This window comes from Nerophis lumbriciformis, linkage group LG05 (assembly GCF_033978685.3).
Source record: "Nerophis lumbriciformis linkage group LG05, RoL_Nlum_v2.1, whole genome shotgun sequence".
NCBI classification, from domain to species: domain Eukaryota; kingdom Metazoa; phylum Chordata; class Actinopteri; order Syngnathiformes; family Syngnathidae; genus Nerophis; species Nerophis lumbriciformis.
The window spans coordinates 1150065-1220000 of NC_084552.2; the positions used below are offsets into that span (position 1 = coordinate 1150065).

Here is a 69936-nt window from a genome sequence, read left to right on the forward strand (position 1 = left end):
CTCTACGGGGCATACAAAAACCGAGCACCTCTGTTGACAAATAGAGCATGATATCAGGGCTGTAATACATCACAGCATATCATACCAATCTCCAGATCCCATGCAAAAATAGACTTGACTCCCCCAGCAGTCACACACAACAACACAAGGTGCATCTGTGAACATGCGTCGTTCCGGTCAAACAGACACGGCACAGCTGAAGCGTGTGTTTGATGGTCCTCTCCTTACTAAACACACTCTTCTGCAGGTTAGCGCTTTCATTGCCCACGCAGCATACAAATGGCGAACGTACACCGGGGGGGAGGACAATGAAGCGTGCCGTGGGCGCGTCAGTGTGGCTCAAGATTACGGCGACGTGATAAGCCTGTAATGACGGCGCTGACACTGATGCATGACATTCAGCTCTAAAGGGAAAGGCACAGCGTGGCCTGGCGGGCTGTCTAAAAGGTGTCATAAACCACGGGACGCGACAAGCCATCTGTCGCCACACACACACACACACAATTCTAGCATGTACAGGCAGAGAGACATTAATCACCAGGTTGGAGGAGCCACTACCTGCTGGTAGAACACACACACACACACACACACACACACACACACACACACACACACACACACACACACACACACACACACACACACACACACACAAGCAGCTTCTGACACACGCACGCCCACACCCGAGAGGAGAATGTGCGACGAGGCATAAAATAAGCTCTTTCGCAACCATCTTACAATCATAACAGAACTGTGATGTGGGATGAATGCAGCAGTGTGGCTTTGTTTGTTCGCTGTACAAAGACATTTTTAGCACACGATGTGAGAGAGATCCGGAATTAGCAAATATTGAGTCGAGCAGTACATTTTCGCCAAAGGAATTCCTTGGAATGGGTGGGATTACTCTAGGATGCCAGTGTCAAACTCAAGCCAAATGCCTGGAAATACAAACCCCGTTTCCATATGAGTTGGGAAATGGTGTTAGTGAAGTGAAGTGAATTATATTTATATAGCGCTTTTCTCTAGTGACTCAAAGCGCTTTACATAGTGAAACCCAATATCTAAGTTACATTTAAACCGGTGTGGGTGGCACTGGGAGCAGGTGGGTAAAGTGTCTTGCCCAAGGACACAACGGCAGTAACTTGGATGGCGGATGCGGGGATCGAACCTGCAACCCTCAAGTTGCTGGCACGGCCGCTCTACCAACCGAGCTATACCCCCCAACTTTAGATGTAAATATAAACGGAATACAATGATTTGCAAATCCTTTTCAACCCATATTCAGTTGAATATGCTACAAAGACAACATATTTGATGTTTTTTTGTGCAAATAATCATTAACTTGAAAATTTGATGGCAGCAACACGTGACAAAGAAGTTGGGAAAGGTGGCAATAAATACTGATAAAGTTGAGGAATGCTCATCAAACACTTATTTGGAACATCCCACAGGTGTGCAGGCTAATTGGGAACAGGTGGGTGCCATGATTGGGTATAAAAGTAGATTCCATGAAATGCTCAGTCATTCACAAACAAGGATGGGGCGAGGGTCACCACTTTGTCAACAAATGCCTGAGCAAATTGTTGAACAGTTTAAGAACAACATTTCTCAACCAGCTATTGCAAGGAATTTAGGGATTTCACCATCTACGCTCCGTAATATCATCAAAGGGTTCAGAGAATGTGGAGAAATCACTGCACGTAAGCAGCTAAGCCCGTGACCTTCCATCCCTCAGGCTGTACTGCATCAACAAGCGACATCAGTGTGTAAAGGATATCACCACATGGGCTCAGGAACACTTCAGAAACCCACTGTCAGTAACTACAGTTGGTCGCTACATCTGTAAGTGCAAGTTAAAACTCTCCTATGCAAGGCTAAAACCGTTTATCAACAACACCCAGAAACGCCGTCGGCTTCGCTGGGCCTGAGCTCATCTAAGATGGACTGATACAAAGTGGAAAAGTGTTCTGTGGTCTGACGAGTCCACATTTCAAATTGTTTGTGGAAACTGTGGACGTCGTGTCCTCCGGACCAAAGAGGAAAAGAACCATCCGGATTGTTATAGGTGCAAAGTGTAAAAGGCAGCATGTGTGATGGTATGGGGGTGTATTAGTGCCCAAGACATGGGTAACTTACACATCTGTGAAGGCGCCATTAATGCTGAAAGGTACATACAGGTTTTGGAGCAACATATGTTGCCATCCAAGCAACGTTACCATGGACGCCCCTGCTTATTTCAGCAAGACAATGCCAAGCCACGTGTTACATCAACGTGGCTTCATAGTAAAAGAGTGCGGGTACTAGACTGGCCTGCCTGTAGTCCAGACCTGTCTCCCATTGAAAATGTGTGGTGCATTATGAAGCCCAAAATAGCAGAAGGGAGACCCCCGGACTGTTGAACAACTTAAGCTGTACATCAAGCAAGAATGGGAAAGAATTCCACCTGAGAAGCTTCAAAAATGTGTCTCCTCAGTTCCCAAACGTTTATTGAGTGTTGTTAAAAGGAAAGGCCATGTAACACAGTGGTGAACATGCCCTTTCCCAACTACTTTGGCACGTGTTGCAGCCATGAAATTCTAAGTTAATGATTATTTGCACAAAAAAAATAAAGTTTATGAGTTTGAACATCAAATATGTTGTCTTTGTAGCATATTCAACTGAATATGGGTTGAAAAGGATTTGCAAATCATTGTATTCCGTTTATATTTACATCTAACACAATTTCCCAACTCATATGGAAATGGGGTTTGTAACATGCATTAATGAAGTACTTACTAAATGTATTCTTTCTTTCCATTATGACAGAAAAAATACAAAACCCAAAACCAGTGAAGTTGGCATGTTGTGTAAATGGTAAATAAAAACAGAATACAATGATTTGGGCACTAATACACACCAGAGATGTCGATAAATGCTTTAAAATGTAATATCTGAAATTATCGTTATCGGTTTCATCAAGTAAAATGTATGACTTTTTAAAACGCCGCTGTGTACACGCACGTATTTAGAAGTACAGAGCGCCAATTAACCTTAAAGGCAATGCCTTTGCGTGCCGGCCCAGTCACATAATATCTACGGCTTTTCACACACACAAGTGAATGCACCGCATACTTGGTCAACAGCCATACAGGTCACACTGAGGGTGGCCGTATAAACAACTTTAACACTGTTACAAATATGCGCCACACTGTGAACCCACACCAAACAAGAATGACAAACACATTTCGGGAGAACATCCGCACCGTAACACAACATAAACACAACAGAGCAAATACCCAGAAGCCCCTGCAGCACTAACTCTTCCGGGATGCTACAATATACACCCCCCGCCCACGTCAACCTCCTCATGCTCTCTCAGGGAGAGCATGTCCCAAATTCCAAGCTGCTGTTTTGAGGCATGTTAAATAAAATAATGCACTTTGTGACTTCAATAATAAATATGGCAGTGCCATGTTGGCTTTTTTTTCCATAACTGGAGTTGATTTATTTTGGAAAACCTTGTTACATTGTTTAATGCATCCAGCAAAATTAGGCATAATAATGTGTTAATTCCATGACTGTATATATCGGTATCGGTTGATATCGGAATCGGTAATTAAGAGTTGGACACTATCGGATATCGGCAAAAAAGCCATTATCGGACATCTCTAATACACCCCCATACCATCACAGATGCTGGCTTTTCAACTTTGCGCCTATAACAATCCGGATGGTTCTTTTCCTCTTTGGTCCAGAGGACACGACGTCCGCAGTTTCCAAAAACAATGTGAAATGTGGACTCGTCAGACCACAGAACACTTTTCCACTTTGTATCAGTCCATCTTAGATGAGCTCGGGCCCAGCGAAGCCGGCTGCGTTTCTGGGTGTTGTTGATAAATGGCTTTCGCTTTGCATAGTAGAGTTTTAACTTGCACTTACAGATGTAGCGACCAACTGTAGTTACTGACAGTGGTTTTCTGAAGTGTTCCTGAGCCCATGTGTTGATGTCCTTTACACACTGATGTCGCTTTTTGATGCAGTACCGCCTGATGGATCCAAGGTCACGGGCATTCAATGTGACTTCTCCAGATTCTCTGAACATTTTGATGATATTACGGACTGTAGATGGTGAAATCCTTAAATTCCGGGCAATAGCTGGTTGAGAAATGTTGTTCTTAAACTGTTCAACAATTTGCTCACGCATTTGTTCACAAAGTGGTGACTTTCGCCCCATCCTTGTTTGTGAATGACTGAGCATTTCATGTTTGCTGCTTTTACACCCAATCATGGCATCCACCTGTTCCCAATTAGCCTGCTCACCTGTGGGATGTTCCAAATAAGTGTTTGATGAGCATTCCTCAACTTTATCAGTCTTTTTTGCCACACGTGTCAGCTTTTTTGAAACATGTTGCAGGCATCAAATTCCAAATGAGCTAAAATTTGCAAAAAATAACTAACGTTTTCCAGTTCGAACGTTAAATATCTTGTCTTTGCAGTCTATTCAATTGAATATAAGTTGAAAAGGATTTGCAAATCGTTGTATTCTGTTTTTATTTACGAATATTTGCATGCAATGTGCAATGCTGCTTTTTTGTTAACAGAATTATTCTATTCGAGCAAAAGTATTGCTTCCTTAAGTAAGCTCTTAATCTAATTATTAGAAAAGTATTCCATAAAAAGTACAATATATCAAGTCTAAAAAAAAAAAAAACCATTACAAAAATTAGAATTTGCTCAAATTTAGATGCAATGTATGCAGTGTAGGGTAGTCATATTGGTACCGGTACCAAAATGTATTTCCATAATTTTCCATACTTTTCTCAATAAAGGGGACCACAAAAAAATGGCATTATTGGCTTTATTTTAACAAAAAAAAATGAAGGTACATTAAACATATGTTTCTTATTGCAATCAAAGAACAATTTGTCCTTAAATAGAATAGTAAACATACTAGACAATTTGTCTTTTATTAGTAAGTAAGCAAACAAAGGCTTCTAATTTAGCAAATAGTAACGTACTGTGTCATTCCCATTCTATTATTTTGTCTAAATTATGAGGGACAAGCGGTCAAAACTGATTATTAATCCACTTGTTCATTTACTGTTAATATCTGTTTATTTTCTGTTTGAACATGTTCTATCTACACTTCTGTTCAAATGTAATAATCACTTAATTTTCTGTTGTTTGGATACTTTACATTAGTTTTGGATGATACCACAAATTTAGGTATTGATTTGATATCAAGTAGTCACACATTGGTCATAATTTAAGTTATCATGTGTTCAGGGACATATTTCCTGAGTTTATAAACATATGAATTTTTTTATTTTAAAGAAAAAAGTTTTTGTGACGATAAAAAATATTGATGTAATCATAGTAGTATCGACGAGATACGCTATTGTACTTGGTATCATTACAGTGGCATTTATTTACATTGTGACGTTGGTGAACTATTGTGTCCTCCTACGGTGTGTAGTCAAGCATGTTTAGCTACTCCTCCTCCTTTTAGCTACTTCATTTAGAAGTAGCTAAAGCACTGCCGATTGCTAATGGACATTAGCCGCTTACTAGCTAGCCATGTTTTAAAGCACCTCGTCCTGAAGGCGTTTCAGTGTTATAGCTTCACCTTTATCTTTAGTTTTTAAGCCACATTGCGTCCATTCTCCCTTTTCTGTCTACTCACTGTGTCTGCTTGTAAGTACTCCGTGATTGTGCGCTGCCGAACATGCTCCTCTGCTTGTAAAACCAGCAATGTCAGGACGTGACGCCGACGCGCCGTCATGCCTGCAAAAAAATAAATAAAAAATATGGCGAACCGGTACTTTTCGAACAGAGTATAGTAACGTTTTTGATTCATTAGTACCACGATACTATACTAGTAGCGGTATACCGTACAACCCTAATGCAGTGGCATTTCAATCTAGTTTTTGATCCAATAAAATAAAAATGTGTTTTGAATTATGTCTGTCATAGGCTCCAGCAACCCCTACAGTAAACAATTTTTTTTTTTTTTAAATTGGGGATTTTATTTGTAGGCCATATCACACAGGCCTAACTAAACAGATTGATTGAATGTTATTGAATTTGATGTGATTGTCCTAACCAAATAAATGTATTTAATTTAGAGTTTCTTTTGGGAGGCAAAACTTGAATAAAATAAAATAAATAAAAATAATAAAATACTTACCGTATTTTCCGCACCATAAGCCGCCCTGGGTTATAAGCCGCGCCTTCAATGAACGGCATATTTCAAAACTTTGTCCACCTATAAGCCGCCCCGTGTTATAAGCCGCATCTAACTGCGCTAAAGGAATGTCAAAAAAACAGTCAGATAGGTCAGTCAAACTTTAATAATATATTAAAAACCAGCGTGATGTGGGCGCGCATGGAGTCGTATATCAACATGGACGGAGCTGCGTGAAAAAAGCCACCCGGCCTCTTCGCGTAAACTTAAACTTACCTTAACCACTCGCTCATCTTTCCTTCATCCATCCCTTCGAGTTAGCTTTTATGATGACGCCGGCTGGAAAGGTCTCTTTTGGCAAGGTCTTCCTTTTGAATATCACCATGGGTGGAAGTTTCTGGCCATTAGCATGGCAAGCTAGAACCACAGTGAAGGATGACTTCTCATTCCCTGTGGTGCGAATATTCACCGTACGTGCTCCCGTTGTATCCACAGTGCGGTTCACAGGAATATCAAAAGTCAGTGGAACCTCGTCCATGTTGATAATGTTCTCTGGCCGGATCTTTTTTTCAGCTATCTTGTTTTTACAATATGCACGGAAAGTAGCCAGCTTTTCTTGAAAGTCTTTAGGCAGTTGCTGTGAAATAGTAGTCCGTGTGCGGATGGAGAGATTGCGTCTTTTCATGAACCGGAAACCTGTCGCTTAGTAGGAGCCATTTTGTGGTCTTTACAGATGTAAACACACAAAGGGACGGCGTGGCGCAGTGGAAGAATGGCCGTGCGCGACCCGAGGGTCCCTGGTTCAATCCCCACCTAGTACCAACCTCGTCATGTCCGTTGTGTCCTGAGCAAGACACTTCACCCTTGCTCCTGATGGGTGCTGGTTAGCGCCTTGCATGGCAGCTCCCTCCATCAGTGTGTGAATGTGTGTGTGAATGGGTAAATGTGGAAGTAGTGTCAAAGCGCTTTGAGTACCTTGAAGGTAGAAAAGCGCTATACAAGTACAACCCATTTATCATTTATAAATGAAACGTAATATCCGTGCGCTTCTTCTTCTTCTACCGGGGCGGGTGGTTGCTTACAGTAGAAGAAGAAGTGCTTCCTGTTCTATGGGGGCGGGTGCTTACCTTGGCGGTTGCTTGCGTAGAAGAAGAAGCACTTCCTCTTCTACGGGGAAAAAAGATGGCGGCTGTTTACCGTAGTTGCGAGACCGAAACTTTATGAAAATGAATCTTAATATTAATCCATATATAAAGCGCACCGGGTTATAAGCCGCACTGTCAGCTTTTGAGTAAATTTGTGGTTTTTAGGTGCGGCTAATAGTGCGGTACTTAGATTTCAGTTTTTGCAGTGTGGTGGCAAAAGGAGAAAAAGCATAAATTGTCTGCAATAAACACTCTAATTTATAACTTTATCGCCCAGGCCTTTGTGGTTAGTATTTTGTTAATGCTTAATGCTTTGGAGCATTCACACAATTTAAAAAAAAAAAGAATGAATAGGCAATTTATAACAGCTTTTGTGAAAGTGAGAGGTGGCTTGAGCAGCTTCATAAAAGAAGAAAAACATTTTTTTAACCCTCAAACCAACATGGGTTTTCTAGGTTTGCCATGATGTACCTTGAAAAGTTCTGCCGAGCGCTCCATTGACTTGGTACCTAAAACGCCCTCACACTGCTGTCCGTGACCATTACACACCCCCCTCTGCCGTGGGCAGCTTTAACAGCTTCCACTCCTCCATAACCACGTTTTAGAGCGCCGCCATTCTTGTCCAGCCACGTGTTGAAGTGCACGGGGGTCAGGGGGTGCGAGGGGGTGCAGTGACGTGGAAGAGGAGTGCGACCATTGTGACGAATTTGGGCAGGGGTTAACCAAAGTTCCCCTGCCGGTAAAGTGAGTGTGAGGGATTAGTGGTAACATTTACACTCCTGCAGGACCGGACATGTCGAGAGTGGTTTAAAATGATGCATGCAGATTTGTCAGTCTTTTTCCACATTTCTGCTAAAAAAATCAATTGCACACGTAATTCCTAAAGCAGTGCGGAGATAACAACCTTTTGATGGAGTTCGCAGACGCTTCTCTGTTTAGCCCGGCCGCACTATTATTAGATTGTCTGTCTCCTCTTTCACCTCCAGGTTATTGACTGCCTTTCATTCCAAAACATTCACAATATGAGCAGAGGTGGGTAGTAACGTGCTACATTTACTCCGTTACATCTACTTGAGTAACTTTTGGGATAAATTGTACTTCTAAGAGTAGTTTTAATGCAACATACTTTTACTTTTACTTGAGTATATTTATAGAGAAGGAACGCTACTTTTACTCTGCTACTTTTATCTACATTCAGCTCGCTACTAATTTTTATCGATCTGTTAATGCACGCTTTGTTTGTTTTGGTCTGTCAGACAGACCTTCAAAGTGCCTGCCTTACTGGTGACGTTTCACTTCGTTCCATCAATCAGATGCAGTCACTGGTGACATTGGACCAATCAAACAGAGCCAGGTGGTCACATGACCTGACTTAAACAAGTTGAAAAACTTATTGGGGTGTTACCATTTAGTGGTCAATTGTACGGAATATGTACTGTACTGTGCAATCTAATAATAAAAGTTCCAATCAATCAATCAAAAGTGTGAAGGAAAAAAGATACTTTTTTATTTCAACCGTACATCCCGTCAAAAGTCTAAAGACTGACTGCACAGTTCCTGTCTTCACAATAAAAGTGCCGCTCCATCGCGCCTGCGCTTTCAAAACAAGAGTCTCCGAAAGCCAGCGCAAACAAGCTAGCAAGCTACGGAGTTTGACGCCAATGTATGTCTTGTAAAGTGTATAAAAACGAATATGGAAGCTGGACAAATAAGATGCCAAAAACCAACCACTTTCATGTGGTATTAGACAGGAAGGAGGAACTTTTCTTCTCCTCCATTTGAAAACGTGGACGCTATCATCACTACTGTCTGATTACAATCAATGCAAGTCATCAGAATCAGGTAATACACCAACTTATATTCTTGTCTTCATGAAAGAAAGGAATCTATATGTTAAACATGCATGTATATTCATTAAAACACCTTTAACATGTAAACAAAAACAACAAATTAAATAAATATAAATTATATACTGTATATATCAATGTATACGTATGTATGTATATATATATATATATATATATATATATATATATATATATATATATACTCACACACACACAGTATATATATATATATATATATATATATATATATATATATATATATATATATATATATATATATATATATATATGTCTTAATAAGGTTATCCAAAAAATAGTGCTCGATACCGTAGAAGAACGCAATATATGTATGTGTGGGGGAAAAAAAAAAAAAGTTTTTGACGGAGCAGAAACGTGTGAACTCGTTGGGAGTTTCCTCCTCTCCCAGCTCGCTAGCCTCAATCTGAACCTTGGTATTTACCGTGATGACGGACTGGCAGTGTGTCGCGCCTCGCCAAGGAGCAGCGAGAATACCAAGAAGCGCATATGCCAAATTTTCAAAGAGAACGGCCTACGGATCACGATTGAAGCCAACAAGCAAACCGTCAACTTCCTTGACGTAACTTTCAACCTGAGAAATAACAGCTACCAACCATTCACGAAACCCAACACAACACTCCAATACGTGCACCATGACAGCAACCACCCACCCACCACCACGAAAAGAATACCTACCGGAATCAATAAAAGGCTATCGATGCTGTCATCTAGCAAAGCTGAATTTGACCAAGCAACCCCCACGTACCAAAAAGCACTTGATGAAAGCGGATACAATTTCACCCTCACCTATGAACCCACGCCAGGAAACCAGCCAAAAAAGAACAGAAAACGAAACGACATCATCTGGTACAACCCCCCATACAGCAAAAACGTCTCAACTAACATTGGACACAAATTCCTCAATCTGATTGACAAACACTTTCCCAAAGACAACACCCTAAGAAAAGTATTCAACAAGAACAACATTAAATTGAGCTACAGCTGCATGAACAATATACGACAAATCATCTCAAACCACAACAAAACAATTGCAAATGAGCCGTCGGCCCCCGGACAGAGCGACTCCAAAACCAACAAAGGCTGTAACTGTCGAAAGAAACCTGATTGCCCTCTCAACGGGGGGTGCTTACAAACATCAGTTGTCTACCAATCTAAGGTAATACGCAAGGACATTAACACATCCGACACATATGTAGGATTAACCGAGGGAGAATTCAAAACCAGATGGAACAACCACAAGGCTTCTTTCAGGAACCAAAACCTGCGAAATACCACAGAACTCAGCAAACACATTTGGGACCTCAAAGACAATAATGTTGAATATTCAATAGCATGGCAAATTCTTGCATCCAGCACACCTTACAATAGTGGTAATAAAAGATGCAACCTATGCTTGAAAGAGAAACTGTTTATTATTTACCGTCCAGACCTGTCATCCCTCAACAAGCGCAGCGAAATTGTAACAGCATGCCGCCATAGACGGAAACACCTCCTAGGTAACACATGAGCCAATCACCACGCCCCTAGGCCAGCCTGTACCCACCCACTCTGTGCCCTATATAAACCATGGTATGTGAATGCTCCCATTAAAATCTCCTGATGATTGAGGGTACCCCCCCTCATGAAACAGGCCTGTAGAGATGAAATAGTCTTGTGATTTTTTTTCCCACACATACATATATTGCGCTCTACTACGGTATCGAGCATTATTTTTTGGATAACCTTATTAAGACATATATATATATATATATATATATATATATATATATATGTATATGATGAGTGTGTATGTTACTCATCAGTTACTCAGTACTTGAGTAGTTTTTCCACAACATACTTTTTACTTTTACTCAAGTAAATATTTGGGTGACTACTCCTTACCTTTACTTGAGTAATAAATCTCTAAAGTAACAGTACTCTTACTTGAGTACAATTTCTGGCTACTCTACCCACCTCTGAGTATGAGTTTGTCTTATAATGCGATCGAATGAGCGCACACTGCAAAAACTGAAATCTAAGTAGGATGAAATATCTCAAATAAGGGTGATATTTGCTTAATTTCTGTCTGATAAGATAATTCTTCTCACTAAGCAGATTTTATGTTAACTTGTTTTAAGTGTTTTGGTCCTAAATGATGTCAGTAAGATATTACAGCTTGTTGCTGAGATTTGATGACCTATATTGAGTAAAACATGCCTGAAACTAGAATATCAAGTGTTGCAAAGCTGTGTCATCAACACTCACAAGTATAAAACTACTTTGTTAAAGTAATCATTTCTTATTTCAAGCATGAAACAAAAAAATCATCACTTTGACACAATTGTGTCCCATAATTAAAACAGATCATAGCCAAATGGACTTTGCTGTTTTATTTTCAATAAAACAATAGAAAATACTCATATAGTAGTACAGTAAACTGACAGTTAATATTTAAACATTTAACATTTCTAACAATTTTGAACAGAAATAGTTCATGCACATTCAGATAAATTCCTCAAATTTACAATTAAAAAAATTTTGGCCGACGGCCGGGCTGTATATATGCGCACTAATTGACTGAAAGAGCACGCACTTGGCGCGATGATGTCATGTTATCCATGGAAAAATGCATTTTTAGACAATATGATTTGCCTGAGTGACTAGTAGACCCCGAGAGTAATAAACACTTGCCTTGTTGCCTTTCCATTAAAGGGGAACATTATCACAATGTCAGAAGGGTTAAAACCATTAACAATCAGTTCCCAGTGGCTTATTTTATTTTTCGAAGTTTTTTTCAAAATTTTACCCATCACGCAATATCCCTAAAAAAAAGCTTCAAAGTGCCTGATTTTAACCATCGTTATATACACCCGTCCATTTTCCTGATGCCAATACAAACAAACAGCAAGGTATAGCGACATTAGCTCGGATTCAGACTCGGATTTCAGCGGCTTAACACTGTCTGATAAGATAATTACTAACAACTATGAACTAGGTTTACAGCATATGAAATACATTTGGCAACAACATGCACTTTGAGAGTGCAGACAGCCCATTTCAGGCGCGCTAAGAACATATATTTTTCCACGATTTCAGCACTCAGGTTAACCATACCTAAATAGACACAAAATACTGCATTACACAAGACTACCTGAATGTACTCGAAAGATTGAAAAAAAGAAATGTTTTCAAGCTAAATTATTGGTAAACACAGTTTATGTATAATCATTTATGTAAAACCGCGAGTAATGAATAAAGTTTTCATCAATTAATATATTCTGTAGACATACCCTCATCCGCTCTCTTTTCCTGAAAGCTGATCTGTCCAGTTTTGGAGTTGATGTCAGCAGGCCAGGGAAGCTAGGGTCAATATTCTTCTCTTGATCATCTTCGGTGGCATAAGGGACGGTGTGAGCCAAGACATCCAGGGGGTTTAGCTCGCTCGTCTGCGGGAACTAACTGCCGCCATTGCTTGCCGTGCTATCGAGGTCTTTTGTCCCTGAATTGCTCACACACTCCGGCAGATTCAATGGGGGTCTGGCGGCAGATTTCTTTGACTTTATGGTTGGAAATGCATCTGCTTTGAGTGTCGCAGGATATCCACACATTCTTGCCATCTCTGTCGTAGCATAGCTTTCGTCGGTAAAGTGTGCGGAACAAACGACTGACCATTTCGTCGGCTTTCCCCACACCCTCGTCTTTTGAACAAATTTCGTCCAATTTCTTGCCACTTTGGCATCTTTGGGCCACTGGTGCAACTTGAATCCGTCCCTGTTCGTGTTGTTACACCCTCCGACAACACACCGACGAAAGTGAGAAAATGGCGGATTGCTTCCCGATGTGACGTCATAATAGAAAGGCGTTTAATTCGCCAAAATTCACCCCTTTAGAGTTCGGAAATCTGTTAAAAAAATATATGGTCTTTTTTCTGCAACATCAAGGTATATATTGACGCTTACATAGGTCTGGTGATAATGTTCCCCTTTAAAGGCCTACTGAAAGCCACTACTAGCGACCACGCAGTCTGATAGTTTATACATCAAAGATGAAATCTTAACATTGCAACACATGCCAATACGGCCGGGTTAGCTTACTAAAGTGCAATTTTAAATTTTGCGCCGAAATATCCTGCTGAAAACGTCTCGGTATGATGACGTCAGCGCGTGACGTCACGGATTGTAGAGGACATTTTGGGACAGCATGGTGGCCAGCTATTAAGTCGTCTGTTTTCATCGCAAAATTCCACAGTATTCTGGACATCTGTGTTGGTGAATCTCTTGCAATTTGTTCAATGAACAATGGAGACAGCAAAGAAGAAAGCTGTAGGTGGGAAGCGGTGTATTGCGGCCGGCTTCAGCAACACAAACACAGCCGGTGTTTCATGGTTTACATTCCCGAAAGTCTACATGTGTTTTGTGGACTTGGAGAAGGCATTCGACCCTGTCCCTCGGGAAGTCCTGTGGGGAGTGCTCAGAGAGTATGGGGTATCGGACTGTCTGATTGTGGCAGTCCGCTCCCTGTATGATCAGTGCCAGAGCTTGGTCCGCATTGCCGGTAGTAAGTCGGGACACGTTTCCAGTGAGGGTTGGACTCCACCAAGGCTGCCCTTTGTCACCCATTCTGTTCATAACTTTTATGGACAGAATTTCTAGGCACAGTCAAGGCGTTGAGGGGATCTGGTTTGGTGGCTGCAGGATTAGGTCTCTGCTTTTTGCAGATGATGTGGTCCTGATGGCTTCATCTGGCCAGGATCTTCAGCTCTCACTGGATCGGTTCGCAGCTGAGTGTGAAGCGACTGGGATGAGAATCAGCACCTCCAAGTCCGAGTCAATGGTTCTCGCCCGGAAAAGGGTGGAGTGCCATCTCCGGGTTGGGGAGGAGATCTTGCCCCAAGTGGAGGAGTTCAAGTACCTCGGAGTCTTGTTCACGAGTGAGGGAAGAGTGGATCGTGAGATCGACAGGCGGATCGGTGCGGCATCTTCAGTAATGCGGACGCTGTATCGATCCGTTGTGGTGAAGAAGGAGCTGAGCCGGAAGGCAAAGCTCTCAATTTACCGGTCGATCTACGTTCCCATCCTCACCTATGGTCATAAGCTTTGGGTTATGACCGAAAGGACAAGATCACGGGTACAAGCGGCCGAAATGAGTTTCCTCCGCGGGGGGCGGGGCTCTCCCTTAGAGATAGGGTGAGAAGCTCTGCCATCCGGGAGGAGCTCAAAGTAAAGCCGCTGCTCCTCCACATCGAGAGGAGCCAGATGAGGTGGTTCGGGCATCTGGTCAGGATGCCACCCGAACGCCTCCCTAGGGAGGTGTTTCGGGCACGTCCGACCGGTAGGAGGCCGCGGGGAAGACCCAGGAAACGTTGGGAAGACTGTCTCCCGACTGGCCTGGGAACGCCTCGGGGTCCCACAGGAAGAGCTGGACGAAGTGGCTGGGGAGAGGGAAGTCTGGGCTTCCCTGCTTAGGGTGCTGCCCCCGCGACCCGACCTCGGATAAGCGGAAGAAGATGGATGGATGGATGGACATTCCCGAAAGATGACAGTCAAGCTTTACCATTGGCCTGTGGAGAACTGGGACAACAGAGCCTCTTACCAGGAGGACTTTGAGTTGGATACGCAGACGCGGTACCGTGAGTACGCAGCTGCGGCTTCCAAACATTTGATCGCTTGCCCGTACGTGCGTGCCGCTATGTGCATGTCACGTACGTAACTTTGGGGACTTTGGTGAAATATATGTGCTGTATGAACTTTGGGGAGGTGAACGGTACTTTGGGCTGTGGGATTGAGTGTGTTGTGCAGGTGTTTGAGTTGTATTGGCGGGTTATATGGACGGGAGGGGGGAGGTGTTTGTTATGCGGGATTAATTTGTGGCATATTAAATATAAGCCTGGTTGTGTTGTGGCTAATAGAGTATATATATGTCTTGTGTTTATTTACTGTTTTAGTCATCAGGTCCCACCCGCCTCTCACAGCATCTTCCCTATCTGCCCTCTAGTCCTTCACTCTCACTTTCCTCATCCACCAATCTTTCATCCTCGCTCAAATTAATGGGGAAATCGTCGCTTTCTCGGTCCGAATGGCTCTGGCTGCTGGTGGCCATGATTGTAAACAATGTGCAGATGTGAGGAGCTCCACAACCTGTGACGTCACGCTACTCGTCTGCTACTTCCGCTACAGGCAAGGCTTTTTTTTATCAGCGACCAAAAGTTGCGAACTTTATCGTCGATGTTCTCTACTAAATCCTTTCAGCAAAAATATGGCAATATCGCGAAATTATGAAGTATGACACATAGAATGGACCTGCTATCCCCGTTTAAATAAGAAAATCGCATTCAGTAGGCCTTTAAGAACAATAAATTAGTTTTTAGTATAAGTTCGCTGGTTTGAAGAAATGTAATGCCGAGCGCATATCATTATGTCAAGATAATGGCACTAGCATTTACTTAACTAAAGAATATTTTTCAACATATTGAGCAAAAAAAGGTAGTTTTTATTTCTACCAAGAAAAGTGCACTTGTTATTAGTGAGAATATTCTTATTTTAAGGTATTTTTGGCTTCATTGAGGTTAGCTCATTTGACTTGTTTTGGAAAGCCTTGACAAGCCAAATGTTCTTGTTCTATTGGCAGATAATTTGACTAAGTTCAAATAAAATACCCCTCATTTTTCCATTTTTTTTTCTTGTTTTTGAACACTGACTTTTTGCAGTGCATTTGTCACCCTCCGGAGGAGTGTTTAGGTTTCTGCCAGCCGGCGCCGTTTTAGCCCCCGAGGCAGGAAAGACAATCTGTGTTTTGTGCTCGCTCCTCGACCCACAAAACAAGCTTTGTGACGTGTGCTCGAGGAGTATCAGGTTTGTCAAGGAAAGCGACGGTTTGCTTCATGTGTCGGCGGCTCAAGACAGATCCAGTAAAAGACGGCGCTATGGAAGCCGGTGGGGCCAGTTTAATTTCACTCCAACAACCAGTGTTAATTTAGCTGACTAAAAATGGTTGTCTTAGTTATCGCTAACGACCGATTTCCCGCTGACTAAAACGGGTGTTTTTATGAAGCGCTTTGCAATAACTTTAATAAAAGTGCTTTTAAGAATCAGAAATACTTTATTAATCGCCAAGGGGAAATGAAGATTTTCAGCACAATCCCATTCAAGATCAGACAAACATTACAGGGAGACAGAACAGGATCGCTGACGGGTCTGACAACTTCCGGCGCCCGTTACAAAAAAGGTGAGATACAGGTAAACAATGGGGGTGAGAGAAGAAAAAAAAACGGTGTAAGCCTGGGCCCCTGGAAAGGGGGTCCAGCCAGACTGAGGTCAAGGGAAAAAACAACTCATACACTGCAAAAAGTCAGTGTTCAAAAACAAGAAAAAATTAGGGGTATTTTACTTGAGCTAAGCAAAATTATCTGCCAATAGAACAAGAAAATTTGGCTTGTCAAGACTTTCCAAAACAAGTAAAATTAGCTAACCTCAATGAACCCAAAAATACCTTTTAAAGGGGAACATTATGAGGAAGCAGTGCCTGGGGAATCTGTGGTGGGCTCTTCTATTTCTGGGGCTGAGGTTGCTGAGGTAGTTAAAAAGCTCCTCGGTGGCAAGGCCCCGGGGGTGGATGAGATCCGCCCGGAGTTCCTTAAGGCTCTGGATGCTGTGGGGCTGTCTTGGTTGACAAGGCTCTGCAGCATCGCGTGGACATCGGGGGCGGTACCTCTGGATTGGCATACCGGGGTGGTGGTTCCTCTCTTTAAGAAGGGGAACCGGAGGGTGTGTTCTAACTATCGTGGGATCACACTCCTCAGCCTTCCCGGTAAGGTCTATTCAGGGGTACTGGAGAGGAGGCTACGCCGGATAGTCGAACCTCGGATTCAGGAGGAACAGTGTGGTTTTCGTCCTGGTCGTGGAACTGTGGACCAGCTCTATACTCTCGGCAGGGTCCTTGAGGGTGCATGGGAGTTTGCCCAACCAGTCTACATGTGCTTTGTGGACTTGGAGAAGGCATTCGACCGTGTCCCTCGGGAGGTCCTGTGGGGAGTGCTCAGAGAGTATGGGGTACCGGACTGTCTGATTTTGGCGCTCCGCTCCCTGTATGATCAGTGTCAGAGCTTGGTCCGCATTGCCGGCAGTAAGTCGGACACGTTTCCAGTGAGGGTTGGACTCCGCCAAGGCTGCCCTTTGTCACCGATTCTGTTCATAACTTTTATGGACAGAATTTCTAGGCGCAGTCAAGGCGTTGAGGGGATCTGGTTTGGTGGCTGCAGGATTAGGTCTCTGCTTTTTACAGATGATGTGGTCCTGATGGCTTCATCTGGCCAGGATCTTCAGCTCTCACTGGATCGGTTCGCAGCCGAGTGTGAAGCGACTGGGATGAGAATCAGCACCTCCAAGTCCGAGTCCATGGTTCTCGCCCGGAAAAGGGTGGAATGCCATCTTCAGGTTGGGGAGGAGATCTTGCCCCAAGTGGAGGAGTTCAAGTACCTCGGAGTCTTGTTCACGATAGGGTGAGAAGCTCTGTCATCCGGGGGGAGCTCAAAGTAAAGCCGCTGCTCCTCCACATGGAGAGGAGCCAGATGAGGTGGTTCGGGCATCTGGTCAGGATGCAACCCGATCGCCTCCCTCGGGAGGTGTTTAGGGCACGTCCGACCGGTTGGAGGCCACGGGGAAGACCCAGGACACGTTGGGAAGACTATGTCTCCCGGCTGGCCTGGGAACGCCTCGGGATCCCCCGGGAGGAGCTGGATGAAGTGGCTGGGGAGAGGGAAGTCTGGGCTTCCCTGCTTAGGCTGCTGCCCCCGCGACCCAACCTCAGATAAACGGAAGAAGATGGATGGATGGATGGAGGGGAACATTATCACCAGACCTATGTAAGCGTCAAAAAATACCTTGATGTTGCAGAAAAAAGACCATATATTTTTTTAACCGATTTCCGAACTCTAAATGGGTGAATTTTGGCGAATTAAACGCCTTTCTATTATTCGCTCTCGGAGCGATGACGTCACGTTGCGATTGTTTTCCGTACCTTGGAGACATCATGCCTCGTCGGTGTGTTGTCGGAGGGTGTAACAACACCAACAGGGACGGATTCAAGTTGCACCAGTGGCCCAAAGATGCCAAAGTGGCAAGAAATTGGACGTTTGTTCCGCACACTTTACCGACGAAAGCTATGCTACGACAGAGATGGCAAGAATGTGTGGATATCCTGCGACACTCAAAGCAGATGCATTTCCAACTGGACTGGACAGATCAGCTTTCAGGAAAAGAGAGCGGATGAGGGTATGTCTACAGAATATATTAATTGATGAAAACTCTCAAAGTGCATGTTGTTGCCAAATGTATTTCATATGCTGTAAACCTAGTTCATAGTTGTTAGTTTCCTTTAATGCCAAACAAACACATACCAATCGTTGGTTAGAAGGCGATCGCCAAATTCGTCCTCGCTTTCTCCCGTGTCGCTGGCTGTCGTGTCGTTTTCGTGGGTTTCGCTTGCATACGGTTCAAACCGATATGGCTCAATAGCTTCAGTTTCTTCTTCAATTTCGTTTTCGCTACCTGCCTCCACACTACTTGTTAAAAGGAAAGGTGATGTAACACAGTGGTGAACATGCCCTTTCCCAACTACTTTGGCACGTGTTGCAGCCATGAAATTCTAAGTTAATTATTATTTGCACAAAAAAAATAAAAGTTTATGAGTTTGAACATCAAATATGTTGTCTTTGTAGTGCATTCAACTGAATATGGGTTGAAAATGATTTGCAAATCATTGTATTCTGTTTATATTTACATCTAACACAATTTCCCAACTCATATGGAAACGGGGTTTGTAGGTTGTTTTTTAAAAGCACTGAGCAGGATTGCTGTCCAATTTCGTTGTTTCCATACCATCCATCCATTTTCTACTGCTTATTCCCTATTTGGGGTCACGGGGGGCACTGGAGCCTATCTCAGCTACAATCGGGCGGAAGGCGGGGTACACCCTGGACAAGTCGCCACCTCATCGCAGTCATTGTCATTGTTTCCATACAATGACAATAAAGGGGATTCTGATACTGATTCCGACTCCAGGAATAGGGTCTGGTCTGAGGCCAAGAAAAAAAACCTCATAGCCATACCATACATAAACAAGTTACATAGAATCAACAAAACTTGCAACAGGGGGGGAGGGAGTGGGAGATACGGAGGCCAGCTGCTGCTGTATATAGCCGTCCATCGGCCCTAAGGGGAATCAAGCTGTGCTAAAGGCGTGGAGTGGGGGTGCACTTTGTGACCTTAAATTAATAAGTTCACTGAAAATTGTTACTGCCACCGTATTATATTAGTGACATGGCTTGTTAAACGCTGCACACCATATTTGACTAAACGCCATCAAGCGCTTGTTTGTCAGTTTCATGTTTATGGAAGGCGTCATGTTGCACGTTTTTAGCGAGCCATCTCCAGTGTAGCGTCACGCCAGTTCATGTTATGATCGTGTGTTTGCGTGCACGCGTGTGGGCACAAGATGCCTGTCTCAACAGATGGCCTTTTCAGCACACTTGCCTCTCGGCTTGGGCTCCTGCCAGCTACCAAGCACACATGCACACACACACACACACACACACACACACACACACACAGAATACAGGTTTATCTTCGCCCACGTTTACCACTGCTTAGATTGAAAATGTACAGTAGGTGTGTTTTGGGCTCGTTATCATGTTGGAAAACTACCATTCTGCTACTGGAGTACAATTCATGTCCCCCTAGGCCAGGGGTTGGCAACCCGCGGCTCCGCTGCACACTGCATACTTGCCGTGTTTTCCCGGGAGATTTCTGTGCCTCTCGTAGTAAACTCCCGGGATTAATATTCACCGATTTTCACTCTAACAATAATACTAAGGGCGTGCCATGATGGTACAGCATTTAGCGCCCTCTACAGTCTGTACAAACAACGTGCTAACCCAGCCTTTTGTTGTATGCATCTTCTACTTGCACACGTAAGTGACAGCAAGGCATACTTGGTCAACAGCCACACAGGTTACACTGACGGTGGCCAAATAAAACAACTTTAAGACTCTTACTAATAATCAGAGGTGGGTAGAGTAGCCAGAAATTGTACTCAAGTAAGAGTACTGTTACTTTAGAGATTTATTACTCAAGTAAAAGTAAGGAGTAGTCACCCAAATATTTACTTGAGTAAAAGTAAAAAGTATGTTGTGAAAAAACTACTCAAGTACTGAGTAACTGATGAGTAACATACACACACATATCATATATATATATATATATATATATATATATATATATATATATATACACACATATATATATATATATATATATATATATATATATATACACACACACATTTATTTATATATATATATATATATATATATATATATATATATATATATATAGTATATAATTTATATTTATTTATTTTGCCGTTTTTGTTTACATGTTAAAGGTGTTTTAATGAATATACATGCATGTTTAACACATATAGATTCCTTTCTTTCATGAAGACAAGAATATAAGTTGGTGTATTACCTGATTCTGATGACTTGCATTGATTGTAATCAGACAGTAGTGATGATAACGTCCACGTTTTCAAATGGAGGAGAAAAAAAGTTCCTCCTTTCTGTCTAATACCACATGAAAGTGGTTGGTTTTTGGCTTCTTATTTGTCCAGCTTCCATATTCGTTTTTATACACTTTACAAGAAATACATTGGCGGCAAACTCCGTAGCTTGCTAGCTTGTTTGCGCTGGCTTTCGGAGACTCTTGTTTTGAAAGCGCAGGCGCGATGGAGCGGCACTTTTATTGTGAAGACAGGAACTGTGCAGTCAGTCTTTAGGCTTTTGACGGGATGTACGGTTGAAATAAAAAAGGGTCTTTTTTCCTTCACACTTTTGATTGATTGATTGAAACTTTTATTAGTAGATTGCACAGTACAGTACATATTCCGTACAATTGACCACTAAATGGTAACACCCCAATAAGTTTTTCAACTTGTTTAAGTCAGGTCATGTGACCGCCTGGCTCTGTTTGATTGGTCCAACGTCACCAGTGACTGCATCTGATTGGTGGAACGGAGTGAACGTCACCAGTGACTGTATTTGTTGAAACGCAGGCACTATGAAGGTCTGTCTGACAGACCAAAACAAACAAAGCGTGCATTAACAGATCGATAAAAATTAGTAGCGAGTAGCGAGCTGAATGTAGATAAAAGTAGCGGAGTAAAAGTAGCGTTTCTTCTCTATAAATATACTCAAGTAAAAGTAAAAGTATGTTGCAATAAAACTACTCTTAGAAGTACAATTTATCCCAAAAGTTACTCAAGTAGATGTAACGGAGTAAATGTAGCGCGTTACTACCCACCTCTGCTAATAATGCGCCACACTTTGAACCAAAACCAAACAAGAATGACAAACACATTTCGGGAGAACATCTGCACCTTGACACAACATAAACACAACAGAACAAATACCCAGAATCCCATGCAGCAATGACTCTTCCGGGCTACATTATACACCCCTGCTACCACCAAACCCCGCCCCCACCCTAAACCTGCTCCCCCACACATCAACCCCCCCCCTCTCCGTGCGTCGGTTGAGGTGGGCGGGGTTTGGTAGCGGGGGTGTATAATGTAGCCCGGAAGAGTTAGGGCTGCATGGGATTCTGGGTATTTGTTCTGTTGTGTTACGGTGCAGATGTTCTCCCGAAATGTGTTTGTCATTCTTGTTTGGTGTGGGTTCACAGTGTGGCGCATTATTAGTAAGAGTGTTAAAGTTGTTTTATACGGCCACCGTCAGTGTAACCTGTGTGGTTGTTGACCAAGTATGCCTTGCTGTCACTTACGTGAGCAAGCAGAAGCCCCATACAACGTGTAGCTGGGCCGGCACGCTGGTTGTAGTGGTCGCTAAATGCTGTACCATCACGGCACGTTCGAGAGAATAGTTCTCTTAAAACTCGTGATCTGCCGGAAAAATCGGGAGGGATTACAAGCATTAAAGTGTCAAGCGCCATTCATATAAAACTCGTGGGCCGCACTAACATTCAATTTTCATAATAAGGTGTGGGCCGCGTGTCTGAGACCCTTGGTTTATACATAGCACAAAACAAAACAAAAACTTTGTTATTTCATTTTAAATTTCATAAGATTTTTGTGGCCCCCATTGTTGTCTTTAATTTGTGAAACTGGTCAAATTGGCTCTTTGACTGGTAAAGGTTGCCGACCCCTGCCCTGGGTAAACCGCAGCTCCCCCAGTTTTGGAAGCACTTATGTAGCCCTCGACAATGACACCACACAACACCAATGACCAGGGTTGCAGATTTTTTTTTTTTCTTCTCAAGCCGATACCGATACAGATAGTTTTTATTCACATACCAATAACTTTTTATTTATTTATTGATATTTAACTATATTTTGTGCACATTTTTTTTGAGGGCTTTCAAAACACCTTTGTAGCAATGTTGATAATGTTTGATGTGTTGAAGCTCGATATTTTTTTCTCCTTGCCGCAAATAGCACACACATTTTTTTTCTCTGAAACAGTGAAGAAGTACCACACAATTGACTAGAATAGAATGGACTTTATTAGTGCCCGCATGGCCCATTGTATAAGGACTCCCAAAGGTACTTGGTCAACAGCCATAAACAACTTTAACACTGTTCCAAATATGCGCCACAATGTGAACCCACACCAAACAAGAATGACAAACACATTTCGGGAGAACATCCGCACCGTAACACAACATAAACACAACAGAACAAATACCCAGAAGCCCCTTGCAGCACTAACTCTTCCGGGACATCTCTAGTTGTTGAAAAAATGTCAGTTGAGAGAATGTTGCCCCCAGTTGAATATGTTTATGGTAGCGGTCCTCTGCATGCACAAAGTGTCAGTTTAAAGAAGACTTCAGGCCCCGCCCCTCTAAGCATCCCTGGCAGCCATTATTGGCTCCTGATTAGCACATGATTTCCCCCCTCATTAATCTGCCACACTTCTCTCTGCCCCGTCCTGTCACACACCAGGAAACCACGCCCAGTCTCCCAGCTCGTCTCGCAGCAGCAGGCCACTCAGCAGTTCGTGTTACCCCCGCAGCCCAAAAAGGAAAAGAAGGAGCGCGTGGAGCGAGAGAAGAGCGACAAGGAGCCGGCGCTCAAGAGGAACAGCCACAAGAAGATGCGGTAAGAGAGCCAGCGCCAAGACGGAGCTGTTTTCACGCTAATTAGATGTTCTTTTTTTGCCTCGTTAAGGCCCAGGTTAAAAAACATCGACCGCAGCAGCGCCCAGCACCTGGAGGTGACGGTCGGCGACTTGACGGTCATCATCACGGACTTTAAGGAGAAGGCCAAGCCCTCGTCCACGTCGGCGTCCTCGTCCTCCAGCGCCGCCTCCGCCGCCGACCACCACAGCCAGAACGGCTCCAGCTCGGAAGCCACGGAGAAGGGGCTCTCTCGCTCGTCCTCGCCCCGCGGGGAGGGCAGCTCGCTGAACGGGGAGTCCCACTGAGTCCGCCCCTCCGGCGGCGTTACACTTGACACTACCCGCCTTGAGAGGATCCCCACACGTGATGCCGAGCTTCCTCACAGACAGCCAGCAGCCTTTTCACAGGACTGCGACACACGCTGAGACGAGCTTGGGACAGTGAGGACATCTCCAGGGATGCACCAGCTTATGTTTTCTTCCTCCAGCCTGTCCGTCATCTCTTTTTTGGGGGGGACAATCCCATCAAGACTGCAGAATATTGCTCCAGTTTGTTCCGACTGGATTAAAGCCCACTTTTTCGGGAAGGTTTAGTATATTATTGTATAGGCTAATATGTTTTTGTGTGTAGCTACGTGGATTGATGATCTCTAATAACACTATTCAATTAAGTGATGGAATTAAGAACTTGGAAGTACACTCAGGATCGATTGCAAGCTCGTCTGTTTTCAAGAAAAAAAAACATATATTTTCATTCGCTGCACAAACGACTACTCTTGCGCGACAGACTCCGGGGATGCAACTCTGTGGACCCCGTCCTGCACACAGCGCCACAACGGCGAAGACTCCTGCATTCCTTCTAGCGGGCTTTAGGTGTACTAATCTCAGCTAACTGTGCAGTTTATTCTATTCCAACTAGCGGTGTAGTTAGTTAGAATAGAGATAGAGTGAACAGGTTCAAAGAACAACGAAATTGGAGCAGATCCCCTAAGGCATGGGTGTCAAACTCTAATCCGTGTAATTTCACTTGGCCCTTGAGGCGATATCAAATTAACACTAGAGCTGGCCCGCCGATTATATACAGCGGTGTAGATTCACAGTGTGGCGTATATTTCTAACAGTGTTAAAGTTGTTTAAACAGCCACCCTCAGTGTAACCTGTATCGCTGTTGATCAAGTATGCGTGGCATTCACGTGTGTGTGTGCGTACAGAAGTCGCACATATGTACATTAGTAAGTACATTTTATTTATAAAGCGCTTTTCACAGATAAAATCACATCATATGTGAAGTAAAACAACGATTCGATGAATACAACAATATCATAAAAAGGATACAAAGTGGATTAAAATGGTAGTAAAAGGTGCGTTAACTAAAAGCTTTACCAAAAATAAAAGTTTTCAAATGTTTCTCAAAAGTGTCAATACAGTCAAGATCACAGAGGGACAGGTGCAAGTTGTTCCAGAGTCTGGGAGCTATAGCCTGGAATGCCAGGTCTCCACGGGTTTCTTGTGACTGGGCCGGCACGTTGTTGGAATGGATGAAAAGCGGACGTGACGATAGCTCGTAGAGGACGTTAAAGGCAGACACCCCCAAGACTGTGGTCCGGGTGGATTACGAGATATAATGACTGATGAACACCTTCGTTCGATAATGAAGGTTGCCTCAGCTCAAAGCCTGAGCCCCGACATTAATGAACTAACATCCAAGAAAATATGCCAGGTATCTGGCTTGGGCACATCAGATTAGATCAGTGAGCAGTTTAAAGTCCTGAATGGTTGCTTTATTCATTGTTATTTTATTTTCAAATTTATTAGCCTGTGGAAAAAGTTGATATTTACCTCAGAAGGCTGCAAATAGAAAAGAGGCATTCAATTTTGTTTTAAATTGTATTTGATATGCCATTGATATTTTTTAATTATTATTATTATTATTTGAAACTGGATTTTGCATGTCACTATAAAGTTATATAAGCCTTGCTTGTTCAATATTCAATGCAAAACTTCTTTAGGTCCCTATTAAAAGGTTCATTTGTTCTACCTTGGCCCGCGGCTTTGTTCAGTTTTACATTTTGGCCCACTCTGTGTTTGAGTTTGACACCCCTACCCAACCCACAACAATTTAGTAATATAAATAGTAAAAAAAAACATTAAAAAAAGAAGATATGTATCTATATATATATGTATATATCCACACACATGCATACATCCATATGTGTATATGTATATATATTAGGGGTGTAACGGTACGTGTATTTATATTGAACCGTTTCGGTTCGGAGGTGTACCGAACAAGTTTCCACACGGACATATTAAGTAGCGTAACACACGTTGTGTAAACAATGCACAACACACGGGCTAGGATAGACTGACCATACGTCCTCTTTTCACCAGACATGTCCTCTTTTGTGGAGTTTCTTAAATGCCTCAAATGTCCGGCATTTTGGGTTAGGGTTGCGTGTATTTTCAATGTACGTTCAGGGTTAAGAAGGGGTTAAAAACAAAACAAATTGTGCGCACAGCAGCAGCATTGGTGAGGGAGGGGCAGAGACAGAGAGAGAGAGAGAGAGTTATGATAAACGCGTATTCGGCGCCAGGCTCTGCTTTTTATCCATAGATTTATCACATTTAATTTTTTATTATCTATAGCAGGGGTGTCAAAAGTGTGCCCCGGAGGCCATTTGCTTTTTTAACATTTTAATGTTTTAAAGGCCCACGGCACATTCTAAAAATACTATTAAAATAAACAAAAACATAACAAAAGTGAAATAAAAAAGCTTAAATGTAATTTAGAAAAAGTTGCAATGTTGACTAATAAAAACAAAGCTGTTTTTTTTTTTTTTCAAACTGTCATAATATTGAATCAAAATCAATGTTATTATGAATGATTGACCTATCCAAGGTTCCCATTACTTCACATCAAATATTCTACTAAGAAAAATATTTTTGGTGGAAGATTTTGCAAATTTGGTAAATAAATAACCCAAAATGTATAGTTTGTTGTTTTCTTACTGTGCCGAAAATGAACCGAACCGTGACCTCTAAACCGAGGTACGTACCGAACCAAAATGTTTGTGTACCGTTACACCCCTAATGCATATATACAGGTAAAAGCCAGTAAATTAGAATATTTTGAAAAACTTGATTTATTTTAGTAATTGCATTCAAAAGGTGTAACTTGTACATTATATTTATTCATTGCACACAGACTGATGCATTCAAATGTTTATTTCATTTAATTTTGATGATTTGAAGTGGCAACAAATGAAAATCCAAAATTCCGTGTGTCACAAAATTAGAATATTGTGTAAGGGTTCAATTTTGAAGACACCTGGTGCCACAAACTAATCAGCTGATTAACTCAAAACACCTGCAAAGGGCTTTAAATGGTCTCTCAGTCCAGTTCTGAAGCCTACACAAACATGGGGAAGACTTCAGATTTGACAGCTGTCCAAAAGGCAACCATCGACACATTGCACAAGGAGGGAAAGACACAAAAGGTTATTGCTGAAGAGGCTGGCTGTTCTCAGAGCTCTGTGTCCAAACACATTAATGGAGAGGCAAAGGGAAGGAAAAACTGTGGTCAGAAAAAGTGTACAAGCGATAGGGATCACCGCGCCCTGGTCAAGATTGTGAAAAAAAAACCCATTCAAAAATGTGGGGGAGATTCAGAAGGAGTGGACAGCTGCTGGAGTCAGTGCTTCAAGATCCACCACCAAGAGACGCTTGAAAGACATGGGTTTCAACTGCCGCATACCTCGTGTCAAGCCACTGTTGACCAAGAAACAGCGCGAAAAGCGTCTCACCTGGGCTAAGGAAAAAAAGAGCTGGACTGCTGCTGAGTGGTCCAAAGTCATGTTTTCTGACGAAAGCAAATTTTGCATTTCCTTTGGAAATCGAGGTCCCAGAGTCTGGAGGAAGACAGGAGAGGCACAGGATCCACGTTGTCTGAAGTCTAGTGTAAAGTTTCCACCATCAGTGATGGTTTGGGGTGCCATGTCATCTGCTGGTGTCGGTCCACTCTGTTTCCTGAGATCCAGGGTCAACGCAGCCGTCTACCAGCAAGTTTTAGAGCACTTCATGCTTCCTGCTGCTGACCTGCTCTATGGAGATGGAGATTTCAAGTTCCAACAGGACTTGGCGCCTGCACACAGCGCAAAATCTACCCGTGCCTGGTTTACGGACCATGGTATTTCTGTTCTAAATTGGCCCGCCAACTCCCCTGACCCCATAGAAAATCTGTGGGGTATTGTGAAAAGGAAGATGCAGAATGCCAGACCCAAAAACGCAGAAGAGTTGAAGGCCACTATCAGAGCAACCTGGGCTCTCATAACACCTGAGCAGTGCCAGAAACTCATCGACTCCATGCCACGCCGCATTAACGCAGTAATTGAGGCAAAAGGAGCTCCAACCAAGTATTGAGTATTGTACATGCTCATATTTTTCATTTTCATACTTTTCAGTTGGCCAACATTTCTAAAAATCCCTTTTTTGTATTAGCCTTAAGTAATATTCTAATTTTGTGACACACGGAATTTGGGATTTTCATTTGTTGCCACTTCAAATCATCAAAATGAAATGAAATAAACATTTGAATGCATCAGTCTGTGTGCAATGAATAAATATAATGTACAAGTTACACCTTTTGAATGCAATTACTGAAATAAATCAAGTTTTTCAAAATATTCTAATTTACTGGCTTTTACCTGTATATAGATACATATCTTCTTTTTTATCTTTTTTTTTAACTATTTAAATGACTAAATTATTGTGCATGCACCTTAGGGGATCTGCTCCAATGTCGTTGTTCTTTGAACCTGTTCACTGTAATAATGACAAATAAAAGTCTATTCTATTCTAACTAACTACTAGATCCACACAGATGAATGGATTTTCCCGGCATATTGTACCACCATGTTTTGATGTGGCTGTATAATCCATCATATCAGTGTTATTATTATTTTCTTTTGAAAGGACTTTTAGCGGGGATGTGTCACGGCATGATAACACGGTACAAGGTGGGATGTTAGTGTTGTTTAGAGGTTGACCACACTAGCTGGGACTATGTGTGAGCCGGTGAGAACTGCATAGAAAGGTGTTCTTGGGGTGGATATGTGTCCATACATTGCTCAAGTTGTTTTGAAACGTGTGTTTATTACATGTCTATATTAGAAAGTGACAACATTCAAACTTATATGCAGTTTTACTTGGATTTCTTCTATTAAACTGCCTTTAGTTAGTAGTTCAAGGGTTCTTAACCTTTTTGACCTCAAGGCCCAACTTCTCCATTACAAAGGGGCCACTTAAATATTAACACTGAATGAGTCTCGATTTTAATAATATTCTTACAGTTTAACAGAATAAACCTTGTCACAAACATTATTATCAAGGCTTAGGTCAGGCTGATTACAAAAATAAATACCTATCAAATATACTCTGAAAGAAGGGAATCATAAAAACTGAGGAAGAATGAATGTACATTCAACTACCCAGTGTTCAAATAAATAAATTACTAAATAATGTGTTTCTTAACTAAACTGTCAATACAATTACCGTATTTTCCGCACCATAAGCCGCCCTGGGTTATAAGCCGCGCCTTCAATGAACGGCATATTTCAAAACTTTGTCCACCTATAAGCCGCCCCGTGTTATAAGCCGCATCTAACTGCGCTAAAGGAATGTCAAAAAAACAGTCAGATAGGTCAGTCAAACTTTAATAATATATTAAAAACCAGCGTGATGTGGGCGCGCATGGAGTCGTATATCAACATGGACGGAGCTGCGTGAAAAAAGCCACCCGGCCTCTTCGCGTAAACTTAAACTTACCTTAACCACTCGCTCATCTTTTCTTCATCCATCCCTTCGAGTTAGCTTTTATGATGACGCCGGCTGGAAAGGTCTCTTTTGGCAAGGTCTTCCTTTTGAATATCACCATGGGTGGAAGTTTCTGGCCATTAGCATGGCAAGCTAGAACCACAGTGAAGGATGACTTCTCATTCCCTGTGGTGCGAATATTCACCGTACGTGCTCCCGTTGTATCCACAGTGCGGTTCACAGGAATATCAGTTGCTGTGAAATAGTAGTCCGTGTGCGGATGGAGAGATTGCGTCTTTTCATGAACCGGATCCCTGACGCTTAGTAGGAGCCATTTTGTGGTCTTTACAGATGTAAACACACAAAGGAAATGATAATATCCGCGCGCTTTTTCTTCTTCTACGCGGGCGGGTGGTTGCTTACAGTAGAAGAAGAAGCGCTTCCTGTTCTATGGGGGCGGGTGCTTCCCTTGGCGGTTGCTTGCGTAGAAGAAGAAGCGCTTCCTGTTCTACCGGGAAAAAAGATGGCGGCTGTTTACCGTAGTTGCGAGATCGAAACTTTATGAAAATGAATCGTAATATTAATCCATATATAAAGCGCACCGGGTTAAAAGCCGCACTGTCAGCTTTTGAGTAAATTTGTGGTTTTTAGGTGCGGCTAATAGTGCGGAAAATACGGTAAATTGCAAATGGAAATACAGTGTCACCCCTTTTAGTCGTATTTTTTGCGCTTAAGAACATTCTCTATGACTATTGATTGCTCCAGACTTCTTCTGAAAGTATGTGTTAATCACAAACATTATTATCAAAGCTTAGGTCAGGCTGATTACAAAAATTAATACTAATCAAATATAACGCGAAAGAAGGGAATTCTAAAAACTGATGAAAGAATGAATGTACATACAACTACCCAGTGCTCAAATAAATAAATAATGTGTTTCTTAACTAAACTGTCGATAAAATTAAATTGCAAATGAAAACACAGCTTCACCCCTTTAGTCATATTTTTTGCGCTTAAGAAAATTATGACTATTGTTCCAGACTTCTTCTGAAAGTATATGTTAATCACAAACATTATTATCAAGGCTTAGGTCAGGCTGATTACAAAAATTAATACTAATCAAATATAACGCGAAAGAAGGGAATTCTAAAAACTGATGAAGAATGAATGTACATACAACTACCCAGTGCTCAAATAAATAATGTGTTTCTTAACTAAACTGTCATTAAAATTAAAGTGCAAATGAAAATACAACTTCAACGCTTTAGTCATATTTTTTGCCCTTAAAAAAATTATCCATGACTTTTGCTCCAGACTTCTGCTAAAAAGCATGTGTTAATCGCAAACATTATCAAGGCTTAGGTCAGGCTGATTACAAAAATGAATACTGATCAAATATACTGCGAAAGAAGGGAATCATAAAAACTGATGAAGAATGAATGTACATACAACTACCCCGTGTTAAAATGAATTATAATTAATAAATAATGTGTTTCTTAACTAAGCTGTCAATAAAACTAAAGTGCAAATGAAAACACAGCTTCACCCCTTTAGTCATAATTTTTGCGCTTAAGAAAATTGTCTATGACTACTGATTGCTCCAGACGTCTTTTGAAAGCATGTGTCAATCACAAACATTATTGTCAAGGCTTAGGTCAGGCTGATTACAAACATAAATACTAATCAACTCCACCGCAAAAGAAGGGAATCAAAAAAACTGAATACAAATAAATGCACATACAACTACGCAGTGCTACAAAAAAAACATTCTAACTAAATTAATTACAAATAATACATGTTTCCTAAATAAACTGTCACTGAAATTAAAGTGCAACTAGAAATACAGCTTCAGCCCTTTAGTCATATTTTTTTGCGCTTAAGAAAATTATGACTATTGCTCCAGACTTCTTCTGAAAGTATGTGTTAATCACAAACATTATTATCAAGGCTTAGGTCAGGCTGATTACAAAAATTAATACGAATCAACTACACTGCTAAAGAAGGGAATCAAAAAAAAATGATTACAAATAAATGTACTTACAACTACGCGGTTCTACAACATGTACATTCTAACTAAATTAATGAATAATAATGTTTCCAAAATAAACTGTCAATGAAAGGAACGTGCAAATGAAAATACAGCTTCATCCATTGAGTCATATTTTTTGCACTTAAGATTCTTCTCTATGACTACTGATTGCTCCAGACTTCTTCTGAAAGTATGTGTTAATCACAAATATTATTATCAAGGCTTAGGTCAGGCTGATTACAAAAATAAATACCTATCAAATATACTCTGAAAGAAGGGAATCATAAAAACTGAGGAAGAATGAATGTACATTCAACTACCCAGTGTTCAAATAAATAAATTACTAAATAATGTGTTTCTTAACTAAACTGTCGATAAAATTAAATTGCAAATGAAAACACAGCTTCACCCCTTTAGTCATATTTTTTGCGCTTAAGAAAATTATCCATGACTATTGCTCCAGACTTCTGCTAAAAATCATGTAATAATCACTAACATTATTATCAAGGCTTAGGTCAGGCTGATTACAAAAATTAATACTAACCAAATATAACGCGAAAGAAGGGAATCATAAAAACTGATGGAGAATTAATGCACATTCACCACCCAGTGCTAAAATAAATGAATTACTAAATAATGTATTTCTTAACTAAACTGTCAATAAAATTAAAGTGCAAATGAAAATACAACTTCAACGCTTTAGTCATATTTTTTGCCCTTAGGAAAATTATCCATGACTTTTGCTCCAGACTTCTGCTAAAAAGCATGTGTTAATCACAAACATTATCAAGGCTTAGGTCAGGCTGATTACAAAAATGAATACTGATCAAATATACTGCGAAAGAAGGGAATCATAAAAACTGATGAAGAATGAATGTACATACAACTACCCAGTGTTAAAATGAATTATAATTAATAAATAATGTGTTTCTTAACTAAGCTGTCAATAAAATTAAAGTGCAAATGGAAATACAGCTTCACCCGTTTAGTCATATTTTTTGCGCTTAAGATACTTCTCTATGACTACTGATTGCTCCAGACTTCTTCTGAAAGTATGTGTTAATCACAAACATTATTATCAAGGCTTAGGTCAGGCTGATTACAAAAATAAATACTGATCAAATGTACTGTAAAAGAAGGGAATCATAAAAACTGAGGAAAAATGAATGTACATACAACGATACAGTGCTCAAATAAATAAATTAATAAATAATGTGTTTCTTAACTAAACTGTCAATAAAATGTAAGTGCAAAATGTAAATACAGCTCCACTGCTTTAGTCATACTTTTTGCTCTTAAGAAAATAATCTATGACTATTGCTCCAGACATGTGTCAATCAAAAACATTATCAAGGCTTAGGTCAGGCTGATTACAAAAATAAATATCATCAATAAATCAATCAAAGTTTATTTATATAGCCCCTAATCGCGAGTGTCTCAAAGGGCTGCACCAGCCACAACGACATCCTCGGCTCAGATCCCGCATACCGTGGGTGTCAAACTCTGGCCCGCGAGCCAAATTTGGCCCGCCGTGTAACTTCACTTGGCCCTTGAGGTGATATCAAATTAATACTAGAGCTGGCCCGCCGATTACATCCAGCGGCGGTGCCGCGGTACTCCGCATAACTAATTGTCATACTTGCCAACCCTCCCGGGGAGACACCTATATTTCAGCGCCCCTCCCGAAATTCGTCACATCCCCTTTTCGTCAAGTCCAACGAGTGCTGGCCCAGTTACATATTGGGCCATGCAACACATACTTGATCTTCATTGATACAAGTTACACTGAGAGTAGCCATATAAACAACTTTAACATTGTTACAAATATGCGCCACAATGTGAATCCACACCAAACAAGAATGACAAACACATTTCGGGAGAACATCCGCACAGTAACACAACATAAACACAACAGAACAAATACCCAGAATCCCTTTGCAGCACTAACTCTTCCGGGACGCTAAACTGCTCAGTTTGCAACACACTGATCTAATCTGATGTGCCCAAGCCAGATACCTGACATCTTTTCTTGGATGCTAGTTCATTAATGTCGGGGCTCAGGCTTTGAGCTGAGGCAACCTTCATTATCCAACCAATGTGTTCATCAGTCATTATATCTCGTATTCCACATTGTTTGGGGCGTGCCTTACAGGCCCCCCCACACACACACACTCACACACACCTTGTAGCGTCCCGGAAGAGTTAGTGCTGCAAAGGGTTCTGGGTATTTCTTCTGTTGTGTTTATGTTGTGTTACTGTGCGGATGTTCTCCCGAAATGTGTTTGTCATTCTTGTTTGGTGTGGATTCACAGTGTGGCGTATATTTCTAACAGTGTTAAAGTTGCTTATATGTGCACCCTCAGTGTAAACTGTATCGCTGTTGATGAAGTATGCGTTGCATTCAATTGTGTGCATGGTGCAGCCGCTCATATCTTGTGACTGAGCGGGCACGTTGATAGAAGGGATGAAAAGTGGACGTTAAAAGCAGTGCCTGTAAGGCACGCCCCAAACAATGTGGAATATGAGATATAATGACTGATGAACACCTTGGTTGTATAATGAAGGTTGCCTCAGCTCAAAGCCTGAGCCCCGACATTAATGAACTAGCATCCAAGAAAAGATGTCAGGTATCTGGCTTGGGCACATCAGATTAGATCAGTGTGTTGCAAACTGAGCAGTTTAAAGTCCTGAATGGTTGGTTTATTCATTATTTTATTTTCAAATTTATTAGCCTGTGGAAAAAGTTAATGTTGATATTTACCTCAGAAGGCTGCAAATAGAAAAGAGGCATTCAATTTTTGTTTAAATTGTATTTGATATGCCATTGATATTTTTGAATTATTATTATTAACTGGATTTTGCATGTCACTATTAAGTTATATAAGCCCTGCTTGTTCAATATTTAATGCAAAACTTGTTTGGGTCCCTATCAAAAAGGTTAATTTGTTCAACTTTGTTCAGTTTTAAATTTTGGCCCACTCTGTATTTGAGTTTGACACCCCTGCCTAATCAACAACACTGCAAAAGAAGGGAATAAAAAACAAACCGATTACAAATAAATGCTACGCGGTCCTACAATATCTACATTCTAACTGAATCAATGAAAAATAATACACGTTTATTAAACCGTCACTGAAATTAAAGTGTGAATGGAAATACACTTTTTAGTCATAATTTTTTGCGCTTAATTAAGAAAATGTTCTGACTAAAGCTACAAACTTCTCCAGTTCGACAAGACACATTGTGTTGACACCACAGTTAGCTTTTGCTATCATATTTTGGCATGATTCAGTCATAAATACCGTCGAAGGTGGCGGTTTTGGAAAGGGGAGAGCAAAATAAGACTTCGGGGGTGGTGCAGCAGCTTGAGAAAAATAAACAAAAGCATCCTTTTCAAGCTCACGTTGGTGATGTTCATATTAGTTCGAGTGGAAACCATTTTTTGTTCAAGTCAACTGAGTTGAGTGGAAAAGCCCACAAACTGCAGGCTTTTATTCTGACTACATCCTGTTGATTTTCACATGAATCGATACGCAACCGCAGACTTGAAGGAAATGCATTTGGACATAAAGACATCCCAAAGCAATGAATGCTTCTTTTGGTGAAATCAATTGAAAGTTGGGACAGGGCGCCTGAAGGGGGGAGGAATCAGCTTTACTTTTGGCTCCCACCCTTCCCCCAATTCAGGGTCTTGACCTCCTGATGGGGGGTGAAATCTGTGTCAAGACCTGATAACGAACAAATACTAGATCCGGAAAGGAAAATAAATGTATACAACACCCATTTTATGTTTTCTTCCAGTAGTTTATTTTGCACTCTTTGTTCATCATATTATCCAAAACTAGCGTAGAACTCTCCGAATGTGTCTCAAGGCCAGCATTTTAATACCTTGCAACTTTTATTATCTTAACTGCTACCGGAACGGCTTGGACACGTGACCGCCAGCTTGTCGCTATCAATGCAGGCTTGTGTGTGATGAGTTTCGCCCGGGGTTCCGTCTTTAAATGTCATAATGCGGCGATATATTCGTGCGCTGCTTATGTGCACAGTGTTCGCCGTGTTTTCCGCATTGTACGTTTATAGTAAGCTGTTCGAAACGGACTTGTCGCCTGGGAAAAACGAAGCGAGGAGGATTTACGTCCCCCCGAGAATCCCGGGACTCAGGGAGGGGGACCCGGACAAAACAGGGCAACAAAGCTCACACCGACACAACAGGTAACGGGGTCTACGTTCTTTATTTCACAGTTTGTTTATTTTTTTTAAGCCGACTTGTGTCCGTAATTTGAGTCCCAAGTTGTTAATAAACTTGTGTATTGGAATGTATAGCTCGCTAGCCCAATAATACGTCACAGCTGGCGATACTCACGCGAGATTTGGAAGGACGGGATGGTACGTTCAGGAAAGTACGTTAATTTTTGATTGATTGAAACTTTTATTAGTAGATTGTAGTGATGGGTTGATGAGGCGTCATGAAGCGTTTCGACACATTGCAAAACTGTATTGATACTGTGTCGATACTGTGTCACTAAATACTGACATCAGGCAACCTATGGACCGACTCAACTGACACTGATTTGATGCCCTAGTACAGGGGTCACCAACCTTTTTGAAACCAAAAACTACTTCTTGGGTACTGATTAATGCGAAGGGCTACCAGTTTGATACACACTTAAATAAATAAATATATTGTCATTTGTAAGTTACACGTAAGTGTGATTTAAACAAGAATAGCTAAATAAATACATTTATATATATAAAAAAAATGGGTATTTCTGTCTGTCATTCCACCTACTCAGTGGCCTAGTGGTTAGAGTGTCCGCCCTGAGATCGGTAGGTTGTGAGTTCAAACCCCGGCCGAGTCATACCAAAGACTATAAAAATGGGACCCATTACCCAGAGGTGGGACCAAGTCATTGTTTTGCAAGTCACAAGTAAGTCTCAAGTCTTTGCCCTCAAGTCCGAGTCAAGTCCCGAGTCAAGACAGGCAAGCCCCGAGTCAAGTCCAAAGTCAAGACTGGAAAGTCTCAAGTCAAGTCCTAAGTCCTGCATTTTGAGTTTCGAGTCCTTTCAAGTCCTTTTAACCACAGACTAATATATTAACACAGATTGTGTATGCTTTTCAAACGCTGTATTTATTTATTAAAACAAGTGCATTTTAAATTGCAGGAAAGAAAATTGTGCTGACATTGCACTTTATAATAGCACTATTAACCAGTCATTTGAAACATTAACTCATTCCTTTACAGAACAAACACATTGAAAATAAAGTGCAAATGTACTTATTTGTACAAAAGTGTTAACATTGAAAAAACATGACATATACGTGAACATAACAAAAAAGTTGTACTTTTTATATGTCAGGGCCCTATGCTGCATTGCATTTGCAAAAGACCAAATTAGCCAAGAGTCTGTCAGTCATTTGTGCACGATGGGGGCGTAGTATTTATTTTACCTTTATTTTACTATTTTTGTCTTTTTTTAGGTGGCTAAAATACGCGATGCTGCTGACCGCCGTCTAACGTTACGTGTGATATATTGACTAACGTAACCCTGCTTAAAAAAAATCACTGAACAAAAAGTATGAATAAGGTAGTGAACTGCAACAGATTCCCGTGTTTGCAATAACATTATAACGTTAGCAGTGAGTTTACAGCCTCACCGATTTAACTACACAGCAAATAAAAGTCACGTTACTTAGCCAATAAACGTTATCTTACATTCAAAACTTACCGTTCTTTGTGCAACTTCAAATGCCGGACGAAGTTGGAAGTTGTTGCCTCTCCATCAGTCATTTTGGAACCGCATGTGTTGCATACTGCAAACCGTTTTGTGTTGACCACCTCGTAATTTTTATACCCAAACGAAATTATTTTAGGTATCATTTTTTGTTCACTGGCGTGTGGTTTGGACATGTCTTCTTCGTTGGTTGTGCTGCAATTTGATTGGATGAATGCTGTGTGATGAAAACAAAGTAGATCTAATTTGATTGGCTGTTGTACTGAGAGCACACCAGCTGACACACGCAACGCTGATAGACAAGTACACAATGAAAAATACGGAGCGCTCCCGAATAACTTTTTCATCTTTGGGTTTTGGGGAAAGTAGCAAGTCATGTCAAGTCATGTCAATTCAAAAGGCTCAAGTCCAAGTGAAGTCACAAGTCATTGATGTTAAAGTCTAAGTCGAGTTGCAAGTCTTTTTACATTTTGTCAAGTCGAGTCTAAAGTCATCAAATTCATGACTCGAGTCCAAGTCATGTGACTCGAGTCCACACCTCTGCCATTACCTCCCTGCTTGGCACTCAGCATCAAGGGTTGGAATTGGGGGTTAAATCACCAAAAATGATTCCCGGGCGCGGCACTGCTGCTGCCCACTGCTCCCCTCACCTCCCAGGGGGTGAACAAGGGGATGGGTCAAATGCAGAGGACAAATTTCAACACACCTAGTGTGTGTGTGACAATCATTGGTACTTTAACTTTACTTTTTAACTTGTACATTTTTTTTCCTTTTACGGGAGGTTTTTTCTAGAGAATAAATGATGAAAAAAATACTTAATTGAACGGTTTAAAAGAGGAGAAAACACGAAAAAAAATCAAATTTTGAAACATAGTTTATCTTCAATTTCGACTCTTTAAAATTCAACCGACAAAAAGAAGAGAAAAACTAGCTAATTTGAATCTTTTTGAAAAAATTAAAAAAATAATTTATGGAACATCATTAGTAATTTTTCCTGATTAAGATACATTTTAGAATTTTGATGACATGTTTTAAATTGGTTAAAATCCAATCTGCACTTTGTTAGAATATTTAACAAATTGGACCAAGCTATATTTCTAACAAAGACAAATCAGTATTTCTTCTAGATTTTCCAGAACAAAAATTTTAAAAGAAATTCAAAATACTTTGAAATTAGATTTAAATTTGATTCTACAGATTTTCTAGATTTGCCAGAATAATTTTTTTGAATTTTAATCATAGTAAGTTTGAAGAAATATTTCACAAATATTCTTCGTCGAAAAAACAGAAGCTAAAATATTTATTATTCTTTACAATGAAAAAAAAAATTTTTTACTTGAACATTGATTTAAATTGTCAGGAAAGAAGAGGAAGACATTTAAAAGGTAAAAAGGTATATGTGTTTAAAAATCCTAAAATCATTTTTAAGGTTGTATTTTTTCTCTAAAATTGTATTTCTAAAAGTAATAAGAAGCAAAGTAAAAAAAATAAATGAATTTATTTAAACAAGTGAAGACCAAGTCTTTAAAATATTTTCATGGATTTTCAAATTCTATTTGAGTTTTGTCTCTTTTGGAATTAAAAATGTCAAGCAAAGCGAGACCAGCTTGCTAATAAATAAATGACATTTAAAAAATAGAGGCAGCTCACTGGTAAGTGCTGCTCTTTGAGCTATTTTTAGAACAGGCCAGCGGGCGACTGATCTGGTCCTTACGGGCTACCTGGTGACCGCGGGCACCGCGTTGGTGACCCCTGCCCTAGTATATACAATAATATAAACCAAGTCATTGTATTTCATTTAGGATTATTTCATATCTTCATTTAAATAAAAATATATTTGTATCTTTTTTAGATACAGTCAATAAATAATGTGAACATGTATCATAACATGGAAATCTAAGAGAACGTGTTGTGGATGATTGTGGACTGGGAATTTATTTTATTTTATTTTTTTACACATTTTTATTAAAAAAAAAAAAAAAAAAGTTTTTCCGACGTATTACATTTTAGACGATTTCTCTTCTTAGTTATTATTTCTCCGGCTGTAGAAAAGACACGCTCACAGGGCACAGAGGAGGCGTCAGTGCCACACAGTTGGCGTATCGGTCACGTGACCAAAACAGCTCATGATCGGTCACGTGACTTTCTAAAAGCGGTACGCTCTATGAGCTCCACGCATGCGCCGATGCATCACTAGTAGATTGCACAGTACAGTACATCCGCGTTTTTCAACCACTGTGCCGCGGCACACTAGTGTGCCGTGAGATACACTCTGGTGTGCCGTGGGAGATGATCTAATTTCACCTGCTTGGGTTAAAAATATTTTTTGCAAACCAGTAATTATAGTCTGCAAATTATGGGTTGTTGTTGAGTGTTGGTGCTGTCTAGAGCTCGGCAGAGTAACCGTGTAATACTCTTCCATATCAGTAGGTGGCAGCCGGTAGCTAATTGCTTTGTAGATGTCGAAAACAGCGGGAGGCAGCGTGCAGGTAAAAAGGTATCTAAAGCTTAAATCAAAAATAAACAAAAGGTGAGTGCCCCTAAGAAAAGGCATTGAAGCTTAGGGAAGGCTATGCAGAACGAAACTAAAACTGAACTGACTACAAAGTAAACAATAACAGAATGCTGGACGACAGCAAAGACTTACTGTGGAGCAAAGATGGCGTCCACAATGTACATCCGAACATGACATGACAATCAACAATGTCCCCTCGAAGAAGGATGAAAAAACAACAGAAATATTCTTAAAACAAAATAGATGCGGGAAATATCGCTCAAAGGAAGACATGAAACTGCTACAGGAAAATACCAAAAATGAGAAAAAGCCACCAAAATAGGAGCACAAGACAAGAACTGAACCACTGCACACAGGAAAACAGCAACAAACTCCAAATAAGTCGTGACAGTACACCTACTTTAAGACAAGAGCTATATTGATGCATGCTTGGTTATGGTTTAAAGTCATATGCAACAATTCCGACAACGACTTTTGACTGTCAACTGTGCCTCTGGAAAAGCTCAAAAAAGGTTGAAAAACACTGCAGTACATATTCCGTACAATTGACCACTAAATAATAACACTTGAATAAGTTTTTCAACTTGTTTAAGTCGGGGTCCACGTAAATGGTACTTCACTTTTACTATTACCGTATTTTTCGGATTATAAATCGCTCCGGAGTATACAGGTAAAAGCCAGTAAATTAGAATATTTTGAAAAACTTGATTTATTTCAGTAATTGCATTCAAAAGGTGTAACTTGTACATTATATTTATTCATTGCACACAGACTGATGCATTCAAATGTTTATTTCATTTAATTTTGATGATTTGAAGTGGCAACAAATGAAAATCCAAAATTCCGTGTGTCACAAAATTAGAATATTACTTAAGGCTAATACAAAAAAGGGATTTTTAGAAATGTTGGCCAACTGAAAAGTATGAAAATGAAAAATATGAGCATGTACAATACTCAATACTTGGTTGGAGCTCCTTTTGCCTCAATTACTGCGTTAATGCGGCGTGGCATGGAGTCGATGAGTTTCTGGCACTGCTCAGGTGTTATGAGAGCCCAGGTTGCTCTGATAGTGGCCTTCAACTCTTCTGCGTTTTTGGGTCTGGCATTCTGCATCTTCCTTTTCACAATACCCCACAGATTTTCTATGGGGCTAAGGTCAGGGGAGTTGGCGGGCCAATTTAGAAGAGAAATACCATGGTCCGTAAACCAGGCACGGGTAGATTTTGCGCTGTGTGCAGGCGCCAAGTCCTGTTGGAACTTGAAATCTCCATCTCCATAGAGCAGGTCAGCAGCAGGAAGCATGAAGTGCTCTAAAACTTGCTGGTAGACGGCTGCGTTGACCCTGGATCTCAGGAAACAGAGTGGACCGACACCAGCAGATGACATGGCACCATCACTGATGGTGGAAACTTTACACTAGACTTCAGGCAACGTGGATCCTGTGCCTCTCCTGTCTTCCTCCAGACTCTGGGACCTCGATTTCCAAAGGAAATGCTAAATTTGCATGGTTGGGTGATGGTTTGGGGTGCCATGTCATCTGCTGGTGTCGGTCCACTCTGTTTCCTGAGATCCAGGGTCAACGTAGCCGTCTTAATCGTTCTAATGACCTTGCTGAACATGTATTGAGAGTAAAAAAACGACTCGTTATGGTTTTAAACAATTTGATATATCTGCTCTCTATTAGGTACATCATGCGTCAGCGGGGGCAGCTGGAAGCCGGCACCCAGAGCAGACCCCCCATGCACTTGGCTGTGGTGGCCTGCGGCGAGCGCCTGGAGGAGACTCTCAATATGTTCAAGTCGGCCGTGCTTTTTAGCGTCGACCAACTCCAGCTGCACATTTTTGCTGAGGATCAGCTGCACGCCGGCTTCACGGAAGCTGTGAGTAATGAATACAGGCTTGGGTTTTGCATGCTTATTAACGAAACATTGTTTCTTGCATTGCAGCTTGAATCCTGGCCGGCTTTTATACACTCCAGGTTTAACTACACAGTCTACCCCATCAGCTTCCCCAGCGAGAATGCAGCCGAGTGGAAAAAACTCTTCAAACCCTGCGCTTCACAACGACTTTTTCTACCTGTGGGTATCCCAAACTGCTTCTAGGAGTGTCTCGCTAAAAGTTCCGGGTAACATGTGTTTTTGTGTTCAGATCATCCTGAAGGACGTTGACTCCCTAGTCTACGTGGACTCGGACATCCTCTTCCTGCAGCCCGTAGACCGCTTGTGGGCCTTTCTGTCCCAGTTCGATGCGTTGCAGCTCGCCGCCATGGCCCCGGAGCACGAAGAGCCCCGCATCGCTTGGTACAACCGCTTCGCCCGGCACCCCTATTACGGGAAGACGGGCATCAACTCGGGGGTGATGCTCATGAACCTCACAAGGATGAGGAATGTGTTTTTTAAAGTAAGGCTAATCAATGGTTGCCAGAGGTTTTGCAGTGTTGTTGTAATACCAGTGGTGGCCACTGGATGTCACCATTGCACTGTTTTTTTAATGTGAGCGAAAATGGCAATTTAAAGCAATATTTTGTATGTTTTTTTAACAGAATGATATGACATCGGTGGGGCTCCGATGGGAGGAGCTTCTGATGCCTCTACTTCAAAAATACAAACTTAACATAACATGGGGAGACCAGGATCTGCTTAATATCATTTTCCACTATAATCCTGGTAAGAAAAGCATGCCGATCACTACAGATATTAGGGGTGTGGGGAAAAAAATCGATTCGAATTCGAATTGCGATTCTCACGTTGTGCGATTCAGAATCGATTCTCATTTTTAAAAAATCGTTTTATTAGGGCCCGCATGGCCCATTTTAAAAGGAATCCCGAAGGGAGTCCTTTTACAATGGGACAGAGGACCCTATTGAATTTGTAAGGTTTTATTATTATTATTATTATTATTCTTTTTTCTTCCGCCGCCACATTAAACTGTAATTTGACCCACTTAATGCTTCAAAACTCACCATATTTGACCCACACATCAGGATCTGCGAAAATTGCCTTTTAATAAAAAAAACCCAACCACAAAACTCAAAATTGCGCTCTATCGCCCCCTAGGAAAAAAAAAACTAGACTGCCTGTAACTCCCACTAGGAAGGTCGGAGAGACATGAAACACAAACCTCTATGTAGGTCTGACTTAGACCTACATTCCATAATTGTACATTCTCGGGCAAAAATCAACAGGAAGTTGGCAATTCCCCCTTCAAGACAAAAATGTACTAAAACAGTCACTTTTGCCTCTTTGAGCTGTAATTTGACCCCCTTAACATGCTTCAAAAAACTGAACACACACATCAAGACTGGCAAAAATTGCGATCTAATAAAAAAACCTAACCCCAAATCTCAAAATTGCGCTCTACCGCAATTTTGGAATAAAACGCAGAAAAAACTGCTCCTCGGAAGAAACAAAAGTATTGGGACACTTAGGACTAAAACTAGACATAAGTATTGGGACACTTAGGACTAAACCTGGACAAAAGTATTGGGACACTTCGGACTAAACCTGGACAAAAGTATTGGGACACTTAGGACTACCACTGGACAAAAGTATTGGGACACTTAGGACTACCACTGGACAAAAGTATTGGGACACTTAGGACTACCACTGGACAAAAGTATTGGGACACTTAGAACTAGAACTTGACAAAAGTATTAGGACACTCGGGACTAAAACTGGACAAAAGTATTGGGACACTTAGGACTAGCACCTGCCAAATACGCGGGCCCGGCCAACGCTGCTTGCAGCTTTAATTAGGGCCCGCATGGCCCATTTTAAAAGGAATCCCGAAGGGAGTCCTTTTACAATGGGACAGAGGACCCTATTGAATTTGTAAGGTTTTATTATTATTATTATTATTATTATTCTTTTTTTCTTCCGCCGCCACATTAAACTGTAATTTGACCCACTTAATGCTTCAAAACTCACCATATTTGACCCACACATCAGGATCTGCGAAAATTGCCTTTTAATAAAAAAACCCAACCACAAAACTCAAAATTGCGCTCTATCGCCCCCTAGGAAAAAAAAAAACTAGACTGCCTGTAACTCCCACTAGGAAGGTCGGAGAGACATGAAACACAAACCTCTATGTAGGTCTGACTTAGACCTACATTCCATAATTGTACATTCTCGGGCAAAAATCAACAGGAAGTTGTCAATTCCCCCTTCAAGACAAAAATGTACTAAAAACAGTCACTTTTGCCTCTTTGAGCTGTAATTTGACCCCCTTAACATGCTTCAAAACTCACCAAACTGAACACACACATCAAGACTGGCAAATATTGCGATCTAATAAAAAAACCTAACCCCAAATCTCAAAATTGCGCTCTACTGCAATTTTGGAATAAAACGCAAAAAAAACTGCTCCTCGGAAGAAACAAAAGTATTGGGACACTTAGGACTAAAACTGGACACAAGTATTGGGACACTTGGGACGTAAATTGGACAAAAGTATTGGGACACTTGGGACTAACACTTGACAAAAGTATTGGGACACTTAGGATGAAAACTGGATGAAAGTATTGGGACACTTAGTACTAAAACTGGACAAAAGTATTGGGACACTTCGGACTACCACTAGACATAAGTATTGGGACACTTAGGACTAAACCTGGACAAAAGTATTGGGACACTTAGGACTACCACTGGACAAAAGTATTGGGACACCTACACTGGACACAAGTATTGGGACACTTAGGACTAGAACTTGACAAAAGTATTAGGACACTCGGGACTAAAACTGGACAAAAGTATTGGGACACTTAGGACTACCACTGGACAAAAGTATTGGGACACCTACACTGGACACAAGTATTGGGACACTTAGGACTAAACCTGGACAAAAGTATTGGGACACTTAGGACTACCACTGGACAAAAGTATTGGGACACCTACACTGGACAAAAGTATTGGGACACTTAGGACAAGAACTTGACAAAAGTATTAGGGCACTCGGGACTAAAACTGGACAAAAGTATTGGGACACTTAGGACTAGCACCTGCCAAATACGCGGGCCCGACCAACGCTGCTTGCAGCTTTAATTTGTATATATTTTTCAATTTTTATTTTTTTTAATTTTTTTTATTAATCAATCCAATAAAACAATACACAGCAATACCATAACAATGCAATCCAATTCCAAAACCAAACTCGACCCAGCAACACTCAGAACTGCAATAAACAGAGCAATTGAGAGGAGACATAAACACGACACAGAACAAACCAAAAGCAGTGAAACAAAAATGAATATTATCAACAACAGTATCAATTAGGGATGTCCGATAATGGCTTTTTGCCGATATCCGATATTCCGATATTGTCCAACTCTTTAATTACTGATACCGATATCAACCGATATATACAGTGGTGGAATTAACACATTATTATGCCTAATTTGGACAACCAGGTATGGTGAAGATATGGTACTTTTTAAATTTTTTTATAAAATAAGATAAATAAATTAAAAACACTTTCTTGAATAAAAAAGAAAGTAAAACAATATAAAAACAGTTACATAGAAACTAATAATTAAAGAAAATGAGTAAAATTAACTGTTAAAGGTTAGTACTATTAGTGGACCAGCAGCACGCACAATCATGTGTGCTTACTAGAGATGCGCGGATAGGCAATTATTTCATCCGCAACCGCATCAGAAAGTCGTCAACCATCCGCCATCCACCCGATGTAACATTTGATCAGAACCGCACCCGCCCGCACCTGCCCGTTGTTATATATCTAATATAGACGATGCAAGGCATTAGTGAGGTTATAAAGCTTTTGTCTGTTAAAGAAAGGAGACTGATCCAATGCAGCACAGACATTCGCGTGCCACGCTGTCACGACCCAGACGCACACCAGTGCGCAATCATACGGGAGCCGCGCTGAGCGCACCTCCAACCGCGTCTCGCTGCCGGCGACGGCCGGGTATGGGCCCGACGCTCCAGCGCCATCCATTTTCAGGGCTAGTTGATTCGGCAGGTGGGTTGTTACACACTCCTTAGCGGGTTCCGACTTCCATGGCCACCGTCCTGCTGTCTATATCAACCAGGGTGAGCCCCACCCCTTTCGTGAGCGCACTGCGCGCGGAGTGACCCCTGTTACGCGCCCCCGGCAACAGGGGTGGCGGGCAGGTAAGCTGCGCGGGCGGAGCGCGCGGAGTGACCCCTGTTACGAGCCCCCGGCCACGGGGGTGGCGGGCAGGTAAGCTGCGCGGGCGGAGCGCGCGGAGTGACCCCTGTTACGAGCCCCCGGCCACGGGGGTGGCGGGCAAGTAAGCTGCTTACCTGCTGCGCGTGACGCCGGCCGCGGCGAAGGCGGACGAGGCGGGGTGTCGGTGCGGTGGGCGCGGTGGTGACCCTGGACGTGCGTCGGGCCCTTCTCGCGGATCGCCTCAGCTACGGCTCCCGGTGGGGCCCTCTCGGGGGAAGGGGCCTAGGTCCCGGACCCCGGCGAGGCGTCCCTTCTCCGCTCCGTAAAAGTGTCCATCTCTTTTTTTTTTTTTTCTTCTGTTGTGGCATATGCTGCAGGTGCCTGCTCGTTTTTCGTATGTGGGTAACAACATTTAACTATGTATATATATTTACCAATTGGTTTAACTGCCACCCGCCTGAATCTATTTAAAATCTAATTTTTTTTTATTTCAACCGCCCGACCCGACCCGACCCGCGGATAAAATCTAATTTTTTTTTATTTCATCCGCCCGATCCGCAGATAATCCGCGGACTCCGCGGTTGTGCCCGCAAACCGCGCATCTCTAGTGCTTACGGACTGTATCCCTTGCAGACTGTATTGATATATATTGATATATAATGTAGGAAGCACAATATTAATAACAGAAAGAAACAACCCTTTTGTGTGAATGAGTGTGAATGGGGGAGGAAGGTTTTTTGGGTTGGTGCACTAATTGTAAGTGTATCTTGTGTTTTTTATGTTGATTTAATAATAAAAAAAAAAAAATGATGCCGATAATAAATAAAAAAACGATACCGATAATTTCCAATATTACATTTTAAAGCATTTATCGGCCGATAATATCGGCAGGCCGAGATTATCGGACATCTCTAGTTTCAATATTAGTTACAATTTCAACATAGCGGTGATTAAAAATCCCTCATTGACATTATCATTACATACCTGCCAACTACTCCGGTTTTCCCGTAATTAGTACGGTTTTCATCAACCTAAAAATACAGTTTTTCATTAATTAAACTTTTTTTTTTTTTTTTAAGTTTTATTCATGAAATCGCGTAACAACAATGACAATCGACACTGCTTCCCGTAACTTCCTATCGAGCCATTCCGAATGCCATGCGCGAGGCTATTTATAGCACCGCTGCCAAGCACGAGGCACCAGTTGCCATTGTTTCCAAACGAGCGAACGATCATGGAATCAGCCGGAGAAAAATCGCAAACGAGTCTTAAACCGAAAAGAAAACTGCAGTCATTCCGTGAAGAATATTCAAAAGCCTATCCGGGAATAATTATCCGTTCCAAAAAGGGTGAAAACTACGTGAATTGCACCTTGTGCAGACAAGATTTTTCAATCGGACACGGAGGAATTAGCGATGTAAAAGACCACGTTGGGACAAAAAAACACAAGTCTAATGCCGTTGCTAAATTTGGATTTTAGCCACAAAAAGGTAATGACACCAATGTTATCTATTGGAATTGTTTAGTACTGTTATACTGTTAAAAGTGTTTATACTATTTATGCTTTCAAGTCCAAGTTGAAGAAATCTTGTTAAATGTTGACAGCATAACTACCAAAATACAGAAGTATGTCCTTAATATTTTTGCAGTGCTATTTCTGTTGAAAAGTTCAAATGATTACATTAGAGATGTGATGTGCCACTTTTCAAGTGTCTGATGGCTTAAATTCATTTTCATTCATTTTGAATTCTTTTGAAAGGCTTACAAAAAAACTACATTTGAATTGTAATTCCATGCTATTGACAGGACTATTAATTTTAATGAAGTTAGCTTACCATGTTTACAGTATGATAATTGTGATAGAAATGTGAATTTTAGGCACAGAATATTTTTTACAATTGAACAAGGCAGTAGATTATACAAGCTTGGACAGAAAGTTAATAATGACACCAATTTTTTTTTTTAATGGAATTGTTTAGTACTGTTTTACCATTTGTTTACTGTAAAAAGTGTTTATACTTTCAATGAACAAATTGAAGTCTTGTGAAAGGTTGACAGGATAACTGGCATTAACTGTCAAAATAATTTCAAACTATTGAAGTTAGCTTACAGAATAAACATGTCAATCAACCCATATGATTTTTGCTGTAATATTTTTGTTTTGAAAAGTCACTGTGACTGATAGAAAAGTGATGGTTTTAGCAACATTTTAACCTGTCTGAATGCAATCAATCATTTTGCGTCCCTGGCTACTAGGTTTTTTTTATTTCAAAAGTTGGCAGGTATGTCATTAGACATTTATAAAAAAAAATGACCAATAGTGTCACAGTGGCTTACACTTGCATCGCATCTCATAAGCTTGACAACACACTGTGTCCAATATTTTCACAAAGATAAAATAAGTCCTATTTTTGGTTCATTTAATAGTTAAAACAAATGTACATTATTGCAATCAGTTGATAAAACATTGTCCTTTACAATTATAAAAGCTTTTTACTCTGCTTGCATGTCAGCAGACTGGGGTAGATCCTGCTGAAATCCTATGTATTGAATGAATAGAAAATCGATTTTGAATCGAATCGTGACCCCAAAAATGGATATTGAATGGAATCGTGGGACACGCAAAGATTCACAGCCCTAACAGATATCATTAAATAGGCCAAACATGTTATTTGACCTACTTTGAGGATATTTTTTGTTAAAAGGTGGCTTTTCTCCTCCACATTTCGCTTTCTTCTACTGGTTCATGGCCGTGTGTGCCCTTTTTGCAGAGTTCTTGCTGGAGTATTCATGCCAGTGGAACTACAGACCAGACCACTGCATCTACGGCAGCAACTGTGCCACAGCCGAGGAGGCCGGCATCTACATACTGCACGGAAACAGAGGTGTATATCACGACCACAAGCAACCCGCCTTCAGATCGGTCTACGATGCCATACGGAAGGTGAGTCTTCATCAGAGGTGGGTAGAGTAGCCAGAAATTGTACTCAAGTAAGAGTACTGTTACTTTAGAGATTTATTACTCAAGTAAAAGTAAGGAGTAGTCACCCAAATATTTACTTGAGTAAAAGTAAAAAGTATGTTGTGAAAAAACTACTCAAGTACTGAGTAACTGATGAGTAACATACACACATATATACATATATATATGTGTGTGTGTGTGTGTGTGTGTGTGTGTGTGTGTGTGTATATATATATATATATATATATATATATACATACACACACACATATATAATACACACACACATTTATATATATATACACATATATATATACAGTATATAATTTATATTTATTTATTTTGCCGTTTTTGTTTACATGTTAAAGGTGTTTTAATGAATATACATGCATGTTTAACACATATAGATTCCTTTCTTTCATGAAGACAAGAATATAAGTTGGTGTATTACCTGATTCTGATGACTTGCATTGATTGTAATCAGACAGTAGTGATGATAACGTCCACGTTTTCAAATGGAGGAGAAAAAAAGTTCCTCCTTTCTGTCTAATACCACATGAAAGTGGTTGGTTTTTGGCATCTTATTTGTCCAGCTTCCATATTCGTTTTTATACACTTTACAAGAAATACATTGGCGGCAAACTCCGTAGCTTGCTAGCTTGTTTGCGCTGGCTTTCGGAGACTCTTGTTTTGAAAGCACAGGCGCGATGGAGCGGCACTTGTATTGTGAAGACAGGAACTGTGCAGTCAGTCTTTAGGCTTTTGACGGGATGTACGGTTGAAATAAAAAAGGGTCTTTTTTCCTTCACACTTTTGATTGATTGATTGAAACTTTTATTAGTAGATTGCACAGTACAGTACATATTCCGTACAATTGACCACTAAATGGTAACACCCCAATAAGTTTTTCAACTTCTTTAAGTCAGGTCATGTGACCGCCTGGCTCTGTTTGATTGGTCCAACGTCACCAGTGACTGCATCTGATTGGTGGAACGGAGTGAACGTCACCAGTGACTGTATTTGTTGAAACGCAGGCACTATGAAGGTCTGTCTGACAGACCAAAACAAACAAAGCGTGCATTAACAGATCGATAAAAATTAGTAGCGAGTAGCGAGCTGAATGTAGATAAAAGTAGCGGAGTAAAAGTAGCGTTTCTTCTCTATAAATATACCGTATTTTCCGCACTATAAGGCGCACCTAAAAACCACAAATTTTCTCAAAAGCTGACAGTGCGCCTTATAACCCGGTGCGCTTTATATATGGATTACTATTAAGATTCATTTTCATAAAGTTTTGGTCTCGCAACTACGGTAAACAGCCGCCATCTTTTTTCCCCGTAGAAGAGGAAGTGCTTCTTCTTCTACGCAAGCAACCGCCAAGGTAAGCACCCGCCCCCATAGAACAGGAAGTGCTTCTTCTTCTACTGTAAGCAACCACCCGCCCGCGTAGAAGAAGAAAAAGCGCGCGGATATTACGTTTCATTTCCTTTGTGTGTTTACATCTGTAAAGACCACAAAATGGCTCCTACTAAGCGACAGGGATCCGGTTCATGAAAAGACGCAATCTCTCCATCCGCACACGGACTACTATTTCACAGCAACTGCCTAAAGACTTTCAAGAAAAGCTGGCTACTTTCCGTGCATATTGTAAAAACAAGATAGCTGAAAAAAAGATCCGGCCAGAGAACATTATCAACATGGACGAGGTTCCACTGACTTTTGATATTCCTGTGAACCGCACTGTGGATACAACGGGAGCACGTACGGTGAATATTCGCACCACAGGGAATGAGAAGTCATCCTTCACTGTGGTTCTAGCTTGCCATGCTAATGGCCAGAAACTTCCACCCATGGTGATATTCAAAAGGAAGACCTTGCCAAAAGAGACCTTTCCAGCCGGCGTCATCATAAAAGCTAACTCGAAGGGATGGATGAAGAAAAGATGAGCGATTGGTTAAGGTAAATTTACGCGAAGAGGCCGGGTGGCTTTTTTCACGCAGCTCCGTCCATGTTGATATACAACTCCGTGCGCGCCCACATCACGCTGGTTTTTAATATATTATTAAAGTTTGACTGACCTATCTGACTGTTTTTTTGACATTCCTTTGGCGCAGTTAGATGCGGCTTATAACACGGGGCGGCTTATAGGTGGACAAAGTTTTGAAATATGCCGTTCATTGAAGGCGCGGCTTATAACCCAGGGCGCCTTATGGTGCGGAAAATACGGTACTCAAGTAAAAGTAAAAGTATGTTGCATTAAAACTACTCTTAGAAGTACAATTTATCCCAAAAGTTACTCAAGTAGATGTAACGGAGTAAATGTAGCGCGTTACTACCCACCTCTGGTCTTCATTGGTCATTGTGGGGGAAAAAGCAAGAATATGTGAATTAAAACACCTGCTCACAACTTAACTTGTGGTGAAAGCCTGCTAACTGCTCCTATTGAGTTGACATATATTTAACTATACTAGTGCTAATGGGTAATTGCTAAGTGGTGAGGGTGAGCACTCGTTGCTAAAAAGCCAAAAAAGTAACTCAAAAATATTTTTTGATACTTTATATGCACATTTTACACACACTTTTATATTCCGTCTGTGTGCCTTTGCTCTTATACTTACAAAAACCTAGCACTAGTGTACAGTTTGCTTTGTTGGTATGGGAAATTGCAACATTGCTTAGAAGCAGTCTGCTATGAATACGACTGTTTTCCCGCAAAGTGTTTTGAGCCTGTGCAGAGTCTGCAAAGAGACGTGACGTCTTGTACCATGAATTGATTAACGTGGACCCCGACTTAACAGGCATGTAATTTTTCCATTTAAAGTCGGAATTCCGTCTTTTTTAATCTCGGGAAAAAAATAATAATTATCTCCCGTTTTTCTGGTTTTTTTTCCGACCCTAAATCAAGATTCGAGACGTAGTTTATATTACGCCGTAGTTGATTGGTCGATGTGTTCCTTGTGACCAATCAGGACATCTGTTATGAACAGAGGTGGGTAGTAACGCGCTACATTTACTCCGTTACATCTACTTGAGTAACTTTTGGGATAAATTGTACTTCTAAGAGTAGTTTTAATGCAACATACTTTTACTTTTACTTAAGTATATTTATAGAAAAGGAACGCTACTTTTACTCCGCTACTTTTATCTACATTCAGCTCGCTACTCGCTACTAATTTTTATCGATCTGTTAATGCACGCTTTGTTTGTTTTGGTCTGTCAGACAGACCTTCAAAGTGCCTGCCTTACTGGTGACGTTTCACTTCGTTCCACCAATCTGACGTTGGACCAATCAAACAGAGCCAGACGGTCACATGACCTGACTTAAAGACGGTCACATGACCTGACTTAAACAAGTTGAAAAACTTATTGGGGTGTTACCATTTAGTGGTCAATTGTACGGAATATGTACTGTACTGTGCAATCTAATAATAAAAGTTCCAATCAATCAATCAAAAGTGTGAAGGAAAAAAGATACTTGTTTTATTTCAACCGTACCGTCAAAAGCCTCAATACTGACCGCACATGAGGACGTTCCTGTCTTCACAATAAAAGTGCCGCGCCATCGCGCCTGCGCTTTCAAAATAAGAGTCTCCGAAAGCCAGCGTAAGCAAGCTAGCAAGCTACGGAGTTTGACACCAATATATTTCTTGTAAAGTGTATAAAAAGGAATATGGAAGCTGGACAAATAAGATGCCAAAAACCAACCACTTTCATGTGGTATTAGACAGAAAGGAGGAACTTTTCTTCTCCTCTATTTGAAAACGTGGACGTTATCATCACTACTGTCTGATTACAATCAACGCAAGTCATCAGAATCAGGTAATACACCAACTTATATTCTTGTCTTCATGAAAGAAAGGAATCTATATGTGTTAAACATGCATGTATATTCATTAAAACACCTTTAACATGTAAACAAAAACAGCAAAATAAATACTTATAAATTATATACTGTATATATCTATGTATATATATATATATATATATATATATATATATATATATATATATATATATATGTATATGTATGATATGAGTGTGTATGTTACTCATCAGTTACTCAGTACTTGAGTAGTTTTTTCACAACATACTTTTTACTTTTACTCAAGTAAATATTTGGGTGACTACTCCTTACTTTTACTTGAGTAATAAATCTCTAAAGTAACAGTACTCTTACTTGAGTACAATTTCTGGCTACTCTACCCACCTCTGTTTACGAGTAAAAGAAATTGATAAACATGTCAAAAATAAGTTTCGATGGGACTGGATGGAAAGGGAAATCACTGATACTGTTGGGAAGAAGGAAGTTACGACTTTGTTCGGTGATTTTATCCGGAAAATCGATCGTCCCGGAAAGGTTTTGTGCACGTGGTGTCATGATAATATTGACTATGGATCACGAGGTTTCAAGGCTTTGGAAGTACATGCGAAACGCCAAAAACATATGAAACAACTTGAAGCAAGGAAAACAAACTTTTCACTAGCTGGTACTTTTGGATGTCAACCGAAAGTGAGCAAACCTTACGGACTTCATTCTTTGTTTACATCGAGAACTGCCGTAGACATGGAGAGGAAAGATCCACCCAAACAACCCACTTCACTTGCAGACAGGGTTGTTAATAATGAGGTAAGCTAAAAAAATATTTGCTTGCGAAATACGCATGTTTGTTTTAAATATTAACCAATTATTGCTTTGCGAAATATAAATGCATACCTGCCAACTACTCCGGTTTTCCCGTAATTAGTACGGTTTTCATCAACCTATTCCAGGTTAGGGTTGCAGTGATAAAAAATACGGTTGTTCATTAATTAAATTTTTTTTTTTTTTTAAGTTTTATTCACGAAATCGCGTAACAACAATGACAATCGACACTGCTTCCCGTAACTTCCTATCGAGCCATTCCGAATGCCATGCGCGAGGCTATTTATAGCACCGCTGCCAAGCACGAGGCACCAGTTGCCATTGTTTCCAAACGAGCGAACGATCATGGAATCAGCCGGAGAAAAATCGCAAACGAGTCTTAAACCGAAAAGAAAACTGCAGTCATTCCGTGAAGAATATTCAAAAGCCTATCCGGGAATAATTATCCGTTCCAAAAAGGGTGAAAGCTACGCGAATTGCACCTTGTGCAGACAAGATTTTTCGATCGGACACGGAGGAATTAGCGATGTAAAAGACCACGTTGGGACAAAAAAACACAAGTCTAATGCCGTTGCTAGCGAAACAAGTGGAAAACTTTCAACGTTTTTCGTCGCCCAAACAGATTCTTTGGATGTGATAAATGCCGAAGTTTTATTTACGGAGGCAATAATTGAGCAAACAAAAAGGTAATGACACCAATGTTATCTATTGGAATTGTTTAGTACTGTTATACTGTTAAAAGTGTTTATACTATTTATGCTTTCAAGTCCAAGTTGAAGAAATCTTGTTAAATGTTGACAGCATAACTACCAAAATACAGAAGTATGTCCTTAATATTTTTGCAGTGCTATTTCTGTTGAAAAGTTCAAATGATTACATTAGAGATGTGATGTGCCACTTTTCAAGTGTCTGATGGCTTCAATTAATTTTCATTCATTTTTCATATTTTGAATTCTTTTGAAAGGCTTACAAAAAAACGACATTTGAATTGTAATTCCATGCTATTGACAGGACTATTAATTTTAATGAAGTGAGCTTACCATGTTTACAGTATGATAATTGTGATAGAAATGTGAATTTTAGGCACAGAATATTTTTTACAATTGAACAAGGCAGTAGATTATACAAGCTTGGACAGAAAGTTAATAATGACACCAATTTTTTTTTTAATGGAATTGTTTAGTACTGTTTTACCATTTGTTTACTGTAAACAGTGTTTATACTTTCAATTAACAAATTGAAGTCTTGTGAAAGGTTGACAGGATAACTGGCATTAACTGTCAAAATAATTTCAAACTATTGAAGTTAGCTTACAGAATAAACATGTCAATCAACCCATATGATTTTTGCTGTAATATTTTTGTTTTGAAAAGTCACTGTGACTGATAGAAAAGTGATGGTTTTAGCAACATTTTAACCTGTCTGAATGCTAATAATCATTTTCCGTCGGGGGGGGGGGGGGGGGGGGGGTCCTGGACCCTGGCTACTAGGTTTTTCTGATTTCAAAAGTTGGCAGGTATGGTGTTTACTTGAGTCATATTGCAGTCTACACGTATGTCTTATGTGTGACTGCCATCTACTGGTCACACTTATCATTTTACCATGTACCAAATAAAATAGTTTCGAGGTCGATAAGCACAACCAGAATTATTCCATACATTAGGCACACCGGGTTACAAGGCGCACTGTCGAGTTTTGAGAAAATGAAAGAATTTTAAGTGTGCCTTATAGTCCGAAAAATACGGTACTGTAAATAAAAGGTCCCAAACCAAAGCTGTGACCTTTTCATATTTTTTTAAGCATGTTAAGACATTTCATGTCAGGCGCTGCACTTTCAAACAAAGAAACATGAACGCCAGCAGCAGCCCTTCACCCCTCGCCTGTCTGGGTCTCGAACAGCGAGCCCGGGAAGCATCCATTAAACTTTACAGCCGTCGGCGCGATAATGTGGAATCGGGAGTGGGCACGGCGGCGAGCGGCCCCATCATCCCCACAAAATCAATAACAGCAACTGTAAATGCTGCTTTATGACGAGCGAGTGTCTACGTGCTCGTAAAAAATGGAAGGAGAAGAAGAAATGACGGCCGCTCTTTGTGACCCGGTGTCGGGAACGGCAGGCAAATGAGGCGATGTAAAAGGGCGGTAATTCCCCTTTGATTTCCTGGGAGCGCTGTAAAAAAAAAGCAAAAAAAAGCGCCTTCATTATTGGGAAGATTTCTGCAGGCTACGTTTTAATTCAGCCATTTGAAAGGTCTCATCTTCGCTCAAAGCTGTGTTGCGGGCGGTCTTCCACACCGCACTCCTCCCAGCAGTTTCATTACAGCATGCCCGAAAAGGAGTGGGAAGAAGCTGAGCTTATCATACCAAAGAGTATAAAAATGGGAGCAGAGGTGGGTAGAGTAGCCAGAAATTGTACTCAAGTAAGAGTACTGTTACTTTAGAGATTTATTACTCAAGTAAAAGTAAGGAGTAGTCACCCAAATATTTACTTGAGTAAAAGTAAAAAGTATGTTGTAAAAAAACTACTCAAGTACTGAGTAACTGATGAGTAACATACACACACATATCATATATATATATATATATATATATATATATATATGTATGTATGTATGTATGTATGTATGTATGTATGTATGTATGTATGTATGTATGTATGTATGTATGTATGTATGTATATATATGTGTGGGGAAAAAAAATCACAAGACTATTTCATCTCTACAGGCCTGTTTCATGAGGGGGGTTCCCTCAATCATCAGGAGATTTTAATGGGAGCATTCACATACCATGGTTTATATAGGGCACAGAGTGGGTGGGTACAGGCTGGTGTAGGGGCGTGGTGATTGGCTCATGTGTTACCTAGGAGGTGTTTCCGTCTGTGGCGGCATGCTGTTACAATTTCGCTGCGCTTGTTGAGGGATGACAGGTCTGGACGGTAAATAATAAACAGTTTCTCTTTCAAGCATAGGTTGCATCTTTTATTACCACTATTGTAAGGTGTGCTGGATGCAAGAATTTGCCATGTTATTGAATATTCAACATTATTGTCTCTGAGGTCCCAAATGTGTTTGCTGAGTTCTGTGGTATTCCGCAGGTTTTGGTTCCTGAAAGAAGCCTTGTGATTGTTCCATCTGGTTTTAAACTCTCCCTCGGTTAATCCTACATATGTGTCGGATGTGTTAATGTCCTTGCGTATTACCTTAGATTGGTAGACAACTGATGTTTGTAAGCACCCCCCGTTGAGAGGGCAATCAGGTTTCTTTCGACAGTTACAGCCTTTGTTGGTTTTGGAGTCGCTCTGTCTGTATATATATATATATATATATATACATACATTGATATATACAGTATATAATTTATATATATTTTTTTGCCGTTTTTGTTTACATGTTAATAGTGTTTTAATGAATATACATGCATGTTTAACACATATAGATTCCTTTCTTTCATGAAGACAAGAATATAAGTTGGTGTATTACCTGATTCTGATGACTTGCATTGATTGTAATCAGACAGTAGTGATGATAACGTCCACGTTTTCAAATGGAGGAGAAAAAAAGTTCCTCCTTTCTGTCTAATACCACATGAAAGTGGTTGGTTTTTGGCATCTTATTTGTCCAGCTTCCATATTTGTTTTTATACACTTTACAAGAAATACATTGGCGGCAAACCTCCGTAGCTTGCTAGCTTGTTTGCGCAGGCTTTCGGAGACTCTTATTTTGAAAGCGCAGGCGCGATGGAGCGGCACTTTTATTGTGAAGACAGGAACTGTGCAGTCAGTCTTTAGGCTTTTGACGGGGTGTACGGTTGAAATAAAAAATTGTCTTTTTTCCTTCACACTTTTGATTGATTGATTTGAACTTTTATTAGTAGATTGCACAGTACAGTACATATTCCGTACAATTGACCACTAAATGGTAACACCCCAATAAGTTTTTCAACTTGTTTAAGTCAGGTCATGTGACCCCTGGCTCTGTTTGATTGGTCCAACGTCACCAGTGACTGCATCTGATTGGTGGAACGGAGTGAACGTCACCAGTGACTGCATCTGATTGGTGGAACGGAGTGAACGTCACCAGTGACTGTATTTGTTGAAACGCAGGCACTATGAAGGTCTGTCTGACAGACCAAAACAAACAAAGCGTGCATTAACAGATCGATAAAAATTAGTAGCGAGTAGCGAGCTGAATGTAGATAAAAGTAGCGGAGTAAAAGTAGCGTTTCTTCTCTATAAATATACTCAAGTAAAAGTAAAAGTATGTTGCATTAAAACTACTCTTAGAAGTACAATTTATCCCAAAAGTTACTCAAGTAGATGTAATGGAGTAAATGTAGCGCGTTACTACCCACATCTGAATGGGAGCCATTACCTCCCTGCTTGGCACTCAGCATCAAGGGATGAAATTGGGGGTTAAATCACCAAAAATTATTCCCGGGCGCGGCCACTGCTGCTGCTCACTGCTCCCCTCACCTCCCAGGGGGTGATCAAGGGTGATGGGTCAAATGCAGAGGATAATTTCGCCACACCTAGTGTGTGTGTGTGACACTCATTGGTACTTTAACTTGAACTTAATCCTACCCCTTTTCGTATCATAGCAATTACATGTGTTACTACTCAACAATGAATCAATAAATACATCCATAAACAAATAGATGAATTAGTATAAATAACTATTGTTGCGTTTTGGACCAGTTGTTCCTCCCAGGGAATTCAAGTCACAAGTCGCTCCCAAGCTCTTTACGACACTTAAAGCTGAGTAGAAAAACCACCAGAGACAGAATACCGTATTTTCCGCACCATAAGCCGCCCTGGGTTATAAGCCGCGCCTTCAATGAACGGCATATTTCAAAACTTTGTCCACCTATAAGCCGCCCCGTGTTATAAGCCGCATCTAACTGCGCTAAAGGAATGTCAAAAAAACAGTCAGATAGGTCAGTCAAACTTTAATAATATATTAAAAACCAGCGTGATGTGGGCGCGCATGGAGTCGTATATCAACATGGACGGAGCTGCGTGAAAAAAGCCACCCGGCCTCTTCGCATAAACTTACCTTAACCACTCGCTCATCTTTTCTTCATCCATCCATCCCTTCGAGTTAGCTTTTATGATGACGCCGGCTGGAAAGGTCTCTTTTGGCAAGGTCTTCCTTTTGAATATCACCATGGGTGGAAGTTTCTGGCCATTAGCATGGCAAGCTAGAACCACAGTGAAGGATGACTTCTCATTCCCTGTGGTGCGAATATTCACCGTACGTGCTCCCGTTGTATCCACAGTGCGGTTCACAGGAATATCAAAAGTCAGTGGAACCTCGTCCATGTTGATAATGTTCTCTGGCCGGATCTTTTTTTCAGCTATCTTGTTTTTACAATATGCACGGAAAGTAGCCAGCTTTTCTTGAAAGTCTGTAGGCAGTTGCTGTGAAATAGTAGTCCGTGTGCGGATGGAGAGATTGCGTCTTTTCATGAACCGGAAACCTGTCGCTTAGTAGGAGCCATTTTGTGGTCTTTACAGATGTAAACACACAAAGGAAATGAAACGTAATATCCGCGCGCTTCTTCTTCTTCTACGGGGGCGGGTGGTTGCTTACAGTAGAAGAAGAAGCGCTTCCTCTTCTATGGGGGCGGGTGCTTACCTTGGCGGTTGCTTGCGTAGAAGAAGAAGCACTTCCTCTTCTACGGGGAAAAAAGATGGCGGCTGTTTACCGTAGTTGCGAGACCGAAACTTTATGAAAATGAATCTTAATATTAATCCATATATAAAGCGCACCGGGTTATAAGCCGCACTGTCAGCTTTTGAGTAAATTTGTGGTTTTTAGGTGCGGCTAATAGTGCGGAAAATACGGTAGGTATTTTGTAATATATTTGCAAAGCTTTGCATATATACATTGAGAGCAGTCCAGCATAGAACATTCAATCGCGCCGCCAAGATGGTCTGCCCCCCCCCCGAAAAACCCTCTCCCCTCTTAAGTCTCTCTTCCTCCCACCCTCGCAGTCTTGTCTCGCCAGCCAAAACACATGCCCATTATCTCTCTTTCTTACATTCCTCACTCAAGGTTAAGCACACCGTTTTTTTTGCAGACAACCAAAAGCACTCCTCCCAGCAACAATTGAACTCATCACACGTTTGATTTTAGTACTCGTTTGGCGCCGACCCCGTGACCTCCCTGCTGGCTCCCCTGGAGAAGCAACTTCTGAAGACGACTCACACCTACTGCGGTAAATCCCACACCCTTTTCACCAAGGCCATGGTGCACAGCCTGGCCAACGTCAACAGGAAGAGCCCGCTTGTGCGGTGACACAAAAACGTATTCATATTTCATACATTGTTTTAAACTTGAATTTATTCTCTTCTACTCCTGTTAATGGCTAAAAAGAAATTAGTCACAATGCAAAAAAAAAAAAGAGAATTACTTCACTTTCCATATTGGAGACATAAAGTAGTGAATGATGCATTTAAGTGCATTAAAGAAGAAAAATAAGTGTTTTTACAATAATGGTACTGTGCTGCAAAAAAATACTCTCCAAGCCAAAGTTTGTTTGTTACAACATTACTGAATGTATTTTGAACACTAAATGTTGACATTTTTGTTATGAATTTATGCACTGTCAAGTTTTATTGTGATGTGATATTTTATAAGAGGAAAAAAACAAAATAAACTGTCATCTCCCTTTTATGTTTGTGCCTGCAATGTGTTTGTAAGACACTAGAGGTCACCATTTCGCATTATTTACAATTGCAATTTACAAGCGTGAGCCTGACAACAAAGCTATCTAAATTGGGGGAAAAAAATACACATTCCAAAGACTTCCTGACATCTGATGTGTTTTCTAAGATGTCCAACTGCAAATGAAGCACTTTTATATGATTCTTTAAGGACTTAATGGAGATGGATGCCATTGTCCTACGGTCTCGGTCAGATCAATGCACTTGCCAATACCACCTGAGGTGCTTCCACTGTATCTGAGGCGCTCATAAAATGTAAGTGATGGCCCAATAAGCAAGGCTTATCGCTGCAAGCTGCAAATGCAGTCTGATTATAGCCATTTTTTTTTTTTTTTGATACAATGCATCATAATGAGATGCCATTCATCAACATATTATCAATTACTTCCATTGATTCAGATCTAGCTGGAGCTGGAATTGTCCAACCGTTGCAAACCGCTAATTACTTTGTGTGTGTGTGTGTTCTTGTATTTCTACCATTCTTGAGACATCCACAAGGAAAAGTAGCTTCCATATGAGGAGGTATGAACAAGTTAGGACATAAATCATGGTCCCAATACAGAAAACCATTGCATCTAATAGAGAATGTCTCATTTGCACCCGCTGGTGGTGAAATCTATCAAAAATGAGGGTGGTCCCAAAAAGGAGGGATTTTTTTTCCAAATTGACTGTGTCAGCTTTTAAAAATGCTCCCCCTCTGGTCAACATATGAAATAACAAGTGTGTGTAAGAAATTTAAATGCGCCCCCTTTGGCCAAAATTAATTAAAAAAAATAAATATGTGTATAGAGACATACTGTAATAACTTGAACAACTGTATTATTGATAATAAAGGTAAAGTATTGGTAGTGTTCTTTATCAATAGCGCTATTTCTATTTGTAGTGTAATAATGCTCATTGTCATTTCTGTATTATTTTTTATTTTTCGCTAACTGCTTATTTGCTATTACTTTTACCATTATATTTGTCGTATTTGCTGATGTTGCTATATTGTTGTTGTTGTTATTTGCTGTTGTTGTTTTTGTCTCTCTGTCTAATCCCCCTCTTGTCCCCACAATTTCCCCCTCTGTCTCCTTTTTTTTCTCTTTCTATCCCCTCCTGCTCCGGCCCGGCTGCACCAAATGATAATATAAATACATTTAATAAAGTCAAATACAAATAAGGCAACAAGAGAAGTATCCTACACTTCTCTTTTGTAAAGTAAATCTGAACAGCCGACATGGGCATCTACATCAACTATATGATTTGCCTGAGAAGCTGGACAGGACATTAAAAAAAAAAAAAAAAAATGCTCCCCCTCTGGTCAACATATGAAATAACAAGTGTGTGTAAGAAATTTAAATGCGCCCCCTTTGGCCAAAATTAATTAAAAAAAATAAATATGTGTATAGAGACATACTGTAATAACGAAGTAAATAATGAAAATTAAAAATCAATTACAAACAAAAACATTAAAAAAAAAAAATAAAAAATGCTCCCCCTCTGGTCAACATATGAAATAACAAGTGTGTGTAAGAAATTTAAATGCGCCCCCTTTGGCCAAAATTAATTTAAAAAATATATATATGTGTATAGAGACATACTGTAATAACGAAGTAAATAATGAAAATTAAAAATCAATTACAAACAAAAACATTAAAAAAAAAATTAAAAAAAAATGCTCCCCCTCTGGTCAACATATGAAATAACAAGTGTGTGTGTAAGAAATTTAAATGCGCCCCCTTTGGCCAAAATTAATTAAAAAAAAAAAAATGTGTATAGAGACATACTGTAATAACGAAGTAAATAATGAAAATTAAAAATCAATTACAAACAAAAACATTAAAAAAATAAATAAATTAAAAGCAGTCTTTTTCTCACAATGTGTCGACTTTTTTCTTATAAAATTGGGAACAATTTCTCATATTCTTTCTGTTTCTGTAATGTTGCAATATTTTCTCGTAAAATTGTTACTTTATGTAAAACGATGACTTTTTCATGCAAAATGGTGACATTTGTCATATAAAACTCTTGACTTTTATCACAATATTGCCAAGTAAAATAGTGACTTTTTTTTGGAGTAAAATTCCGATTGTTATTATAATATTGCCAACAGTTTTCTTATACGATTGTGACTTTTGTCGAGTAAAATGACGACTTTTTTCATAAAATTGCCACAATTTTACGCTTTTCTTGTAAAATTGTGACTGTTATTGAGTAAAATTCCAACTTTTATCATAATATTGCACAAATGTTCCGTTTTTCTTGGAAACTTTTGACTTGCGTTGAGTAAAAATACAACTTTTATTACAATACCGCCAAAATTCTAAGTTTTTCTTGGGAAATTGTGACCTTTTTCTTGTGAAATCCCAACTCATTTTGCACAACAAGCTGTTTTATATTTGCGTAGTATGTATATATTATTAATGTTTTAAATACAAATATTTATATGTCTAGAAAGGCTGGTCCTGAAGAGGAAGGCATTTTTCGGAGGTCTCAAGAAGGTAACAAATACAAGAATGTGTGTGTTCTGGCAATACTTAATGGGGACATCGCTCTGTTTACACAGTCACCTTTAGGGGACCTCTGACGGTATGGGGACAAAAAAAAAAACAGGTCCCCTAGAGGGAAACCTTTTTAAATGATAGTCAGATCCATTCTGAAGATGCCTAAGTGATTTTTAAAATAGTAGATTAAGAGATAACCAACAAGACTGGTTAAGTAGAACAGTTCTTTATGTTCAATTTTGTTAAAAGTAAAAGTTTAAATGAGTTTGTATTTTATTTCTGTGGTTTAAGGTAAGATAAGATCATCCTTTATTGATCCCACAACAGGGAAATTTGGGTTACTTTGTTTACGTGTTTCAAATATTGGTAAAAGAGAAAATTAATTTTCTTAAAAAGTGAAACATTTGTTATCCTGGCATTAATAGTACTGTGATTCTGTATGATATCCATCCGTAGTTAAAACTAATATATTTTTCCAAGAACAAAATCTGGTTTAGTGTTCCTTAGGATGACATTTTCATACAGCATGATTATAAACACCTTAAAGTATGATTCACATTCAGAATGTTCCATCCTTCTATATATCATACTTGCCAACCCTCCCGGATTTTCCGGGAGACTCCCGAAATTCAGCGCCTCTCCCGAAAACCTCCCGGGACAAATTTTCTCCCGAAATTCAGGCGGAGCTGGAGGCCACACCCCCTCCAGCTCCATGTGGACCTGAGTGACGTGTTGACAGCCTGTTCACACGTCCGCTTTCCCACAATATAAACAGCTAATGATCGAGGGCGAGTTCTTGGTTTCTTATGTGTGTTTATTGTTAGGCAGTTTCATTAACGTCCTCCCAGCGCGGTAACAACACACAACAAGAGCAGTCAAGTTTTCGTCTACCGTAAAGCAGTTCGTCTGCCGTAAACAGCAATGTTGTGACACTTTTAAACAGGACAATACTGCCATCTACTGTACATGCATATGTGACCCACCCATAATGTGTCACATTTTTGTGTTGATTTATTTATTTTATTTTGTGGTTTGAATTCGTTTTTGGAGCTGTCATTACACATTTATCAGTATTCACATTGGTCAGTAGGGGGCAGTAGGGCGTTTCTTCCCAATTGAATGCTATCACCTGCAGACCGGAAGTGTCTTGTCATTCTGATGAGCGCGAACAATTGAAACGTCCTGTGTGCTTTTTCCTCCTGTATAACAGGTTAGTTTTGGTGAATCAACTCACTGAATAATGTCCATGTGATCTTTATAAGTTTAAGTACACATTCTGATGGTGGAGCCTAACTCTAAAGTGTTTGTGAGTTGTAGTTTGTATTTGTGAATGAATCCAGTGCACAGCTGCAGTAATCAATACAAAAAGGCGACGTGAGTGCGCAATGTTTATATAGGAACTTCTGATCCTAATTCAGACTCCCAAATTAGAGCTCCCGTTTTCTTATTGATTTTAAAATGTATATTTGTATAATGTGTGTGTTCTGAAATAGTGACAGAGAATAGAACAAGGATGGACAATTCAACCCTTAACTCAACAATGAGTAGATGAGTGTTATGTGTGTGTATATGTGTAAATAAATGAACACTGAAATTCAAGTATTTCTTTTATTTATTTATTTATATATATATATGTATGTATGTATATATATATATATATATATATATATATATATATATATATATATATATATATATATAGCTAGAATTCACTGAAAGTCAAGTATTTCTTATATATATATATATCTTAACCACGCCCCACCATCCCCGACCACGCCCCCACCCCCCACCTCCCGAAATCGGAGGTCTTAAGGTTGGCAAGTATGCTATATATGGTAGTTGGAGTTGCAGACAACTTCATTACTGCTAAATAGCAGTTTTCATTCATGTCACAGAAGATGCAGGATTTTTTTTAACATTGAAGTGGTGAAACTTCCTATAAGAGGACATCTGTAGTGATGTATTCTGACCATCATGTCATATTTACTTTGGACTTTTTATTTTTTTTAGATAGTCCTCAGTAGTCACGTACAAATTTGTGTGAATTATGCAAAATTATTAAAATTTGGTCCCCATGAACCATATTAACTCTTTTTTCCCCCCCAGTAAGAATGATCAGCACATGACTTCATCAATCCAGAGATTTAAAGACGTGTATGAGCTAACTGGCCAGTGGACATTTTACACTATTTTTTTATGCCTCCACAACCTATAGAAAGGGTGATGATCAAAAACTTGGTCCCCATTCCAAATGATAACCTGTGTGTGTGTGTGTGTGTGTGTGTGTGTGTGTGTGTGTGTGTGTGTGTGTTTGTGTGTGTGTGTGACCTCCAGCATGTTGTTTTGCCAATGAGGGAAGGGGAAAAAAAAAAGTGAGGTCGCCCATTTTTATCCACAGAGAAAAGAAGAGATGAGTGCAGGCTGAAAGGCTGGATGGAGTGTTTGCGATGGCAGAGGAGAACAAGGTCTGTCACCGCCGATGCTGCAATTATCTTGTTGTTTCTTTTAGATGGACTACTCTGTGAAACATTTGCACCGCAAAATGGCTCTGTAGCAATATTGTGGGTCGCTCTTCCACACTGAGTGGTGACGCTTTTATGGTGTTAGTTTACTCCGAACATGCATGCAGTTACGATATGGTGCATCACATCATTACAGCATGCCCGAAAAGGAGTGGGAAGAAGCTGAACTTATCATACCATCCATCCATCCATCCATCTTCTTCCGCTTATCCGAGGTCGGGTCGCGGGGGCAGCAGCCTAAGCAGGAAAGCCCAGACTTCCCTCTCCCCAGCCATTTCGTCCAGCTCCTCCCGGGGGATCCCGAGGCGTTCCCAGGCCAGCCGGGAGACATAGTCTTCCCAATGTGTCCTGGGTCTTCCCCGTGGCCTCCTACCGGTCGGACGTGCCCTAAACACCTCCCGAGGGAGGCGATCGGGTGGCATCCTGACCAGATGCCCGAACCACCTCATCTGGCTCCTCTCCATGTGGAGGAGCAGCGGCTTTACTTTGAGCTCCCCCCGGATGACAGAGCTTCTCACCCTATCTCTAAGGGAGAGCCCCGCCACCCGGCGGAGGAAACTCATTTGGGCCGCTTGTACCCGTGATCTTGTCCTTTCGGTCATGACCCAAAGCTCATGACCATAGGTGAGGATGGGAACGTAGATCGACCGGTAAATTGAGAGCTTTGCCTTCCGGCTCAGCTCCTTCTTCACCACAAGGGATCGATACAGCGTCCGCATTACTGAAGACGCCGCACCGATCCACCTGTCGATCTCACGATCCACTCTTCCCTCACTCGTGAACAAGACTCCAAGGTACTTGAACTCCTCCACTTGGGGCAAGATCTCCTCCCCAACCCGGAGATGGCATTCCACCCTTTTCCGGGCGAGAACCATGGACTCGGACTTGGAGGTGCTGATTCTCATCCCAGTCGCTTCACACTCGGCTGCGAACCGATCCAGTGAGAGCTGAAGATCTTGGCCAGATGAAGCCATCAGGACCACATCATCTGCAAAAAGCAGAGACCTAATCCTGCAGCCACCAAACCGGATCCCCTCAACGCCTTGACTGCGCCTAGAAATTCTGTCCATAAAAGTTATGAACAGAATGGGTGACAAAGGGCAGCCTTGGCGGAGTCCAACCCTCACTGGAAACGTGTCCGACTTACTGCCGGCAATGCGGACCAAGCTCTGGCACTGATCATACAGGGAGCGGACTGCCACAATCAGACAGTCCGATACCCCATACTCTCGGAGCACTCCCCACAGGACTTCCCGAGGGACACGGTCGAATGCCTTCTCCAAGTCCACAAAACACATGTAGACTGGTTGGGCAAACTCCCATGCACCCTCAAGGACCCTGCCGAGAGTATAGAGCTGGTCCACAGTTCCACGACCAGGACGAAAACCACACTGTTCTTCCTGAATCCGAGGTTCGACTATCCGGCGTAGCCTCCTCTCCAGTACACCTGAATAGACCTTACCGGGAAGGCTGAGGAGTGTGATCCCACGATAGTTAGAACACACCCTCCGGTTCCCCTTCTTAAAGAGAGGAACCACCACCCCGGTCTGCCAATCCAGAGGTACCGCCCCCGATGTCCACGCGATGCTGCAGAGTCTTGTCAACCAAGACAGCCCCACAGCATCCAGAGCCTTAAGGAATTCTTATCATACCAAATAGTATAAAAATGGGAGCCATTAGGTAACCTCCCTGCTTGGCACTCAGCATCAAGGGATGGAATTGGGGGTTAAATCACCAAAAATTATTCCCGGGCGCGGCCACTGCTGCTGCTCACTGCTCCCCTCACCTCCTCGGGGATGATCAAGGGTGATGGGTCAAATGCAGAGGATAATTTCGCCACACCTAGTGTGTGTGTGTGACACTCATTGGTACTTTAACTTTAACTTAATCCTACCCCTTTTCGTATCATAGCAATTACATGTGTTACTACTCAACAATGAATCAATAAATACATCCATAAACAAATAGATGAATTAGTATAAATAACTATTGTTGCGTTTTGGACCAGTTGTTCCTCCCAGGGAATTCAAGTCGCTCCCAAGCTCTTTACGACACTTAAAGCTGAGTAGAAAAACCACCAGAGACAGAATAGGTATTTTGTAATATATTTGCAAAGCTTTGCATATACATTGAGAGCAGTCCAGCATAGAACATTCAATCGCGCCGCCAAGATGGTCTAGGGTTATTAACCCCCCCCCCCCCCCCCCCCCCCCCGAAAAATTGTGGAGTGGCTGTTTCAAGATGCACAATAAGGAGGCACTTAAAGAAAAATGGGCTGCATGGTCGAGTCGCCAGAAGAAAGCCATTTCTGCGCAAATGTCACAAAGTATCCCGCTTACATTACGCCAAACAGCACAGAGACAAGCCTCAAAACTTCTGGAACAAATTAATTTGGAGTGATGGCTTTTTTTCTGGCGACTCGACCATGCAGCCCATTTTTTTCAAGTGCCTCCTTATTGTGCATCTTGAAACAGCCACACCACAATTTTTCAGAGAGTCCTGTATTTCAGCTGAAGTTATTTGTGGATTTTTCTTTGCACCTCAAACAATTTTCCTGGCAGTTGTGGCTGAAATCTTTGCCGGTCTACCTGAATCCCTCATTTTCCTCTTCTTAATCAGCGTTTGAACACTGCTGATTGGCATTCTCAATTCCTTGGATATCTTTTCATACCCCTTTCCTGTTTTATGCAGTTCAATTACCTTTTCTCGCAGATCCTTTGCCAATTATTTTGCCTTCTCCATGATTCAGAATCCAGAAACATGTGTGCAGCACTGGATGAAAGATGCAATGGTCTGTCAGAAGCCCACAAACTCACTGACCTTTTATACACACACATTCATTACAAACAAACATGTCACAGGTGAGGATTGGAACCTTGATTAGCCATTCAAACCTGTTTGTGTCAACTTTTGTGCATGTTATCAGATGAAAGTCACTGGGGTATGTCAACTTTTGATCAGGGTCATTTGGGTACTTTCTTTTGTCATTTTGATTTAAAAAGAGTAAACACAGTTGTTTGCCAATAAATAGCTTCACACAACCATTAAGCATGAGTGGAAGAAAGGTTGTTCACGAAGGCAGTAAGTTCAACACATCAAAACTCTGAACACCAGGTTGACTGATGGAGGCCAGGTTTATTGATCATTGAAAGGGTGAAACTGTAGGTTATCATTCATATTCTCTGAAGAAAGGCCAAGAAATCATAAATTCTCACGGAGTATGTAAACTTATGAGCACAACTGTATACTTTTGACCCAGCAGAGTTGGTCACATTTTCAGTAGACCCATAATAAACTTCATGAATGTTTTTTTGTGACCAACAAGTATGTGCTCCAATCACTCTATCACAAAAAAATGTGAGTTGTAGAAATGATTGGAAACTCAAAACAGCCATGACATTATGTTCTTTACAAGTGGATGTCAACTTTCGATCGCCACTGTATTAGGGCTGGGCGATATGGCCTTTTTTAAATATCTCGATATTTTTAGGCCATGTCACGATACACCATATACAGGTAAAAGCCAGTAAATTAGAATATTTTGAAAAACTTGATTAATTTCAGTAATTGCATTCAAAAGGTGTAACTTGTACATTATATTTATTCATTGCACACAGACTGATGCATTCAAATGTTTATTTCATTTAATTTTGATGATTTGAAGTGGCAACAAATGAAAATCCAAAATTCCGTGTGTCACAAAATTAGAATATTACTTAAGGCTAATACAAAAAAGGGATTTTTAGAAATGTTGGCCAACTGAAAAGTATGAAAATGATACCAATACTTGGTTGGAGCTCCTTTTGCCTCAATTACTGCGTTAATGCGGCGTGGCATGGAGTCGATGAGTTTCTGGCACTGCTCAGGTGTTATGAGAGCCCAGGTTGCTCTGATAGTGGCCTTCAACTCTTCTGCGTTTTTGGGTCTGGCATTCTGCATCTTCCTTTTCACAATACCCCACAGATTTTCTATGGGGCTAAGGTCAGGGGAGTTGGCGGGCCAATTTAGAACAGAAATACCATGGTCCGTAAACCAGGCACGGGTAGATTTTGCGCTGTGTGCAGGCGCCAAGTCCTGTTGGAACTTGAAATCTCCATCTCCATAGAGCAGGTCAGCAGCAGGAAGCATGAAGTGCTCTAAAACTTGCTGGTAGACGGCTGCGTTGACCCTGGATCTCAGGAAACAGAGTGGACCGACACCAGCTGGACTGCTGCTGAGTGGTCCAAAGTCATGTTTTCTGACGAAAGCAAATTTTGCATTTCCTTTGGAAATCGAGGTCCCAGAGTCTGGAGGAAGACAGGAGAGGCACAGGATCCACGTTGCCTGAAGTCTAGTGTCAAGTTTCCACCATCAGTGATGGTTTGGGGTGCCATGTCATCTGCTGGTGTCGGTCCACTCTGTTTCCTGAGATATATATATTCCATGTATCGCCCAGCCCTACACTGTTTGCTGAGCTTCACGTATGTCAGTTAATTAGCTTCTTATCCTGTTGAAGACCAACCCTCTGATGCCACACCGTTGTAATTAGTTAATGAAGATATGATGATTTATAGTAACAAATGCTAACAAACGCCGCAGCTGCACGTTATTACTATCCGTATCTCTTCCGTTAATGTTGAGATGTTGGCTCTCTTGCATTTATGAATTTGCCCCATCTCTTGTTTATGTGCACCAGGGGCTTCCAAACAATTACAAGCGAGCATTTGACCTGGACTACATAAACATCAGATCGAGTCGGGGTGTAGCATATTTGCACAGGTGCTGGTAGAGCGCCCAGCAGGGGGGCATTTACATGTTGTAATAGAGTCTACATATCACGTCATGTTTCGCAGGCACATTATTGAAATGTCTGCCGCGTGTTTGATGTCGGGCCGAGATGGAATGTGACATCTTTGCTCTCTGTGACATATTGCAGCTCCAAGACATTCCGGCAGATTGCTTTTTTTTTTTTTGTATTATTTATTTATTTTTTTACTTCACAGCTTGTGAGATCTGCCATG

At 40.8% G+C, this 69936-nt stretch overlaps 2 protein-coding genes across 3 annotated transcripts in view; both read left to right on the forward strand.

The window, feature by feature from the left end:
- Positions 1 to 27318, forward strand: part of yaf2 (YY1 associated factor 2) — a 59630-nt gene extending 32312 nt beyond the window's left edge. The window contains exons 3-4 of the mRNA XM_061961461.2: positions 23184 to 23339; positions 23409 to 27318. Of these exons, the coding sequence (XP_061817445.1) occupies positions 23184 to 23339; positions 23409 to 23664 (412 nt within the window). The 3' untranslated portion in view covers positions 23665 to 27318. The remainder of the gene's footprint in view (positions 1 to 23183; positions 23340 to 23408) is intronic.
- A 7817-nt stretch (positions 27319 to 35135) lies between these two features.
- On the forward strand, positions 35136 to 59878 carry LOC133606942 (glucoside xylosyltransferase 1-like). 2 transcript variants are annotated; one of them, XM_061961413.2, is made up of 7 exons: positions 35136 to 35413; positions 41134 to 41329; positions 41396 to 41527; positions 41598 to 41849; positions 41992 to 42115; positions 48371 to 48543; positions 59339 to 59878. In XM_061961413.2, the coding sequence occupies exons 1-7, from the start codon at positions 35211 to 35213 to the stop codon at positions 59498 to 59500; spliced, it is 1242 nt and encodes a 413-aa protein (XP_061817397.1). In that variant the 5' UTR covers positions 35136 to 35210; the 3' UTR covers positions 59501 to 59878. The 2 variants fall into 2 exon arrangements, with proteins under 2 accessions (XP_061817397.1, XP_061817396.1); XM_061961412.2 differs by having other exon boundaries at positions 41134 to 41527.
- Positions 59879 to 69936: the final 10058 nt, after the last annotated feature.

Coding starts and splice junctions, on each gene's coding strand:
- LOC133606942 (XM_061961412.2), top strand. CDS start 35,211: ATGCGGCGATATATTCGTGCGCTGCTTATGTGCACAGTGTTCGCCGTG. Junction 41,528..41,597: donor CACAACGACTTTTTCTACCT/GTGGGTATCCCA, acceptor TTTTGTGTTCAG/ATCATCCTGAAGGACGTTGA. Junction 42,116..48,370: donor CATTTTCCACTATAATCCTG/GTAAGAAAAGCA, acceptor CCCTTTTTGCAG/AGTTCTTGCTGGAGTATTCA.